This window comes from Camelus ferus, chromosome 32, assembly GCF_009834535.1.
Source record: "Camelus ferus isolate YT-003-E chromosome 32, BCGSAC_Cfer_1.0, whole genome shotgun sequence".
Taxonomy (NCBI): Eukaryota; Metazoa; Chordata; class Mammalia; order Artiodactyla; family Camelidae; genus Camelus; species Camelus ferus.
The window spans coordinates 9,275,734-9,347,822 of NC_045727.1; the positions used below are offsets into that span (position 1 = coordinate 9,275,734).

The following is a 72,089-nucleotide window of genomic DNA, read 5'->3' on the forward strand; positions in this document are numbered from 1 at the left end:
CTTTTCACTGAGAAAAATAGTATTATTTGCACATGAGCTACTTTTACTCCTCTGGAAAAATCTGACTGTGAGCTCAGGGTGAGGGTTGTCTACTACACAGTAGGGAAAAAAAAGATTCATTTCACAGCGAAGATCAGAATGTTTTTTTTTTTTGAGGGGCGTGGTGAGCTGGGGAACAAGGGAAATGCCTTTGTTTAGAGACAGACCCCAGTAATCCATACTGAAGCTGAAAGATGAAGCCCTTGTGAAGAAATGTGGAAGGACACACTGACACCGAAAGATGTTCACTCGGCAAAAACAGAGAGAAAGAAAGAAAAAATAATTTAACTGCCCTATAAAGAGAATAGACAGAAACTTGGTAATAAGGGAGAGAGAATGATGGTTAGGGAAAGGAGGAGAAACAATGAAAGGGAACTAGGATATGGTGGGCAGAATAGCAGGTTTCTGGAGCCTACAATGAAGGATGATAAGAAAAAAAGTAAAGTTTAAAAAAAGTAACAAAGTTTAAAATAGTTTAAAAATTAAAAAACAAAGTTAAAAAAATTAATTTGTTTTAGTGGCATGGGAGATTTTAAAATGATGTAGGTTTTTTATTTCAAAATTCAAGTTGTTTGAGTTTCTCCTCCATGCTCCAAAGAACAGTAAAGCCTGCTTGTGTAAGTGGTTTTGGGGGACACCACAGAGAGGGGTGAGCTCTGCCATTAGGTATGGCCAGGAACAGAATGCTGGTGTGGAAGGCAAGACAGAAGAGAGATCAACAGTTTCATGAGAACAGAAACTCAAAGCCAGAAATTATCTTAAAAATTTAGTGTGGTAGGCAGAAAAGTAATCCCCCCCATTATATCTATGTCCTAATCCCCAGAATATATGAAGAGGTCAGTTTCCCTGGCAAAGGGGGCCTATGGTTGCAGATGTGGTTTAGGTTGCTAACCAGCCGACTCTAAGACAGATGAGCTGGATTATAGAGGTTGGCCCATTGTAATCACCAGGGTCGTTAAAGGAGGAAGAGGGAGGCAGAAGAGGGGAGAGAGGAGAGGAGATGTGATCACAGAATCAGAGTCAGAGACACACAACCACGCTGACATTTAGAGGGAGAAAAGATGTCACAGGCCAAGAGATGCAGGTGGGTTCTGGAAGCCAGAAAAGTCAAAGATACAGGTTCCCCTGAGGCCTTCAGAAACAGCCCTGCCAATACTTTGACTTCAGCAGGCTTCTGCAGTTCAAGAACCCTACAAGGTTAAATTTGTGTTGTTTAGTGGAGACTTTTTCTTTTTTCTTCCTACTACCGTGACGTTTGGGGATACTTGTTACAACGGCAACAGTAAGCGAATACAGTAAGCTCCTCGAAATGTTCAAAAATTGCAGATAACTCTGGACTGTCCACTTTGATGTGGGATTGGGCTTATGTGAAAATCAAAAGGACAGTGTGACCTTTGCTAACATCTGCTTTTCTCATTTTTAGGAAGAGAACAGTAAGTCAAAAAATCTGTAGTTATTATTTTAGACAAGTGACTCTGAAAACATTATGTAACCCTATGCCTTAAAACCCCAAGAGAGTGTCTGTTGTTAGAAGAACATGGATTCAGAGAGATAGGGTCTTACATCTGAGTCCCACAGTGGTCTCTTATCGGCAATGAGAGCTTAGGCAAATCATTTACCCTCTTTAAGCCACAGGATCTTCATTTGCAAAAGGAAGATAAGAATAAGGATTGCTTGGGTGATTAAACTGTACACACACATACACACACGCACACACACATATATGTACAACATTTAATACAGTGACTAGCACATACTAGGCACTCAACAAATTCCTGTTATGGAATTTTAAATGCATGTATAAAAGGAAGAGAAAGTTGTGGGAACTTGTGGGAAAACTTAGTTCACGGCCCCAAAAAGGGCCATCTCTCAAAAGGCTCTGATCAGTCTGTCCCCAGTGATGGGCTAATAAGCAGAAACTGTAGCACTTGGGGATTTAAGTTAAACATAAAAAGGAAGGCATTTAAGCATAATTATTAAACAGCAGGTACGTTTACACTGTTGGCTGGATCATCTTATGTGGGGAGCTTTAATAAGCAGAGAGTCTCCCCTGTTTTTGAGATGGGCACGCAGGAAAATGACTTGGATGGGTGGGCCATTCTCACCCCAAGATCACGTGACTTAGTTCTCACGGAAGTAACACCTCTTGTATGTTATTCCAGATGGACTGTCCTCCCATGATTATTGTCAGCTGTGTCATCAGTTCAAGGAGACAGCCTCCTGGGTCACACTGGAATATTAGAAAGAAAATCTCATTTAAATTTTAGATAGCTCTTACATGAAATAAAGTCATTAATTTATGCCTAAAAAAATCTAAGGAACAGAGAGTGAAGACACTCTTCTTTGGGCAACTAAGAGAAAACATGAAATATGTTTAGACTGTCAGAACACAAAGCTGTATTCTCACCTCTTCATTTCTGTATTTTCACAGCCAATACACCGGATCTCCCAGATAAGTCACAAATCTGCCCTTAAAGAATGTGATGTAGAAACACGAGGAGTAGTAGTTGACAAACTAGAACAAGATCACCTTCATGGCTAGGTTGTTGTCATAGACAGTCTGGTCCTTGGGAGCTCTGCAGCTAGAATAAAGAAAAGTTAAGTCTGCAAAACTGTGAGCGGCTTTGAGACCCTAATCAAAGCCACGGACACATGAGTTAACACGGTAAATATGTGTGTGTGTATATATATATATATATATGTATATATATATATTTATATACACAATTCACACTGTTTTCACTTAAGCTGTTTTGAATTCCTTAACATAGCTACTATGTTAATTCCAAGTGTACACACTGTTGTAAGAGTTTCTCCCACTATGAACGGAATATCCCACAAAGCAAAAAATAAAATAAAAAAAGTCAGCCGTTCCTTAAATTTATAAGCACAGCAGTATCCAATGGGCAAGAACTGTCCTCTGTCAGGTGTAAGTGTACAGAAAGCTACTTTTAAGCATCCTGCTAAATGATATTCTCTTGTCTCCCTGAACGGCAGGAAGGTAGGTCTGTTGAAGAAAATTACAAAACACTGGGCAACTTGCTAGAAGCATTTGGGGAACATAAAACGGGTCATCCTCCTAGTTCAGAATTTTAATTGGTCTTAGTGTTTTCAGAAGATGACCACTGAGCAGACCACTGGGAGAACGACCCAGCCACATGCAGCGGGTCGGAAGCACTTAACTTGGGCCGCTAAGCCGCTGGCTGGGATACAAGCCAGAGAGAAGAAACATTTGTTATAGAAGCCACAGTTGATGAGAATGGAGCTACACTAACAGGAACAGCATGGGGGGAAGACACATAACACTGTGATTACTTGTCCTCTCCATAACGCACAAGCAAATCTGCCACTGGAACCACAACCCTCTTCCACTTGTTTGCAAGAGACTATTTACTTTCAACTATAGGGTATATGATCTAATGTAATTGAAATTATTATTAAGCACTGACCTGTTTACACAGAGCTTGGACTTTCTAATGCTTCCTTTGTCCCTTTTACTAATGCAAAGCTGGAGCTAATTCAATTCTCACATAGGCTAGAGAAAATACGTTTACACTTGAAGTTTTCTAAAGACTCTAATGTACTGGAATTGAAGTGCCTAAAAGATACAGTCTCTGTTTTCTCTTGGTTCTAAAACTGGTTTAGAAATGACCTCAGCTGCAGGAGGAGCTTACCAGAGTCAGTCGCCGTGATTGCCACTTTCTCATATATGGCGTTCAGGGTCACGATGATGATAAAACTGATGAGGGAAGCAGTGATGGGCATGGCCCACCTGCACAGTCAGGTATTTCTGGATTGGGTCTCTTCCACTCAGGTTCTTGAGAAGTTTTGCAGAAAATACAATGAACACTGAAAGTCCGCAGACAGTGATCCCAATAACTCATGCAATGGTCAACAGGACCTGACAACCCAAAAACCCAGCAGCATGAGACTCACTAATGATTGAATTTTTACACAGAAACTTGCCCACAACCCATGCATAAACAGACAACATGCATGTGCTGTAAACCTCACGTAAACGTGAGAAGTGATGTAAATCTCACATAAATGCCACAAGAGACGTGAATATCCGGCATGTTAAACTTTAGGGGAGGAGGAATGAAGGATGTCAAAAAGAATGAGTGCATCCACTAATGTAACATGCTGACAGCAGGAGCAGCTGCGTGCAGGGCATAGGGAATCGATGGGAATTCCACGTTCTGTGAATTTTTCTGTAAACCTAAAACTGCACTAAAGAAGGAAGCCTGTTAAGTATATCTTTAAATGGCTGAAAATGGAGTAACTGGTGGCATGTTCTTTTGGAGACAAGTCTGTGATAGCAGAACCAATGAAAATATCCCTTCTACATCTATAGAATTACTTAGGTTATGAACTAGTTGTAACCCATGAAGGGGATATGCTTCCTTTCAAGGGAGAACCTATCACTGATTCAGGGGTCAGCAGGTGCTAGCTGTCGTCTTCATTCTGAATAGGACCAGTGAAGCTGTGGACATGCCCTGAGGGAAATAGTGGAAGTGACAGCAGGTCTCTGCTGATGAAAGCTTCACATGCTTTTCATACTCCTTGAGATCTTAAAATGGCAGGTATTCATACTCCCTGCATTTGCACAAGATTCATGTCCCTGATCCATTGTAGTTCTGACTGTGTGGACCCAAGGGCAACGGGGGTGTCTGAAGCATAATTTGCACGTGGCTGATAGGGTTTCAGTTCCTCACTAGGCAGGTATTTTTCTGGCCACTGAAGAATGCACATTAAAGGTCCCATTTTTAAACTGTTTTCCTTCCATCTACCTTCTTGGTCATAGTCCAGAAGCATGTACTCAGTGTCCCTGGCTGCTCCTGATGGCTGCCCCAGAGAGAAAGCTACAAAGAACGTGAATTTCAAGACTAAGTGAACCACATCACGTTATTTACAGTAACAGCGGGCGGCTGGCTTGCACCTGCAGGGGAAAGCAGAGGGAATGTTTACAAGCCCCTCCTGGAGCCACACTCCTGCATCTGGATCCCAGCTCCGATGCTAGCTGTGGGGCCTTGTGCAAATTTCTTAACCTCTAGGGGCTTCAATCTCCTCACCCATATAATGTGGGGATAATAGTAGCAATTTATAGGACTATTGTGATGAGTCAATGATTTACTAATTGTGAAAATTAGTAATTGGAACATTAACCACAGGCATGTGAAAAACTCTACCTAAGTATTAGCTATGAATATGGTGACCAAATTCTTAAAAAGGTGTTTTTCTTAGTTTTTAAGCCATCAGTTTGTAGAGAAAGCATTTTATTTCCTCCTCTACGCTCTTTCATCATCCTTTTCTTCACAGTTAAGGCTTCATGCTTGTGAAAGGAAATACTATTTGGTGAGTGTGTGATTAAATGTGAAAATTAGTTAAGGCTGAGAAAAATGTATTATAGAAAGTATAGTAAGCCTCCCTCTCTTGTACAGAACATATAGGCCATTTAAATAGTATGCATTTTTTAAAAGTCTGCATAATAAATTTTTAATTATGTATTAAATAATCATAACAGTTAAGATTCTTTAAATGCTTTCTATTGCTTCAGCACACATCTATTGTTCTAAATCCTCACAATCACCCTGTGTGGAAGGGAATATTATATCTCTTTTACAGATGAGGATATAGAGCCACGTGGAGATGATGCAATTTGTCCCAATGAAGCTAACTATTAAGTGAAAGAACTGAAATACTCAAAGAGCCCAAAGACACACTAACTGTAGAGCACTGCCTCCTACATGGTCTGTGAAATCAATTCTAATTCATTGCAGAACTTTTACAAACTTGACACATTTCCATTTTTCTTCCAAGCACTTAATGGGTTCAATATTCCTTAAGAAACAGGAAAGCTTTCCATTCTCCTTCCTCAAGTTTCTTCTTACTTATCATCTTTTCTGATCATAACTTCAATATTTGCTCATTAAAGAAAATTTGAAAGTACTCAGTAGTGGACAGAACTGCTGTCCTGGATCTGTCCCCAGTCTTAGAAGAGGACCCAGATTTTGCTTTAGTATAAATAACCTCCCTTCTGTTTTCAGTCCTGTGATTTAAGCTCGATCGACCCACTCTTTCTGAAGCACCATAGGTAGCTCTCAGTTGGCTTAAGACAAATAATACCCCTCATTCTATTGGCCTCACACATGATTTGAGAATTGGCAAATAACCCAGGAAGAGCCACTATTATGTGAGGAGATACGTGATGGTGCCCATTTGAATGATAAGCTTCCCCTATCAAGAGAGGAAGCTGCCAAAAGAGACCTCTCTTGGTTTGGATGGATGATCTGGGATGCTGAGTGCCTAGAAGCAGCATGCTGAGACATCCTTGGACATAGAATGAAGACAGGACAAAAGCAGCCCTTGACATCATCTGGGCTACAGTATCTCTCCTTGACTGAAGCCAGACCTCAGACCTGAGGTTTTCAATTACAGGAACCAGTAAATCCCATGCATCCCCATTTTTTGGTTGTCGTTTAAGCACATTGGAGATTGATTTTGTCACCTAAAATCAAAAGACTCCAACTCTGAAAATGAATAAAAAATAAAATAAGAAAAATGCTTCTACCTATAGACATAATTCCTTCAGAATGTTGCATTTTTTGTGTATTACAAATCATTTTATATTTTAATTTTATTCTCAAGCTTATCATAATCATAACACTTTGACTTGTCATAAAATATTTTCATGGACACACTTTTTCATGGCTGCATAATATTCTACTATGTGAAGGGTTGGAAGAATATTTTGGCTGAGATTTTATATATATATATATATACGTATAAAAGTATGTCTGTGACTTGCATCCATACTGACTTTTCCCTGCCATTTTGAAATACTTCCTGTTTAAAAGTTTTTCAAAGCTGAATTAGTGGATTAAAACATATGAATATTTTTGACTCTTGATATGAACTGCCAGACTGGTTTCTAAGAAGGCTGGAGGAGTACACCAGAAATTGACACAGCATCATAAATCAACCATACTTCACAAAAAATGTCTAGTAACCTAGGCTTGGGATTGGTGATCACTGGCACTTCATCCTCATAAACAGAGCTGTGACAGTTGAGAGGTGGAAAACTATTTCATTCTGATGTGAACTGACTGAATTACTATTGGAGTGTGACGTCTATTTTTTCCTTTGTGAAGGTGTGTTCATTTTCTCTGACTTCTACGCTCCTGAGAGTTTTTTATGTTACCTTTGAAGTGATCTGAACTCTCTATGTATTGAAGGAATTAGCCCCTTTTTGGATTTGTAAACAAATAACGTACTCTGGTGTTTTGTTTAAAAATAGGATGCTTCTGATGCATGGAAATCTTTATATATTTTCCTCTGAAACTTACTGCTCATCTAGAGGTTGTATATTCATCCATATTTATTTCTAGTTTTTTTCTAATTGTGTTAATTTTTTAAATGTTTCTGGAATTTATCACAATATATGGTTCACTGTATGATTTCAAACTGTTCTTTTCCCCCCAAGTAGCTAACAAGAGTTCCATTTACTGAATAACCTTTATTTATCTCCCTGATTTGTAATGCCTTCCATCTCTTATATTAATTTATTATCAATATCAGAGCCCATATCTGGACTTTCTGTCCTATTTTCTAATCTGGCTATTCTTGAACTAGTAAAACTCTCATTATCTTATTAATTATTATATTACTAATATGATTTTATTCACAATAAACCCCAAATCAATTTTATAACTTCTGATATTTTGGAGATATTATCTGTTAATCTAGAATCATGTGATCAAAGCATCTTTTATATCTTTCAGTAGTTTTTTTTTTTTTTTTTGATAGTTCCTACTATTCTTTTGTTAGGCTACTCTTAGACATTTTACCTTGGTTGTTACTCTTGGAAAATTTTAGAAGTCTCAATGCCTCCATCTGGTCTCTTAATCAGACCCTGGAATCCTAAACCACTGATCTGATTTGAACAAATGAGGTGAAAAGAATTGGGGGAAGCACTGTGAGCAGAAGAGACTGTAGAACCTCCAGAGTGGTGCCCTGCGTTGGCTTAGATGTTCTCTGGAAAAAGTTTTCTCTATGAGACTACATAGTTCCCAGCTTGACTTTCAGTTTTCTCAACATTTCACATTAGATTTTAAAAAGTCTGTGGCAGGTTCTTACCCAGAAAAAGAGCACTTGCACAAAGTGTTATATGTATACACTTTCCCCAGGTGGTAAATGGAACACGCTCTTCTACCTAATTAAAAAAACAAGTTTAGTCAATCAAGGGATTACATCAATGAAATGATTTTTCTCCTAACTGGTCACTAAATCCTAAACATAATTTAAAAAAATAATAATTTTCAGATATAGCCTCCTTATTTGTAACTGCATGGATTTTTTTTTCCTTTTTTTCTTTTCTTTTCTGTTAACGATGTCAAACACACAACAAAATATGTACAGTGTTCATTTTAATACTATTTTTTGAAAATGCACATGTGAGCAGTAAACTCTTTCCCTGCCATTGTCTGAGCTTAGGGGTCTGGGTACCTGACGAGGCCAAGCTTTAAAGCTCTATTCCTGAGCTTGCCTTAGATTTCAGAAGTGACACTAGTGACAGCTTAGTGTCCGTGCAGGACAGAAAGTTTCACTCTTGTCTGCAGCTAACTGGTCTCCACTGTGTACTTCCTTGGTTGAGCTTTATGTGTTAATTAGCTACAACTGTGAAGTTTTAGAGTTTCCATTTTAGAGTTTATATTTAGGCTTTTTTTACAGATGAAATCAGTACGACTCAAGATTTACCTGGATTATAAAAGCAGATACAGTATAATAATAGCTGTCACTAAGTACATGGCCCTCCCTCTGTGCCAGGAAGTCTTCCAAGTAGATTCTGTACATTAATTCGACCCGTCCTTACCACAGTCATGAAGAAGCAAATCTCTTATTCTTATTTTATAGGAAACTATGGCACACAGAATCTAAGTTGTCCAAGATCACTCAGGAAGCAAGCTGCTGTGTTCAAATATGAATTTAGGCAACTTCATTCACAAGGTCTCACTACCACAACGCTGGCCTCTCTAAACAATGGAGCATGCATTCACAATTAAATTAAAACGGTTCAATTAAAACCTAAAAAATAAAATTAAACAATTTTTTAAATAAGGAAGAACGATAAAGTTAAATGAATCTCCATCTTCAATTTTTCAACAAGCATTTTCCAATGAAAATTTAAACTTATTAGTTGGCAATTTTAAATTTAAAATTCGCAGTTTAATGACCAAAAAACTTTTCTTCAGTATTTTTTGTATGCTGCCAATATAATACATATCAGCACTCAAAAACATTATGAACATCTAATTTTTCTAAGTTTCAGCTTTCATCTCTGAATGTACAGTCTTTCACCAACATATGCTTTGACCCCCATCTTCAGTTGTAAACAATGGGAACTATTCATAATGGGGATTATTAGAAGCTTATTACATTGTAAAAGACAAATGTCACTTTCTATTGGTAGCTGAACCTCATTTTTTTCCATTTATAAAAAGAGGAGTTTGACCTGCTCCCTCCAGACCATTTCAGTGCCAACATTCTGTAGATCTGTGATTCAATTTATTAAATCTATAGTTGGAGACATTTTCAGATGCTCCTAGTAAAAGCATTTTCTTTCCAAGAGTTATTCATGCTCACAACCTACTGTCCTGCTGCTGCTGACTGCAAGTACCATCAGCTCTAAATTAACTCAGCTGATGGAAAGAAGCAATAACACAGATGACTCAAAAATCATATTTTCATAGCTCTGGAGTGTTGATACAAAGATATATAGTTTTATTTTTTTAATTTTGCAGCAGGAGTGGCAGCAATAAATTTACATTTCCAATTATATAAAATGCCTAGCTCAAACACTGCTCAAATACTGATGGCACCTCAACAAAGAATTCCCTGCTTCTTCTACCCTTTCTCTGACTTTAGGATGAGAGCCATGCTGCTTTGTGCACATCCCAAACGGAAGGGGGAGCAGTGACCGGGACTTAGTTCAAGACAAAGGGGCACCTAGTCTACAATGAAAAGGAGGCCGCAATAATGAAGGCACATGTGAAAAAATGGGAGTCAACTATAAAAACCAATGTGTCTTTCCTTCTACATACATGTCATAGCAGCTAATTTATATTTTGCATTTTTATTGGTGTTATGAAAGGTTACAAATCAATGCCTCTTTTCTTATACAGTTATACCAGACTTTTTCTTTTCCCCCTTTTTACTGTTACTATGAATGAAGGACCACACTTCTCTTCTGTGTCCACCATTCCAGGCAGTGCTCCTTCACCTTGGCTGCACATTAGAATAACCAGAGGAACTTTAAAAACTTCCCTATGCCAGAATGCACCCCAGGCCACTAAGTACCATCAGAGTTTGCAGTGATGGAATCCAGGCACCAACATTTTTTAAGGTCCCCTGGTGATTCCAACATGCAGCCAAGGCTGACAAGTCCAGAAGTAAACAGACTAAAGTGCATCTAAACAGGCCCGCTTTTCCTGGGTAATCTCATCTATCTCCACGTGGGGACACCGTGCCTCCTATTCTGGCCGGACTTGTTCTTCCCTGCTCAACCGTGTCCCATTTTTACTCAAGTTCTGCCTGGCGCTGCTTCCAGAACTCCAGAAGTAAGGTGACTAACAGAGAAGAGAGAACAGCAGAATGTGGATCTTCAGTGATGACTGATGCTTCAGAAATCTGTACTTAATATTTATTACCCTTAACATCTTTGGTAAATGGTTAATAAAATCACATTTTATTTATAGGCGATACTAAGAGAAACATGAGTTAATGCCTTTTTTTTAAGAAAAAAGAAAATGTAGATAATTTATTGAACTTCTGAAAACAGACTATCTAGCTCTCTAGCTCAGGGGAAAGGTATTAACGTGATGGTCAGAGGCAGGTGACTGTGTATGATGCTAAAGTACCTGCTACCAGCACATTATGCCCACTAAAAACACAAATATCGGGGGAAGGGTGGGTATAGCTCAGTGGTAGAGCACGTGTTTAGCATGTACAAGGTCCTGGGTTCAAGCCGCAGTACCTCCATTAAAAAGAAAGTTAAAAAAAGCACAAGTAACTGTCATGATTTAAAAGCAGTGCACGGTCCACCCTCCAAGCCTTCTCCTCACATCCCTCTGTCTCTTCTGTCCGAAGGACCTGAGGGTGGGGAAGGGGATGAGAATGCTTTAGTAGCCCCTGCATTTCTATTTTCCACCACCCCAGTCACACAAAATTAAAATAATATTCTTAAATATGGAAAACAGCCATTTTCCTCAATCTTCGGTAAAGTAATTTTTAGAAATCGTCATTCTGTTATAAGACTCGTAACTTCAAATAGTAGACAAAAACAACATGAAATGTTAATTGAAAATGTGGCTTCAGGGTAAATCCCCTAAGCCCTTCTTGCAACCATACTGTTACCCCTAGGCCCCAACTCTAGAGAAATTCCAGAATAACCACTGTTCCCTCCACCATTATACCTGAGTCTCTACCATGCTCTGAGAATAAAGAGAAAATAGGCACAGTCCCTGCTTCTGGGAGCTCCTAGGTGCACATGAGTCATCGTGAAATGATGGCTGAGGAGGCGTGTTAAGAGGGCTTGGATAACAGTCAGCAGAGGGTGCTCGGGGCAGAGAGCCGGAACTGTAGCCAAGGCTCTCCCAGAGGAGGGAACCACCGTGGTGAGTTCTGAGATGCCCTAGAGGTGATCAGGTGAAGGTATAATGTTAAGGCCCTTTCTCCCTGGGGAGCTGCACATGCAAAGGAGGGAGGCCAAAGAGAGCCAGGTCACTTCCAGGAACTGCAAAGAGTGTAGAAGTGAGCACAGGGTGTGGGAGGCAGGTGAGGCAACCAGGTGGAGAGATCACAGGTGCACATCACACAGGGCTTTGTGTGCCTCCAAGGTAAAGGAGACATGCAAAGTGATCTAGGAAGAGACAAGATACAGGCAGGGAGACCTATTGGCAGGTTCATGTGAAGGCCTGCTGAGGTCCCGCCAGGAGGAGAGAGAGGAAAACATTTCAGCAGGTGGACGGATTGGCCACAGGTGTGATGGAAGGGCAGGAAGAGGTCAAAGATGCCGGCCAGCTTTCTGGCTTTGGCAGTGTCCTAAATTACAGTGCCGTTCCCTGAAATAAAACGGGCAGGAAGAGGAGCAAGTCGGGAGAGGAGACAATTGATTCAGTTCTGGCTGGGTGCCTGTGGGCTCCAGGAGAGATATCCAGTAGGCAAATAAAAGTAGAAATCGGGAGAAAGTTCTAGGCTGAGACAAGTAGTTTTCCTGCTGCAAGAGGCTAATGGGTGTGAGTGGACAAGCTCAAGAGAAGAGGTGTAGAGGGGTAGCTCTCACCCTCCAGCACATGGGAAGCATCTGGGAGCCTTTAAAAAATAGTGCACCCCAGCCTGGAGTGGGGACTTTGTACTGTTTATTGTTTTTAAATACTTCTTTCCTTTTTTGGGTGTGTAGTTAGCTTTATTTATTTTAATGGAGGTACTGGGAATTGAACCCAGGACCTCTTGCATGCTAAGCACGTGTCCTACTACTTAGCCGTACCCTCCCCACCTTTTTTTGTTTTTAGACATTAGCTCTACTGAGCAGTCAGGGTTGAGAATCAACCTGTAGAGAGCAGAGAGCCTTGGGGGTAGAGATCAAGGAGAAGCTGCCCTGAGCCCTGCAGACCCCACCAGGGGCAGCCGGAGATGCAGGGAGCCTTGGACGGGCTGTGAGGAACGTGAACTCAACACTCCCCAATGGCGAAGACGACAAACATGTTTCAAGCACCCACTTCCCAGCAGTGTTTGTTCTGACTTTACTAGCTTTCCAGTAATACTGAATGAGAATAGAAATAATCTGGACATAGGGATCAAATTCAAATGCTGGTTCTGACCATTCTTAGCTGCGTGATTACTGATTAAAAGGTTACCCGTCTGCCACGTGTAAAATGTGGGATCTAGAACCGTGCTCGTGGGCTGCTCTGAGCATAATGAAATGACATCTATAAAGGCCCTCCTGATTCTCAGACGTAATTGCTACTATTGTCCTCATTTGGGACTCCAAGAAACAGAGGCACAGAAAGCTTCAAACATTTGCCCGAGATGAGGGTTGGGGTCAGGAATCAAGCCATTGACTTCGTGGATCCAGAGCCCAGGATCTTCTTACGAGCAACACGGCACTGCCCAGTCTCCCTATTTCAAAACCCGCCTCCTTTTGGCTCAGTTCCATAACGCCTGCGCTGCACAGATGTCGTCACTGCCTGCCTGCCCGCACGATGTCTGACCTCGGCTCTCCTCCCTCCATCCGACACACCTCTTCCTTGGGCACACCAACCCTCACGAGGCCATTGCTGTGGGTACTCGGATGTTTACACGGAAACGCAGGTGGCAGCCCAGCTTTTTGCTATAGATGCTGCTGTCAGTGGAGGCAAAGACCTCACAGTTGGTGGGGGAGGCCACTTCTGGTCTCCTCCTTGGCTGGAGAGCTGGATGGAATCCAGTTTCCCTCTGCAACTTAGACATCCAGCATGAGAGATATGTAAGGCCATCTGGCCTCTCAACATAGAAATGATGCCCCTGCCGTCGTACTTATCATTGTAATCTCCTGGCTCCACCAGGGAGCAGAGGCCATGGCCTGTTGTCCACCAAGTTTTGTTTCCTTGCACGACAGCTACAATGGGTGAGTTAACACCGGACCAGAAAATCTACAAAGCCCTCGTGTACTATTTCCTGACACTTGCAGGTCACCCAAATACCCCAGATCCTCCAAGTAAACAACTAGTAAGAGGAACTGAGCTGCCAGACCCCTGATGGCAGGACTGACTTGGCCTCTCCTGCTCTCGGGATGACCCGTTCTCCTTCTGTGTGCCCTTCCCCGAGTGAAAGAGACTGTTCTTTGTTTATGGGCCTGGGAGTATTTGTGGCTGTCTAACCAGAACCTTCAAAAGTAGAGCTCTTGTTGAGGATGGAAGCATGGCACCCACGTCTCTTGAGCTCAGCTACCCAACAGCCTCATCTAGCCAAGACTGTGGCCAACACCAGGGGTCCACGCTGTTGAGTGTTGGGTCTGGAGAGCAATGCCTCCAGCACTGAGAAGGTGCCCCACCACTTGTGCCCTTGTCCCCATCCAGGGGGAGGTGACGCATCCATGGGATGAAAGCCTTGAGGGCACTAGGTGACTGTGGACCAAGCTGTGACTGGCCTGGTCCTGCTCCCCATGTGACCCATGTTAGCCTCACATGCAGAGAATCCCCAAAGAGACCCCTGCTTGAGTGAATGGGACCACCTATAAGCCAACTGTCCTCGGGCCGCCTAAGAAGCAACACTGTATACACAGTGAGCCACCCACTCACTGATGTCCCCAAGGCTCACAGCTCCCTAATGTGACACCAGGTATCCCCAGCAAACAGAAGACCCTTACTTTACAATTGACTTGAGAATTCTACTGCCAAAACTGCCTTCCACCTTCCACTTATGAAGTTCTTTCCACTCTGTTCCCTGGTCTGCAATTGTGCAATCAGTCCAGAGCTCCTTCATGAGACAGGAGGGAAGGGGGCCGGGCACAGCCATTAAAGGAATGGCACAGCCATTAGCACCAGGACGGTGGAAAAGTCAACTCCCAGTAGATCTTGATCTTCAATACACACTCACCGAAATATAGCAGGATGCTAAATGGCACTCCTACAGGTGCCAGGACAGGTTCAAGGCTGACCATAACAGGTCAAAGGGAGAGTGGTGGCCCAATTTCTGGGAATCCCAACACCTTCTACAAAGCGGTTGGAATATTCCTCCCACTTATTAGCATATGAAGATACTGAGTGCATAAAAACTAACCCCACACCTCGTGGCTGCTCTCTCTGCTGAGGGAGACAGCCCACACTCTGCCTGTGGAGTGTGTATCTACTTTTACTTTAAAGTGGAGCACCCAACCCCCATGCCTCATGGCCTTTCTGTTGCCTTCTGAAACAGCCCACTCTGTGTATGGAGTATATATCTCTCTGAATAAATCTACCTTTACTGAACTGTGGCTCTCTCTTGAATTCGTTCCTGTGCAAACCAAGGACCCACACTTGGCAAGGTGCCTCCCAGGGACCCAAATAAGACCTGGGATATGGCCATCCTCTCCCCTACATTTTCCTGTGTCATACATTCCTTCCCAAATGATCTCACCTCCTGCACTCCAAAATTGACAGCACTCATGTGTCCTGACCTGGATCTGCTTCTGCGTGTATCACTTCTCATGTCCACGAGAACGTCACCTTCATGAGGACAGGGATTTGGTCTGTTCACAACGGAAGCACCAGCACATCACAGGTGCTGGAGAAGTATTAGCCGAATGAATGAGCTGTGGGAACTCCTGGGAATTCCACCTGGAACTCCTAGCCTCTTGGGTCCCAGCTGACTCCAGGTGCTCCCGGCTACTCATGGCTGACCTTGCCACCACTCTCTGCTCTGCCATCACCTGAGCTGGGATGAGCTGAGATGAGCACACACCCCGGAGAGCATGGAGGCTGCTTCATGAAGTTGAAACACACTCGCCCTCTGACTGCCAGGGGTTACTTAGGATGGACAAACTGAAGGCAGCACCATGTGCACCGCCCTACCCCACAACTCACTTGAAGCACCAGGACTGCACACAGGGGAAACGCTGGCCCTTTGCAACCTAAGGAGAGGGACTATGGGTGAGAAGAGGGTCTCTGTCAACTAACAGTCTCTTTACAAGCCCAGTCTTAGAAAAGCTCTTTAAAGACACTTTTGGTGTCTTCCTTGTGTTTCTATAATCCCTCTAGATATTGTCATTTTAATCTATGCATCAGAAATACAGATACTCTTGAAATCTCTATTGATTTTCAATGAAGAAAATCCTCAATTTCCTTCTCTGCTAAGAAAAGTACTGCACATTATATAAAAAAAAAATCAGCTTCCTTTCATGAGTTTCTATCTTCAAACACCTAATTTCACAAGAATCAGTGAAGCAGGACATGAAAATCATGCTGTGCTTTATCACCTACAGGTGGGCAGGGATGAAATGAATGAGTACTGATCTCATGAGGCGGGAAGGCTGGGGCTGTCTTATTCCTGCTACAGATGGAAGGGTCCATATCTGTGAGGGGGAGGAAGGACCAGGGATGAGAAACCAACATTTTCTAACCCACTTCTCTTTTTCAGAGTCCCAGAGAAGACAGTGTGATTGTATCAACAAAAACAAGAACATCTGCACCCTCCTAAAAGCACCCTACAACTTTATTACTACACACGGCACTCTGTCAGTGACTTAAAGGCTGATGACTGCCAAGAACTTTGCAGGGATCTTATTCTGTGCTCATCCCTTTTTGTCTTTGGAACCTCAGGAAATTTGCCTCCTCTTCCTGAGTGTCATTTTCCTCATCCTTCAAATGGGAGTGTAACAGTCATTCATTTGCACAGTGTCTAATCGACAACAGGAGACGGCTTATGAAAACAACAACAAAAAAAAGCAAAACAGCAATTCTGGTCTGTGCTGTCTTCCTCCTCCTCCCTGAACATGAACTTACAGGCTAAAATGGAATCTTTCACTAAATCCCGAACTTAAGGAGCAGTTCTGATAAGGAAGTCACAGGACTGCCGTGTAACTGAGAAATGACCTGGTGAAAAAGGATGAGTTGCCAGCAAATCCTCAAAACCCATAAGGGTGCAAACCCTGGGAGCTACGGTCATGGGTGGGAGTTCCTTAGTTCCCCATTTCACAAAGCTGAGACCTTTGCATGGTCCATGAAAGACACAGATAGCCCAGTAAAACAACACCATGTTTTGGAGTACACCGGGGCCACATCGATGCTGACCTGTATTTATGTGTGTCCCAGAGCAACAGCCCTGGGCGGGGGTGACTGTGTTTGAGGCTGGACAAGAACTTCCTGTTCTGTCTCTTTTGCTCTCTTTCTTCCTGCAATAAAACAACTGGTAGGACTCTGGTGGGGAGCACTGCACCCACATTCTCTGGCAAACCACACACCAGGCAGCTCTAGCTGATCTGAGAGAGGACTCTTCAATGAACATATATACACCAAAGTCAGGCAGAAGGCTGCCTGCGACCTTGGGAATCCAAACCAGCTTGTCCTGTTAATCAGGATATTAGACATCTAAAGAAAGTGTGCACCAGATGAAGACGATGCCTTAGACAGCGTTGGTGGTTATGGCCAGCAGTGTCTAAGGACAAGTCATGCTCTGGTAGATGGGTGCATTTTGGTTGCTTTAAGTTTGCTACTGAAGGGCTGGGACATTTCATTGGGCCTTGAAACTCCAGACCTCTTTACTCACAAAGGCAGACAAGGTAGGTGAGCCAGCTCAGCCTTTATTTCAACTTCCTAACCAAAAGGCTATGAGGTTGAAAATATATTTCTCAGACTTTTCTGCAGCAAAGGTTCCAGAAGTGGCTTTAAAACTGACCATCACAGATTGAGATTTGCAAATATTAACTACTATATATAAAAATAGCTAAAAAAAATAAATTTTTTCTGTATAACACAGGGAACTATATTTAATCTCTTGTAATAACCTTTAATGAAAAAGAATATGAAAAGGAATTCATACATATATACGTGTATATGAATGACTGGAAAATTGTGCTGTACATCAGAAATTGACACATTGTAACTGACTATACTTCAATTAAAAAATATATATATATACATAATGCCAATCAGCAGTATCTGAGTGTCACTGAAAGCAGAAACCCACATGAATGGCGGCAGAGGTGGTTGGAGGGGCTACGTTATTTTGCTGGGGTGGATGCAGCCGGCAAGGCAGAGATCTAGAAGGAATGCTCACAACAGCGACTCACTGATCTACAAATGAGTTAGGGTAACAGCTTTCTGAAATCCTCCCCACCCCTCCTGATGAGCCAGGTGTCTGGCGTTTCTCTGGAAATCACTAGGCACAGCCTGGAACTCAAAGGTAAAAATTAAAAACTGCAGTCAGGCAGCGGAAAGGCTGGCAGGACGCGCTGGACAAAAGTAGGTCAGAAACAACAAGGAATGGATAGGGGATAGAACGTGTGCTGAGGACCCTGACTTCAGTGGTGGATTGTCTGTGTTGAGGACTCTGAGTCAGTGTGAGTGGATGGATTGGTGCGGACTAAAATGGTGGCCATTGTTCAGATAAGTGTGTGATTTGGACTATATTTATTAGAGGAGGGTATTTTTTTCCCCTTCAACATTGATCATTTCTAGGGAGCAGATAAATACTCTGCCACACAACATCTAAGTGCAAAAGAGGTGCTACGGGATGATGGTGGTAAGAAAATTTCAGTTCTGCTGTTCCAAAGTTTCCTTAATGAGGTTCACAGCAGTAGGTACTTAAAATAAAATAAGGTACTTAAAATAAAGACATCATCATATGTACATATCCTTAAAGATACACATATGGTGCTATAAGGGGGCCTGAAATGTGTTCTGCATTCTAAAATCCGATGAAATAAAATCAGTAGCTCAATATGCCTGTCGGCTCTACAAACATGATGTAGCTCATGATCACAGAAAGCAAGATCAGCTAAGAAATTTGAGATTTGTCTTTTCCAGTGTCAAAGTTAATATTTTTTGCTTTACTTAAAAGGCATTTTTTAAATTAGGGCTTTCAGCATCCATTGGTATACGGGGTTCAGTAGATGTGTTCAGATGTTCTTGACAGTGAATCAGAGCAAAGACTGAGGTTTAGACAGTAGTTAAATGCCTCACCCATGTGATCAGCATCCACATATTGCTATACTGAAAATCCTTAAAAGTGAAAACTTCATTAAAGCAACGAAAAGAGACGTGAAAAAATAGCCACAGACTAGTGGCAGTTTTGTAACATGTAAAAATGGCAAAGGGCTATTCATGAGCATATTTTTAAAAACTCCTACACCTTAATTAGAAAAACAACAAACTGAAAACAGGTTGCACAGTGCTCCCTGTAGGAGAAGCCATGCAGATGGACTCTTATGTGAATGGGGCTGGAGCTGTGGAATTAGCCTTGAAAGTAACTCACTTAAAAACAAATGCAAATGGGTACACTTCTAGAATATCTAAGTAAAAATCTTGGAAATCTTACGGCTCTACGAAGCAGTGACAATGGCAAAATTTGTCAAAATTAACCTCTGCAGAACTCTGGAAATTAAACAAAGGCTTCCAGCAATCCAGGGCATGTTTATTTGAGAAAAAAAAAAAGCTAAATCTCCATAAAGATAGTGAGTTTTGTGGCATTGTAACTTGATCTATCCCAATCCCTGTATCCTCACCTAAATGGTGGCCTTTAAAAGCAACAGTCTCACAGTCAAGGTAGGGGCAGAAGTGAATTGAAGTTACCCAAAAAATCCGCCCGCAGACAGCTGTCACTATTTGACCTATCTCAAACTCATGCTGTGCAAACAGCCTGTCCCCAGAGAGTTTGTGAAAAACAATCAGCATTGAGTATTTAACATTACAACTGCCTGAGGCAGTGGTACCAGTAGAGGCTAACTAGATGCTGACTAGGAAACTTAGAAGGCAAAATTGAGTAATGAGACTTTCTGGGGGTGGAGGTAGGGTTAAAAAGCTCCAAAAAATTCTAAGAATTGTAGAAGGCTGTACTCATGTGTGGCACATGGCAAGGAAAGTTCTGAGAAAATCTTAAGCCTTCAACTCTGGCTGAACTTGAGGTTCTGCATAAGCAAAAACTAAAGGCTACAGAAGAGCTGCAGACTGCCTGCCAGTGCCGAGGGCGTGCCTCAGCACACACACACACAACCACCTGGAAACAGCACAAACGATTGGCTCCAGGCATTGAAAGAAATCACTGTCCAATCATTATTACAGTGACGACAACTAGGCTTTCTGCACACACACTGATCTCATGGCCATGCATGATAAAGAATACAGACTTTACAGAATTTGTTCAGGAAAGTAACTAAATAAATAGCTGCAGCAGCAATGACAATGGAAGCAACGATAAACCCTGGAGATGAGGAAAATCTGGCTTTCAGATCTGCCACATTGTAATATTTTAAATGTCCACTTTTCAACAGAAAATTACAAGATGTACAAAGAAACAGAAAAGTTTGGCCATAACACAGAGGAAAATTTAGTCAATAGAAACTACCTGAGGAAGCCCAGACACTGGACTTACTACACAAAGACATAAATAAGCAATTACACATATGTTCAAAGAACTAACAGAAACCATGCCTAAAGAATTAAATTATGTGAACATCTCATTGTACGGAGAATATCAATAGATAAAATTTATATTAAAAACCAACTAGAAATTCTAGAGATACAAATATAATGACTAAAATGAAAAATTCAATAAGAGGTTTCTCTGTAGATATGAACTGGTTGAAGAAAAAGTCAGTTAACTTAAAACTACTGAGATTATCCAGTCTGTGGAACAGAAAGAAAAAGGAATGAAAAAAAAATGAACACTGTGTAGGAGATAGGTGGGACACCATCAACAATACCAATACACACATAATGGGAGCGCCAGAAGGAAGAAGAGATAAAAGGGGTAGAAAGAATATATAAAGGAATAATGGCTGAAAACTTCCCAAATTTGATGAAAACATTAATTTGTACATCCCAGTAGCTCAACAAGCTCCACGTGGTATAAACAGAGACATCTAAAATAGGCACATCAGACTCAGTGTGTCAAAAGACAAGAACAAAGAATCTTGACAGCAGAAAGAGAAAAGTGGCTCAACATATACAATGGCTCCTCAGAAGACAGTTGATTTCTCATCAAAAACCATGGAGACCAGAAGGCAGTGGGAATGGTATCGTCAAAGTGATAAAAGGAAAAGACTGTCACCAAGTATTTTACAGCCAGCAAAATGATTCTTCAAAAAAATTAAAGGAGAAATTAAGACACTCCTACAAAAACAAAATCTGAAAGAATCCATTGTTAGTAGGTCAGACCTACAAGAAATACTAAGGATAGTCCAGCAGGTGTAAATGAAAGGACACTCACCTGAAAAATAAAGAGAACTAGTAGAGGTAACTACATGAGTAAAAAAATAAAACAGTATAAGTAGAGTATTACATGTAAGTGTTTTATTCTACTTGATGTAAAAGACAACTGCATAAAACAATACTGATGCAACTGTGTAGAAGCACTTATAAATGCATAAAGGTGTAACTTGTATGACAGTGACAGCATGAGGAGGGGGAGGGAAAAGATTGATACCAAAGCAAAGTTTTTGTGTACTATTGAAATTAAGTTGGCATTCATGTGAACTAGATTGCTTTAAAACAAGATGTTAATTATAATTTCCAGGGCAAAGGAGGAGAAGGAGGAGGAGGAAGAGGAGGAGGAGAAAAAAAGATAAAATAACAAATTAAAATGACACACTTGAAAATGCCTACTTTGTACTGAAAAGTGCAGTAATAGAGGAATGGGGGAAAAAAGACATATAGAAAACAGATAGCAGATGTAACTTCAACCTGATAAGAAATTACATAAATGTAAATGAATTAAACATTCTAATCAAAATACTAAAGGCAGAAATAAATGGAATAGAGAATAGATGAACAACAGAGAATAATCAACAAAAAGAAAAGTTGGTTCTTTGAAAAGATCAACAAAATTGACAAATTTTTAGCTAGTACTGAAGAAAAAAAGAGAGAAGATTCAAATTACTAAAATGAGAAATAAAAGGAAGGATGTCACTACTGCCCTTACAAAAATAACAAGGAATATAAGGGAATACCATGAATAATTATATAGTCAATAAATGAGATAATCTAGATGAAATGGATAAATTCCTAGAAGGACATAAATGACTGAAGCTAATTCAAGGAGAAATAGAAAACTCAAATAATCCTACAATAAGCAGTGACCAAAATAGTAATCCAAAACTTTCCCACAAGGAAATGCTAGGCCCGTATGGCTTTGCTGGTGAATTCCATCAACTACTTAAAGAAAAAACAAAACAAAACAAAACAAAACAAAACAAAACAAAACAAAACAAAAAAAATGCGTCACAAACTCGTCTAAAAATAAAGAGGTGGGCACACTTCCCAATTCATTCAATGAGACTAGTATCACACTGAAACCAACATGAGACAAAGGCATCGCAAGAAAACTAAAGACTATCTCTTATGAATATAAATGCAAAAATCCTCAACAGAATACAAGCAAATCCAATCCAGTAACATACAAAATAGACCACAATTAAGTGGGATGTATCCAGGGATGCAAAGGCAGTTCAACATACAAAAGTCAATCCATGTAATATGCCATATTAATAGAATAATGAATAAAAACTAGGAATAGAAGAGAACTTCCTCAACTTGACAGAGAACATCTATGAAAAACCTGGAGAAAAGATCATACATAATGGTGAAAGAATGAATTATTTCCTCCCAAAAGTAACATTGTACTAGAGGTTCTAGTCAAAGCAACCAGACAAAGAAAATAAAGCCTCTAGATTAGAAAGAAAGAAATAAAACTATTTTGATTCCAGATGACATGATATTATATATTGAAATCACAAGGAATCCACAAAGAAAAAAAAAGAGAGAGAGAAATTGAAAAAAAAAAACCTATTAGAATTAATAACCAAGTCTGATCAAAATTGTAAGACACAAATCAATATATAAAAAAGTAATTATATTTCTATACAACAGCAGTGAATAATCTAAAAATAAAATGAAGGAAACATTTTCATTTACAATAGCATCAAAAAGAATAAAATACTTAGGAATATTAAGAAAAATATGTGAAATACTGAGAAAAATGTCTGAAACTTGTATATTGAAAGCTAAAATACTACTGATAGAAGTTAAAAATGACCTAAAATAAATGGAAAGCTCTTCTGTGTTCATGGATCAGAAGCCTTATTATTGTTAGGATGGCAATTGTCCTCAAAATGACCTATAGATTCAATGCAACTCTGGCTTTTTGGCAGAAATGAACAAGCTGATCCTAAAACTAATATGGAAATGCAAGATACCCAGAATAGTCAAAACAATCTTAAAAAAAAAAAAAAACAAAGTTTTGAAGTTTCCAAATTCAAAACTCACTAACAAAACTGTAATCCATACAGTGTGGTAGTTGCATAAAGGACAGACAAATAGATTGAGAGAAAAGAACTGAGAGTCTATAAATAAACTCTTACATGTAGCCAGTTAATTTTTGACAAAGGTGCCATGACAATCCAATGGGGAAAAAATAATCTTTACAAAAATGATGCTGGGACACCTGAACATACACCTGGAAAGAAAGAAAACTGAACTTTTATCTTAACACCATTTATGAAAATTAACTCAAGATAAATCACAGACATGAAACTAAACCTTTTAGAAAATGAATAATGAGAAAATCTTCAGGACTTTGGACTACAAATACGTCTAAGATATGACACCAAAATCACAAACAACAAAAAAACAAATCAAGTAAACTGGACTTCAGTAAAATTAAAAACTTCTGTGCTTCAAAGGACTTCATCAAGAAAGTAAGAAGACAATCCACAGAATGGGTGAAAATATTTCCAATATTTTCCCTGATAAGGGACTTTTATCCAGAATAGACAAAGAAGACTTAAAACATGACAATACAAAGACAAATAGAATTAAAATGGGCAAAGAATTTGAATAGATGTTTCTCCAAAGAAGACATATGAATGGGAAATAAGCACATAAAAAGATGTTCAACGTCAGTAGGCATTACGGAAACAGAAATCAAAAGCACAATGACATGCCACTTCATACCAGCTAGGATGACAAATATATATGATATATGATATATAAATATGTATCTATAAACCCAGTGATAAAAAGTGTTGATGAGGATGTGGAGAAACTGGACTCCTCATACATTACTACTGGAAATATATAATGGTGCAGCCACTTTAAAAGCTACGTTAGCAATTCCTCAAAATGTTAAAAGTAGAATACATCCCAGCAATTCCATTTTTTTATATATCCTCAAGAGAACTGAAAATAAGTGTTCACACAAAAACTTGTCCATGAGCATTTACAGCAGAAGTATTCATCATCAAGTGATGGATGGATAAGCAATGTGGTGTATTTATAACAATGGCATATTATTTGAACACAAAAAGGAATTTGGGTACTGATATATGCTACACCATGGATGAGCCTTGACAACGTCACACTAAATGAAAGACGACAATCAAAAAAGGAAGCATACTGTATGGTTCTACTTATATGAAATGCCCAGAACAGGCAAATCCATAGAGGCAGAAAGTAGAGTGGTGGCTAAGGGAAAGGAAGGTTAGGGAGTGACTTACTAAAGGGTACTGGTTCATTTTGTGGGTGATGGCTACACAACTCTGAAATGTACTTAAAACCCTAATGCACATTTTCAAAGGCTGCATATTATGGCATGTGAATTATATCTCCATAAAGCTGTTATTCTTGAAGCTGAGCCCACCAATGGAGCAACTGGCACAGCACAGACTGCGGCATCCAGAAGGGGAGGGACCAACCCACCCACCGCGAAGGAGAGCAGCACCTGACCCAGTGTTGGAGGGGTGCGATCTTCTTGCCGACAGACACTGTGAGCAGCACAGACGAGGGAGCCAACAGAGCAAGCTGAGTTCGTGAAACAGGGCGAAGACACAAAGACCTCTCAATAAAACCATTAAGAGCGCACAGTCTCGAGGAGAACATCTTTGTTTTTTAAATCTTTTTGTATCTGTTTTATTTTCTATTATCTTTTTAATCTTTAATTTTTAAACAATTCTATATGTTTACAATTCTCATTTCATTTTTAATTCTCTTAGGTTTGATCTGTTATTGATTATTCACAGGTTTCAAATATTGTGTTTTGATTTTTTTCTTTTTATTAAGGTTTTTAAAAGACATATGAACTCGATTCCTAATCTGCTTCAACTTGCTCTTCTATTATTGATTATACACTGTTTTCAAACCTTCTTTTCCTCCATTCTTTTAAAATTCTCTCTCTCTCTTTTTTAAGTTTTATTCCTTTAAATAGATAAATAAACTCCTTTAAGGACCACAATAGATAACTGATACTCCTTAAGCCACAGTGCCAGAGAGATATGAGCAGTATGAAGAAGCAGAGGAAGTAGTCCCAATTAAAAGAGTAAGAGAAATCCCCTGAAAGAATGATCAATGAAATAGACATTGATGGTCTATTAGATCAAGATTTCAAAAAAGAAGTGATCAAATTACTGAAGGAACTAAAAGAGATAGTGTTTAGAGACATAAAATATGTCAAAAACAAAATAGAAGCTGTAAAGAAGAGCCAAGTAGAATTGGTAAATTCATTGGCTGAAATGAGGTCAGAACTAAATGCTGTACAAAGCAGGCTAGATAATGCAGAGAGCGAATAACTGACCTAGAAGACAGGACAACGGAAAGCACCCAATCAGAACAGCTGAGAGAAAAACAAATAAAAAACAATGAAAACAATATAAGGAACCTATGGGATAATATAAAGCATGCCAATCTATGCAATAATAGCGGTTCCAGAAGGGGAAGAAAGAACAAAGGGGATGGAAATGGTATTTAAAGAAGTCATGACTGAAAACTTCCCAAACCTAAAGAAGGAATCAGACACCCAAGTACAGGAGGCTCAGAGATTCCCAAACAGGCAGAGCCCAAAGAGACCCACACCAGGACATATCATAATCAAGATGGCCAGACTGAAAGATAAAGAAATGATCCTAAAGGCAGCAAGAGAAAAACAAACAGTGAGTTACAAGAGAAGGCTCTCAGATGATTTCTCTACAGAAACAGTACAGGCCAGAAGGGAGTGGCAAGATATATTCAAAGTTCTGAATGAAAAAAAAATATGCCGCCTAGGATACTTTCTCCAGCAAGGCTATCCTTTAAAATAGAAGGAGAGATAAAGAATTTCACAGAGAAGCAAAAACTAAAACACTTTAGCAACACTAAACCCATGCTAAAAGAAATATTGAAAGGTCTACTCTAAATAGAAAAGAAGCAGGATGCTACAGAAATGAGAACTCATAACTGGAAAGGTGATAACTACCATGAAATACAAATAGAATGAACATGAAATTGTAAAGGAAGACATCTAAATCATTGAGTGGGAGAGGGAAGCAAGAAAATATAGAGTATTTTTTTCTTTCTTCTTTTTTTTCAAATTTTTTGTTCTCGGTAGGATGGGTTTGAGATTACATTACTATCTGTTTAGTACACACAGTTACAGTAATTGGTTAACAGACTTACAAAAAAGTGTAACCACAAGCCAAAAACTTACAAGTGAGTCACAAAACTAAATACAATCCAAGATAACACAAAGGAAAATTACCATACCACAAAAGGAAGAAGAAAGGAACAAAGAAGAAATACCAAGTCAACTGCAAAAATAAGTTCAAAATAGCAATAAACACTCATCTATCATTAATTACTCTAAATGATAATGGACTAAGTGCTCCTGTCAAAAGACAGATTGGCAGACTGGACAATAAACCAAGAACCTTCAATACACTGCATACAAGAGACACACTTTAGGGAGGACACATATAGATTGAGAGTGAATGAATGGAAAATGATATTGCATGCAAATGGAAATGCCAAAAAAGTGGTGTAGCAGTACTGATTTCAGACAAAATACACTTTAAAACAAGGGCCATAAAGAAAGATAAATAAAGACATTTTATAATGATTAAAGGAGCAATACAAGATGAGGATATTACAATCATTAATATATATGCACCCAACATGAGCACCTAAGTACATAAAACAAGTACTAAGATATTACAATCATTAATATATATGCACCCAACATGAGCACCTAAGTACATAAAACAAGTACTAACAGAGATAAAGGGGGAAATTGATGGGAATACAATCATTGCCAGAAATTTCTAACACCACATTAACATCACTACACAGATCTTCCAGACAGAAAATAAATAAGGCAACAGAGAAATTAAATGATACAATAGAAAAATTAGATTTACTGGATATTTTCAGAGCATTACAACCCCCCAAAATAGGATATACATTCTTTTCAAATACACGTGGGACATTTTCTAGGATTGATCATGTACTTGGTCACAAAAGAAGCCTCAACAATTTTAAGAAGATAGACATTATCTCAAGCATCTTTACTGACCACAATGCCATTGAAACTAGAAATCAACTACAGAGAAACAAAGGAGAAAAAAAGGAAAGCATAGAGACTAAACAACATGCTATTAAAAAAACTATTGGTCAATGATGAAATCAAAGTTGAAATTAAGGAATACCTTGAGACAAATGAAAATGAAAACACAACCACACAAAACTTATGGGACACAGCAAAAGCAGTGCTAAGAGGAAAGTTTAGGGCGATACAGGCCTTCCTCAAAAAAGAAGAACAATATCAAATAAACAATCTAACCCACCAGTTAAAAGAACTAGAAACAGAAGAGCAAAAACACCCAAAAGTCAGCAGAAGGAAGAAAATAATAAAGATCAGGGAGGAAATAAATAAAATAAAGATTAAAAAGAAATAGAGAAAATAATCAATCAAACCAAAAGCAATTTTTTTGAAAGAGTAAATAAAATCGACAAACCTCTGGGAAAACTCACAAAGAAGAAAAAGGAGAGAGCACAAATTTGCAAAATAAGAAAGGAAAATGGAGAAATTACAACAAATAACATAGAAATTCAGAATATCATATGAGAATATCATGAAAAACTACATGGAAAAAACATGGATATCCTAGAGGAGATGGACAAGTTTCTGGAAACATACAGTCCACTAAGACTGAATCAAGAAGAAACTGACCACTTGAACAAACCGATCACTAGGAATGAAATTGAATTAAAAAAAAAAAAACCTCCCTACAAATACAAGTCCTGGACTGGACAGCTTCACCAGGGAATTCTACCACACATACAAGGAACTCATACCAGTCCTTCTCAAACTCTTCCAGAAGCTTGAAAAGAAGGAATATTCCCAAACTCATTCTATGAAGCCACCATCACCCTGATACCAAAACCAGGCAAAGACACCACCATAAAAGAGAATTACAGACCAATATCACTGATGAACACAGATGCAGAAAATCCTTACCAAAATACTAGCAAATAGAATGCAACAGCACTTAAAAAAGATTATACATCATGCTCAAATGGGGTTCATCTCAGGGACACAAGTGTGGTTCAACATATGCAAATCAATCAATGTAATACTTCACATCAACAAGAGAAAGGACAAAAACCACATGATCATCTGAATAGATGCATAAAAGCTTTTGATAAAATTCAACACCCATGTATAATAAAAATTCTCACCAAAGTGGGCATTGAGGGAACATATCTCAACATCATAAAAGCTATATATGACAAACCTACAGCCAGCATAGCACTCAATGGTGAAAACCTCAAAAGCTTCCCACTAAAATCTGGGACAAGACAAGGATGCCCAGTATCACCACTCCTATTCAACATAGTCTTGGAAGTCCTGGCCACAGCAATCAGGCAAGTAAGAGAAGTAAAAGGGGTCTAAATTGGAAAAGAAGAGGTAAAAGTGTCACTATATGCAGATGACACAATACTATATATAGAAAACCATAAAAGGTCCACACAAAAACTACTAGAGCTGATCGAAGAATTTAGCAAGGTAGCAGGTTACAAGATTAATGTTCAAAAATCAGTTGCATTTCTTTACACTGATGATGAATCAACAGAAAAAGAAAGTAAAGAAACAATCCCCTTTAAAATAGCACCCAAAGTAATAAAATATCTAGGAATAAATCTAACCACAGAGGTAAGAGAATTATACACAGAAAACTATAAACCATTGGTGAAGGAAATTAAAGAAGACTTTAAAAAATGGAAAGGTATCCCATGCACTTGGATTGCAACTATCAATATTGTTAAAATGGTCACACTGCCCAAGGCAATCTACAGATTTAATGCAATCCCTATCAAATTATCCAGGACATATTTCATAGAACTAGAACAAATCACAATAAAATTTATATGGAACCATCAAAGACATAGAATTTCCAGGGCATTACTGAAGAAACAACAGAAAGAGGCTGGAGGAATAAATCTCCCAGACTTCAGACAATACTACAGAGTTACAGTCATCAAGACAGCATGGTATTGGTACAAAAACAGACATATAGACCAATGGAACAGAATAGAGAGCCCAGAAATGAACCCACAAACTTTTGGCCAACTAATCTTCAACAAAGTAGGCAAGAATATACAATGGAATAAAGACAGTCTCTTCAGCAAGATAAACTTAAGACAAGATACAGCAAACCTCCTAGAAGAAAATACAGGCAAAATATCTGACATACATCTCAGAAATCTTCCCCTAGGGCAGTCTACACAAGCAATAGAAATAAAAGCAAGAAGAAACAAATAGGACCTAATGAAACTTACAAGCTTCTGCACAGCAAAGGACACCATAAGTAAAACAAAAAAAAACCTACAGAATGGGAGAACATTTTTGCAAATGAAACTGACAAAGGCTTGATCTCCAGAATATATAAGCAGCTCATATGACTTAATAATAAACAACCAAATAACCCAATCCACAAATGGGCAGAAGACCTAAACAAGCAATTCTCCAAGGAAGACATACAAATGATCAATGGGCACATGAAAAAATGCTCAATATCACTAATTATCAGAGAAATGCAAATCAAAACTACAATGAGGTATCACCTCAAACCAGTCAGAATGGCCATCATTCAAAAATCCACAAATGACAAATGCTAGAGAGGCTGTGGACAAAGGGCAACCTCCTACACTTCTGGTGGGAATGCAGTTTGGTGCAGCCACTGTGGAAAACAGTTTTGAGTTTCCTCAAAAGACTAGGAATAGACTTGCCATATGACCCAGGAATCCTGCTCCTGGGCATATATCCTGAAGGAACCCTACTTCAGGATAACACCTGCACCCCAATGTTCATAGCAGCACTATTTACAATAGCCAAGACATGGAGATAGCCTAAATGTCCGTCAACGGATGACTGGCTAAAGAAGTGGTATATGTATACAATGGAAAACTACTCGGCCATAAAAGCTGACAATATAGGGCCATTTGTAGCAACATGGATGCTCCAGGAGAATGTCATTCTAAGTAAGTAAGCACGGTAACAAGGAATAAAGAGGAGTTACCCCCAGGTACAGTTATTTTGATTAAAATATCCATACAGAAAGCAAGTCACCCCCATGACTGCTGCCAGGAGGAGCATCTGAGTGTAATAGCCCAGCCAAGCAAAGTAGATTCCGACCTTCTCTCTGTAGAATTTCCTGCAGAAAGACAGAAGGTAGTTTCAGAAGACACACATAATCACTCTGTAGCTTCATCCTCATGTTAATTTCTTTTTCTTTGTTTTGGGGGGCATAATTAGGTTTATTTATTTGTTTTTTAAATGGAGGCATTGGGGATTGAACCCAGGACCTCATGCATGCTAGGCATGCACTCTACCACTGAGCTATACCCTCCCTCCATCATATTAATTTCTGATTCTAAATCAAGGGGGCTTTAAGTTTAAACCTCTGACTCAATTCACACTCAAAACATATGCGTTTTCATAGCAGCCCCCAAATTCTACCGTGAAATAAGAAGTATTTTACGTATCATAGAAGTACAGATCACTGGTTCACCTGCTGAAGAGAGATAAATGAGAACAGAGCAAAGGAGGGGACGAGGCCAACTCCGGAACAGATGCAGGGAATCATCACCACTCACTGGACAGTCTGGCACATTCAATAAATCCCCCCAAAGATCAATCTTAACAGGCTTAACACAAGTGGACTTCAACAACTGGCTCAGTCATCTGCTCCTGCCTTATCTCGGGAACATCCCTGGAGCAAATGCATCATAAACCACAGATAATAAGGAAATGGCTGATAATGATAACAACTGGGAGTGCAATGTCTCTCTGACAAAATATTTATAAAACTCATTGTGGGAATGGGAGAGGGCAGGAGGTTTGTGACTGAGGAAGGTACTGCCCTGTATTCTTTGTATCTAGCACGTCTGTTCTTCCTAGGTTTTAAAAACTCTTCAATGTTACTCAGTTAATCTGGAGTAGATGGAACAGGCCAGGGAGGCAAGATGAGAAGAAAGGAGGCAGGGCACGAAGCGGTGCCAGGCTGGTCCTGAAAGGGAGACAGACACAGACAGGCAGACACAGAGGGTTTAGGGGATGAGGCGGAACAATGAGGCGGCGGCTCAGGTGTGTCTTGCTGCTACTGATACTTCCCTCAGCTGGCGCACGGCTGACTCGGCAGTGCTGGGTAAAACCTGTGGATTTCCTCAGCTCTGATTTCTCTCGGAGGCTTCCGGCTCAGTCTGGAGCTGAGATGAGCTCCGTGGGCTTAGCCTAGGGGGGACTCAGCTCTGAGAACAGCCTGGAGTCCTGAGAAACTTCACGCAGGAACCCCTAGGGCTGGACCAGCGCTCACAGGGCTGCTGTGAGACCAGCTCCATCGTCAGAGACCTGGGCGTGGACCATTCCATGGGGGAAAGGGCTGAGCCCGGTGCCAAATCAGATAGGAGGGACAAAGTGTGTTCATTCTCATGTGACTGGTCTTTGTGGCCTGGCTCACGGATGGCAGGCTCAGGATGGTGTCTGGCAGAGAAAACCCTGGCAATGGGTTTGAGATGTCTTGGACTCTTTCTTGTTAAGCTTTTTGTAATACATTCTTATCAACTATCTGCCCTGGAAATGCCACATTCAAAACTGAAAGAATGTTAGAAGTTGCCTGCTCCAACTGGCCAGTGGTAAACACACCCTGCTACAGTTAGAGAGCTGGGCAGGCAGCCTCTGCCTGCATATTTACAGTGATGGAGGTGTTCATTACTTCCAAAGGTTACATGTCGGCAAGAAGGTCAGAAAGAATTTTTGAACCTTAAACAGATGTCTGCCTCCTAGTCCTTACTGAAAGGCTAGGAATAATGAGGATCCCTTCAAATGTAGTTTTGTCTGATTGTTATCTCTCTCTGTCAAAAACACCCCAATTCTTAACATCAATTTTTCAAAATTCAGCTTTGATTTCTTTTTATCAAACTTATACCATACATTCATTAAAGAGTCAAACAGTTCTCGAACACCGATTGTAAAAAAGAGCAGTTCCCAACAACCGCCCCACTTCCTGGTCAGAAGCAACCATGTTCAGCTCCTACTGCTGACTCTTGGAATAATTACTCCCTTTCTCTGACTAACATCCTTGTAACACAGCCTACTGACTTTTTCAGCTTTATGTATCACCTATTTAAATTTCTATTTTGGAAAATGAGGATTAAGCTCTCTTTCAAACCCCATCTCATCTACACACCCAAACCTTCATTCTTCCAACCTTTTGATACAATTACAATATAATTTTGATCAGCTCAGTATCCTTGCTTTACATTATTAGAACTCTGTACAGACTGTTCACAGCTGTAGCAAGTTGTCTGCTAGACTTACTTTTTTTTCCCTACTTTTTTTTCCTGGAGTTAATAATTGTCTTGGTGGTTCATAGCTTAGTTTTTTGTGCACTTAACAATTCAACCCCAGACCTTCTCCTAATGAATAACTTTCTCAATACTTTCCAATACATTGTCTACAAATTTCATCTCCTTGAATAAATCTCTTCAGATCTCCTTCAACCTGGATTAACGACATGCTAGTACTTGTCACAGAGCTCAAGGGGCCACTAGTGGGAAGCAACAAAGGGAACACGTGGGCCAGGAGCAGGGAAAAGATCAACATACTTTCCTTAGCAAAATATACTTAAAATAGGGGGGAAATTGTTTTCTTTACAAACACAAACACACACACAAACCCCAAAAGCCCATAAAGAATGATTAAAGAGCCATCAAACCCATCACCCTGCCATCAAATACTGTATTACATAAAACAAAAATAGCAGAAGGAAAACATCATATAAATATGAATCTCAAGGGGGATGGGGTACACACAGTGTCAGAGTGTGTGCTCAGCATGCATGAGGTCCTGGATTCAATCTCTAGTACCTTCATTAGAAAAAAATATTTAAAAAGAAAAGATAAAAGTATCAACTTTAAATATTTACATATGTACAAACATCCTCTTAAAACCGTGTTCTACAGGATAACCCGGGTTAATGAGAAAGTGCCTCATCATGACTGTGATCCTGCTGATAATTGAGGGAGGAAATTAGAGTATGACCACATGAAATAAAATCCCTTATGAAATAATGATCCCAGGTGACAATCATTACTGGCTGCTGTCATCAAAAAAAGAGAGTCAACTGGGCATTATTTACCTTATGACAGGAGTACAAAACTTCACATAACAAGTATTCTTGCACAAAGTTGAACCTCAATCAGATCAAGCTTTTAGGGGAGGATCAAATCACTTAGCTAAAGCAAATACATAGGATGGAGAAACAAGTCTAACACCACAGGGGAGAATGAAATCAGTCCAAACAGGAAATAGAGAAATCCCCTCAGCAATTTCAAGGAAAATGAGAAACAGGGAAAATTATAGATCAGAACCCACTTGAGAGATAAGTTAGCTGCAATGTCTGAACCTAGTCTGGATCCTGATTACAATCCAAAAACTACTTAAACATATATTTTTGTGACAATCAGGGAATTATTTTGTAACCCTAAAAAAAGGGAATATTCCAATTGTATTTAAAAGAGACCTTGTCATTTCACTAGTGAGAGGTTAAGCTATGTAGGATTGCCTTCAAAATGATCCCGTAGTGGGGGAGGGAAGGAGGTGGGGATGAAAGATGCAACAACAGTGACTCTGAGTTTACAGTTCTGGAGCTGGGTGACTGATACAGGCAGGCTGGCTGTGCTGTTCTCTCTACTTCTGTACATGTTTGAAATTTTCCATAAAATGTGAAACAAGCAAAAACACTTCACAGTGTTTTAAAACCCTCGCATTGAAGGTTAAGAGGTTTGCCCAAGTAGGTGGGCACCTGCATGGGGCGCTGAGATTAGAAAGAACAGGCACCTGGCTCCAGGCCGACCTGGGGCTACCTTGACCCTCCTCTTCTCCTCACCATCCACAGCCAGCCCATAACTGCATCCTGTCAGCCCCACTCCCCAAACGCATTCTCCCTGGCTCCCACCATCTCTCATCTGGCACACTCCAAGAGCCTCCGACCAGGCCTCCCTGCTTCCTGGGTCCCTGCAATTCATTCTCCACATTATCTTGGCAAAATGTGAGTGAGAGAAAATTACCTTAGTGCTTAAACTATCATAACCGTTTCTCACTGCACTTAGAGTCTACACTCCTTTCCGCGCTCCTGATGCCCTTCTAAACCTCGCGTCTCATCATTCTCAGCAGCGCTGGCTCCAGTATCTCCTCAAACCTGCTGAGCACATTTGTGCCTCGGGGCCAATGGACAAGCTGCCTCTATCCCTGGGGTGACTTTTCCCAGATCCTCAAAGTCCAGCCTCCTTATCACCATCCACATCTCAGCTAACATGTCACCTACTCAAAGATAGCTTTCTTGACTCACTTCCCCCCATGTCTTCCCATCTCAACACTCTGTTATTTCCTTCATTTCAATCAGATGTTTTGTTTCCTTATTTGCCCAATTATGTTTGTTTGCTCAGTTGTTCTTGGTCTCCCTCTCCCCAGCCACCTTTCCCAAACAGCATAAGCTCCGGGGAGCAGCCGACGTTGATGCTCTGAAAAGAGCCACGCTGAGCGAGACGTTACAGTCACGTGGTGTAGCGGGACGGTGTCAGACAGAAGATACAGCAAAGCAGTGAGAATTTCTCTCTTATTTTATAATTTAAGTGAAATCTAATGTTTAATGAAGAATTTAGGAGGTCTTTGTTCCCAGTTCCTGGACGGCAACCCCTAAAGATTTGACATTTCCCAAGATAGGAGTGTCTTTGCTGTTCATGGTGGACCCTTGGATGCCTTGTGCTCATGAGATGACTCAGGATGGGGACTGGCCACCCAGAGACACCAACCATGTGATTAGAGGAGAGGGGCTTTGAGCTTTGTGACATGTGAGTGACCACCGGGAGAGGAAGGGACTCAAAGTTTAGGGCTAAGGAAAGGTTTGACTTACAGTTAGGGTTTGGGTTAGCCATGTCAGTAGTGACTCAATCAATCATGCCTTTGTAATAAAGCCTCCAGTAAAAACTTGGGGCAACAAAGCTCAGAGCTCCTGTGAGCTTCCTGGTTGGTAACACTCTTGGTGGACTGTCACACTCAGATGCCATGAGGGCAACCCTGAGCCCTACCCACTGGAGTGCTCTCCACAGCAGCTCACCTGATGAGATCTAAGGGCTGCTTCTTGTCTATGCTTCGAGGAGGAGCCCATTCCCTGTACAGAAGACCCTGTTCGCTGGGGCAGCTGAGGTCCTCTGACGGAGGCTGAAGTTGCACTGGGAAGCAGAAGCAAACAGGTGAGCGTCACTGTCACCACGTGTTCATATGTTCTGTTGATAAAATGTGGTGCTAATACTTCGTGGTCATTTGTAAATAAGGGGCCCTCACTTGCCAGGAGGGATGGAGGTACCATAGAATTTTTCATAATTCTCACCCAGTATTAATACTAACCCCTTGAGGGTCATTTGCAAACGTGGGTGGAAAGGAACGCTTGGATGTTACAGTCCTGGGACCACCGTGGGTACCTGGTGAGGGCCTTGCAGATGCTTAATGTCCTACAACCGGGCCAGTCTTCCACAGCAAAAAACTAGGCCACCCAAGTGACCAAACTGCTGCAGTGGAGGGAAACCTGATGGTCCAGCCCCCTCCTTGGACACCCAGAGGAACCTGGACTCTGGCAGGTTAGGGGCAGGGTCAATTCTAAAACCCAGGCTTTTTTGTCCCCACAATTCAGTAGTTATTCTGTGACAGCACATGGAATATAAACAACAAAGAAACTTAACCTGATGTTATATATTTATCTTACCCAAGAAACAAAATTTAAATCCAGTCATTCCCCTTCCCACCTGACCTACATTCCTTTCTCCTGTACTAGAACCAGATTATTACCCACCCAGCCTTAACATGGGTCCTGACTCCACTTACCTCCCTCCCAAACACCACATGAGATGATTCCTCAGCCTGGATGTGGGACCAGCAATTACAAGAGGCTTTAGTGGAAAAGAACTGGTTGTGTGCAGATGCCAACTAAACACTGTAGAATCCTGGTGTCCCACATTAGTAATCATGACAGCTGTTTGCAAGTGTCCCCAAAGTTCATTTCAGACTCTCACTGCTAATTTTGCTGGGACATAAATATAAAACATGTGGACTCCTGGGCTGGACTGCTATGCTGGGTCTCTGATCCAGGAAGCTCAGTGTCTGCTCCCTGCACCCAGCTCCCTGTTCTGTTCATGCATGTGCATCAAGCAGCTGTTTAGTGTCCATTTTAATATCTTAAACAGTGCATTTCAGTATTGTCTTCATCCACAAATGCGCGTACCACACAGTAGTAATGATCAATGTCTGTCTTTGCTTTCTTTGGTCTTAGAGAGTCAGATAAATGGATAGCGAAGATAACAAAGTCATAGAGCACTATAATATAGCATTTCCTTTATTTCAATGACAGGATTTATTTAAAGAGCTTAGATATAACATCCTTGCATTTATGGCATCATTAAGCATCTGATGCAGTCACATTTTAAAACCTTCATTTCATGAGAGATGTTATCAGCTAGAGAAGTGCTCCTGAATTTGAGGGGTTGCTGTCATCTCAGACGGAGTCCCTAAAAATTGTCAACACTCTGCAGTATTGCCATCATGACAAGAACCCAGACAGATGAACTTTGGAAAGCCAAGTGACATTCTAGTGCACAGACAGAAAATGGTATTTCAGAGGGAAAAGCCTGAATTACAGAAAATGGTAAATGAAATGGTCTAACATGCATTTCCCTTACAAAGAACTAATACTTCTTTGGTTGATAATAACATCTGTCAGTAATTATGAAAAGAGCTGACTGATGCATAGTACTTACTATTAGCCAGGGCTGTTCTAACATTGACACAGATTTATTAATCCCCATAGCAACTCTACGAGGTGGGTACTATTATTATTCTCATTTTATTGCTGAGGAACTTGAGAAACACAGAGGCTAAATGACTTTTACAAGATTGACACTGAGAAACCAGCACAGGTGTTCCAGCCTGAGTATGTTCTTAGCCACTACTATTTTTTTCTTTTTGTTTTTTTTTAAGTGGTGGGGAGATAACAAGGTAATTCTGGTGGGGGGTGGGGAGGTAATTAGGGTTATTTGTCTATTTTAGAGGAGGTGTTGGGGCTGAACCCAGGACCTTATGTGTGCTAAGCATGCACCCCATCACTTGAGCTGTACCCTCCCCTCTCGAGTCTATGCTCTTAGCTGCTAATCCGCACCACCCCACATGGTAACTCTGGGGGAACTACAGTTCATTCATTCACTCACTCATTTAAACTCAGCCTTCCCGGTGCCTGGGATTCAGCAGTGAACAAGACAACATGGTTCCTGCCTTAAATGAGCTTGTCGCCTCCTGACATATTATCTTCATTTTACCCAGGAAAAAACAAGGTCAAGAACATTAGCCCTTTCCTGTTAACACCAGAGGAGACATGAGGTGCTTTATTTCATCTTTGCCATTTGACTTACACCATGGGGAGGGAAAGCTGCCTTGCAAATCCCGGAGCTCACAAGCCTGTTAATCCTGAATTTTTTAATATTGTCCCTTACTTGATACTTGATCTGAGAAAGGATGAAGTAAACCTAAAAAGATTCTAAAAGAGACTGTATGGTTTATACAGGGTAACTAACCAGCCACTGTTTACTATCCTAACAGGAATCTGTAGGCATACTTCTTTTCTTTCTCTTTTTACCTTTTTATGGGCATCTTTTAAAAACCAAACCAAACCAACCAAACCAAATCACTGATAATTCAAAGCAGGTTCTAAATCACCCCCAAAACAGCCAAACTCGGTTTAGACTTACAATGCGGCTTCTGGTGGCTGGATGGAAGAACGTATCTCTATCCTGCATATAAAAGTCATTCACGCAGCTCTTCTCAAATAGGGTGGTAAAAAACTCTTGCTCTGGCTTGATGATACTTTCATCCACTTGGAGGACTTTCATAAAACAGCTGAAATTATCGAAGTCTGAGGACCGGGTTTTCAGATCATTGGGCTTCAGAGGTAATTTGATGTGCAGTATCTCAGCATATGTACAGAGCACCTCCCACAGGCTGTGTACTTTTGCAAATAGAAGCTTGTCATCCAAAACCTATATTGGGAGAATGAAAACACAAACCAGGAAACTATTTTCACATTTTTAGTACACAGATTTTTCTTACATTGCTGGTAGTTAAAGCACATGTGCAAACACACACACATATGACACTGGTAAAAGTGAAGATATAATAAAAATAGATTTGCAAGCCATCATACATTTTTACCTTAAAGATAATTTCTTTGTTGAAATTACTGAAAGTTATTTAAAATCCTTACAGTTCATTCATAAAATTACCAATGTTTTAGATGAAGAAATCTAAACTTGTTAATTTTTAGTCCAAATTAGTAACTAAAAATAAAAACACCAAAATATTCTTTTCAGTGGTATTGTAATGACAATTTTTTAAATTTCTGAAACCTAGGACTATTTCCATATCTGTTCAATATAGTGTTAAACAGCCATTAAAAAGGATTTAAAAGAATTATATTTATTGATATGGAATATATAATAAAAGGAAAAAGCAAAAAAATGAAATAATTTTCCTTTTTGGAAGGGAAAAATATCTACATTTGAGCAAAACAAATAATGTTCAGAAGGATTTTAAGATTCTTTTTGGATAATTAAGTTATAAATGATGTTTAATTCCACTATTTTTACATTTTAAATTTTGGGGGGTAAATTTTTATAATAAAAAAATCTTTTAAAATGTTCTTGCATAAATACATTAATAGATATATTTATGAGTACATTCTCTGACTATTAAAAAATATCTCCTAGCTTCGGATCTGAAACATACATTCCATAGTGCAGATTCTGACTGACTCGCCTCCCAGCCCACAGCAAAGGCACGGCTAGGGTGACATGTTTCAAATATCATTCCAGGTAACATGCAGGCTCCCAGCCAATGGCTGCAAAGGGACTGACACTGATCTGGTTGCTCCCAGCAGCAGACAATCACAGATGAGGTTAGATTCATAGGCTCATGTTTTTCTCTGTCAAAAGAAATCAGAAAATGTTAGGCTTTTACTTTCACCAAGGGAACAAGAAGTTGTTTGATTTTTTTTATGCAAAAAAATAACAAGAAACCAATTTGAACCTGAGGAAAAGACATTTGCCCAAAACAGCACAGTAGCAATGAAGGTGCTCTGGCTGGCAGGGACTTGTTGGATTCCTGTGAGTGCTGGACTCCTCACATGGAATTCCCTTGGCACTCCAGAAGGCCTGTGGTTGTCCCCATGGGTTTGTGGCCATTTGTGGTGCACAAAAGTCTCTGGCTTTGCCACAATTTCAAAGCCTTTTTTGGCTTATGAAATGTTTTGCACTCAAATGGAGTTTTTTTGAGTCCCACTCACTGATGTCATTTACCAGAATTATAGTCCAGATCTGACATTCTAGACTTTTAAAATCTTGCAGACATTCAAATGGTTCAGGTTTGGATGTGTATTCACCTCTGCAGGCCTGGACCAAAGTCGATTACACCACCCAGACAAGTTCAGCAAAATACAAAGAAATTTTTCTCTCTGCAAGACTGAATTGTCTGTGAAGCTATAAAAACTTCTACATCTACAAAATTAGGGAACCAACTCATCAATAACATATCTGTCCATATTGCATGGCCATTTAAAAAAATACTGTATTTACTGCTATTAAATTCTATCTGGCTTTTGCCAAATTGTGTCCTAAACTGTAAGGAAAGTATATGAATGTAGAGACTTTTTGACCTTTTAAGAGAAAAAGGAACCCTCCTACTTGGTTGGTGGGAAGTGTAAATTGGTGCAGCCACTATGAAGGACAGTATAGAGGTTCCTTAAAAAACTAAAAATAGACTTCTGTGTGATCCAGCAATCCCACTCATGGGCATATGTCTGGAGAAAAATATAATTCAAAAAGACACATGCACACCAATGTTCACAGCAGCACTATTTACAATAGCCAAGACATGGAAACAACCCAAAAGTTCACTGACAGATGACTGTATAAAGAAGGTGTGGTATATTATATACATATATATATACACACACACATATATACACATGCACACACACACAATGGAATACTGCTCAGCCATAAAAAATAAAATAATGCCATTTGCAATAACATGGATGGACCTACGGGGTATTATACTAAGTGAAGTAAGTCAAAGAAAGAAAAACAAATGTTCTACGTATAAACTTATATGTATATCTAAAAAATAAAACAAATTAATGACTATAACAAAACAGAAATAAACTCACAGGTACACAGAACAGACTGGTGGTTACCAGCTGGGAGAAGGAGGAGAGGGGAGGCAGGCTGGGGTTAAGGGCTTGAGAGGTACGAAGTACTACATATAAAATGGATAGGTTACACGGCTGTATTGTACAGCACAGGGAAATATAGCCATTGTTTTACGATGACTTTAAATGGAATATAATCTATAAAAATGTTGAGCCTCTGTGTTGTACACCTGAAACTACTATGATGTAAATCAACTACTCAATTACAAAATTTTTAATCAAAGTTTCTTTTCATATTATTTGCAATAAGTTAGAAGCCAGCAGTGTCCAATAGAAACATAATGCAGGTCACGATTTTCCAGTAATTCCATTTAGAAAATAAAAAGGAACAAGTGAAATTAATTTCAGTAATAATTATATTTATCCCAAAATATCCAATATACTATCATTTCAAAAGTGTGATTAACACTTTTAAAACTTATTAATAAATATTTTACATTCTTTTTGTTGTACTAAGTCTTGAAAATCCATTATGTATTTTCCACTTATAGAACATCTCAATTCACATTAGCCACATGTGGCTGGTGGCTACCATACTAGACAGAGCAGATTACACCATTCACACTTATGATAAATTACCTGCTCTCTTCCTTACTTAAAAAACTTGCAGAAAAGGCTTTAGATATTCCCTATCTCAAACAAAGCAACCTTGACAGGTGGGGAATATCTTCATTATAAAGTGAAAAATAAAGGTAAGAGAGCCATGGTTACATGTGTGTTAATGTAACAATACCTTCTTAATTCATTCAGGACTTTACAATCTTTCTTCATATGCAAGGATTCACTGTCACTGGATAGTGTTTTTCAGTATTATCATCTTTGGAACTCAGAGGCTTCTGAAGACCCAGCTTTGTGCATCTGTACATAAAAGAAAATAAGAAAACAGAGAAAAAGACCTTATTAAAGATAATTTAGGGGGGTGGGTATAGCTCAAGTGAAAGATCATATTCTTAGCGCACACAAGGGCCTGGGTTCAATCCCCAGTACTTCTTCTAAAAATAAAATAAATAAATAAAAACCTAATTACCACCCCCTTGCAAAAAATTAATTAATTACTTTAATTAAAAGTTAAAAAAAAGATAATTTAGTGCAGGCTTATCGGGCTACAAGAGCTATAATGAATGCCCCTCCCCCTACTCATTTAGAGGAAGTCTCACAGTATTTCCCAACATAAAGGCTAAAATATAACTCAGAACAGTTTGTGATGGTCAGCATGAGTTTAACAAAAAAGTAGATAATTACCTCCCTGGTATCAAAGCTCTGTCAGAGATGGGCACAGAAAATTTAGTAAAAATGTTTTCACAACTGCTTTCAAAAGAAATGTTGAGAAATGATCTTCTCTGTTGGAAATTAGCCTGCTTTTACATTCTGCAGTAGGCATACGTGTTTACACACCAGGCAGGAACTGGATCATATTTTACACATACTTTAGAAACTTAGAAACTGATTTGAATTTTGCTCTCTGCGGGCAAGGCTATTTTTCATGTAATAACTATAAGCTGGCCACTATACTAAATTTCATTTCCCTGTTTGCTTAATCCTCACAACAACTCTGTAAGCTGCTATTATTACCCCCATATAACAGATAAAGAGCTTGAGGCAGGAAAATAATTTGGGTAACTTGGTAAATGGTGGAGCTGGGTAAGACTGCAGCCAGTCTGACACTCAAGTCCATTCTTCTCACCAATGTCTAATACTGCTACCAACATTCAGCAATGACATTTGATTTCATATTTAAGTGTGTCATTTCTAAAAGTGCAAAGCTATATTAGTACTGCTGTGTAAAGCATTCTTTTGAGATGTGGTTGCCAAAAAAAAAAAAAAAAACAAATAAACTCAGAGTGCCACTGGGGGGAGGGCTAACTGCATATGGATGGACACAAGGGGACTTTTTGAGGACACAGTTGCACAACTCTAGAAGTAGCTAAAATGACTGACTTGTACAATTATAATGTGTGAATTTTATGGCCTGTAAATTATACCTTAATACAGCTATTAAATTAAGAAACTGGGATACCAAATTAAGCCTTAAATATGTGATATATATATCAATCACACAAAGAACAACAGGCAAATATCATTATTTACTGCACAATTTCCCTTCATGCAGCTTCCTTTCCTCACCCGTTCCTGAAAGGATGATTCATTTTTAAAATTGTCTTTTAATTTTTTCAGCAAATAATTTTTGACTGCCTACTATGTACCCAGGACTAGTCTAGGCACTTGGAATAGATCAATAAACAAAACAGAAGTCCTGTCCTTCTGGAGATTGGTTGGAGTCCAGCTGGGGCGGGGGGTGGAGATGACAATTCACACAACAGAGCAGCAGAGGAGGTGGCATGTTAGGAAAGAGGAACCATGGAAAAAAGGAAAATGGGCAAGGTGAAGAGAGTTGAGGGTATGGGATGAGGGTGATGTTGTATTAAATAGCAGAACATGCCACACTGAGGACTGAGGTTAGAACTAGGACTAGGAGGTGAGAAGGCCCGGCAGACGGAATAACCATCACCAATTCCAGCACACCCCTCGCATGTTCCAGGATGGCAGGAAGGTCTGGGGCTGCAGGAAGGGGGCAGTGAAGATCCTGTATGGCCTTGGAGGATGTTGTAAGGACTATGGCTTTTACCCGGAGTGAAATGGGGAGGCACTGCAGAAGGACGACACAATCTAACTTAGGTTTTCAAGGCTCACTTGACTGCCAGGTGAGAATAGTCTATACGGGTCAGAGATGAAGGGAGGGAAGCCACCGAGAAGGGCTGTGCAGGAGGAGAGGACAGTGGCTTAGGGCAGGGAAGCAGCAGTGGAGGCAGGGAGCCACTGGTGAGAAGTGGCTGGGCTCTGGATATGTTTTAAAGTCAGTGTTAAACCAGATCTGTTCAAAGAATGCATGTGGTATGTCAGTGAGAGTCAGAATAACTCCAAGTTTTTTGATCCAAGCAGCTGGAAGGATTAAGTTTCCACTAACTGAATGGAGGAGGCTGCAGAAAGAACCAGTTTGGGGGGTAGGAGGGCCAAGAGCTCAGTTTTTACACATGTTGGTTTTAAGATATCAGAGTTCCAAGTGAATATGTCAAATCAGCAGAAGATTGTAAGAGTCCAGAGTTGGAGAGAAAAAGTCTTTCTGACCATGAAACACTGAGTATCTACATATGTAGCAAGTTAATGATATTTATATCTGCTTCAAGTTTAATAATTTAGGTTCACAACAGACAGAAAATAAAATATTGAGGACAGGGTAGAACTATCATAGAAGGCCTTACAATGCTCAGAATGGAAGCAAAAGCAGCTTCACCCCACAAAGAATGTCATTAAGAGTCAAGAATGTTTATATTTGCTTAAGAAATTGAGAGTTACAACTTCCTGCTTTAAAGAATTAACTTTAAGACAGTAAGCAACGTCTATGCTAGTGCTTTCTTAAAGCTATTTTTAGTTCCTGCTTTTTCTGATGTAGTCCAGGAAACTCTGCAAAGCAAAGCTTCTATTCAAAGGCTTAAAGGATTACAGAAGAAACAACACTGCATTCTTTTAAGTGTTCTCTGTACTGAGAGTCACTTGCAAATGCAGCACCCTGCCACAGGTCTACATTCTTAACAATAAAGTTCTTTGTACAATTTTTCAATTGCTATGTGACTGAGTGTCAGTCTCTCACTCAGAAGCAGAATGCAGTACCAGAAAATGACACATCATGTCTAAAACTACAGATGTGGAGGATGAACGTACACCAGGAAACAGCTAAGTGAGAGAGTAAGGTTTACCTTTTAAGTTACTGTAAGTGAAGTTATACATTCTCCCTTCTTCTCCTGTGAAGAGTTAGTCTTATGCAGAAAAGCTCTCATTCTGAGAACTGTCTTCTTTAAAATATTTGGAGATTCTTTTTAATATTTTTAATTTATTATTGTATTATTTAATCATTTTTATTTTGGCAGGGCATAGGTAATTAAGTTTATTTATTTTTGGAGGGGGCACTGGGGATTGAACCCAGGACCTTATGCATGCTAAGCATGAGCTCTACCACTTGAACTACACCCTCCCCAGGAGATTCTTTTTTAAGGTTCTTTTACTTTTAAGTCTTTCCCAACTCTACATCCCATAGCCAGTATTAAATTTATCCAATACCCAATTGTTACAGAACATACTCTACTAGAGCTGAGGTTTCCCAGGGTTGGGATCCCAGAACTCTGCTACCAGATAATCCTAAAGCCTTCCTACCATAGCTGACTCTTCTGCCAATTCCCAGCTGCAGGCAAGGTCAGCTTCTCAGACCAGGTAACTTTCTAACTCTGCCTACGAACACTCTACTGCCAGTAAAGTAACTCTCAGACAGGAAGCAAATAAAGCCCCTAATGAGGGCTGCCTCCTTCAAACAATCAAGATGCTATCACCAAGCAAAGATTTAAACCTACTGCAAAACTTCTGAAGACATCTTAGAAATAACATAGTTTCTATACATGCATACTATTTGCCCTGGAATAGTGATTTCCAGTGGAGGGAACAAAGAACCCCATGACCCAAGCAATTTTTTAAAACTGCACATAACCGTCCCTCTTCACGTGAGGATTCAGGCAAGCCCGTCTTACAGGTCTAGGTGTAACAGAATGACAGCACCTCTAGCAGTAGGGTGAAAAGCAGCGAGGTAGACTTTTAGTGAAAGGGGGTGATGTAATAGGCCCCATCGCCCACTTACCTCCCACCACAGGACAATCATCTCAGATCGAGAACAAACACTTTAGGAAACAGAGGTTATGTTTCTATGGTTTTCTGGTGGAACTAACGCCCTGAGTCATGTGGAGTTGTGGCTGCAAAATTTAACAGGGGACCAGACATTTTCACATTCAGGACACAAATACTCAGCCCCTGGGTGGCCACCATATCTGCTCTCCCCTTTGCCTGTTCACCCCAAAAGCTGCAGGACTCCCCTGCTTGCAATGACACCCACCACTTCTCACAAATTCCTGCCAAGTTCACGTCAGCAGCTGGTGGTGTCAAAGTCGCCATCTGTACTGCTCTGAAGTCCCTCCATTACTTTACATCCCTTCTATTTTCTCTGTTGTCTTCCTAGCTACACTTGCATTCAGAAGCTGGTTACCGCACTAACATTGCCTCTGTAATGAGTCTGGGATATAGGAAGTAGAGATTCAACTGTAACCAGTCCCAGAATATTTGCCATGCCACTCTAGTTTCCCAACAAAATACTCTGGCATCCCTCATCTCACCCAAAGAACCACTGCATTACTTAGAGGTTGTACAAGTAGACGGCTTTCTCCACTGGAAACACTGTGCCTTGTGGTAGAGCTTTGATTTCAGTTTTTGCAACTAGTTACAGGCAAAAAGACATGTTCTGCAAATTTTATTCAAGTGTTTGGAATTTAAACTTTCATTAGATACAGAGCTGGTGGACTAACTGTAATCTATGAACGTATGGTCTTATTACCAAATAATGTCCATGTCTGCCTTACAGACATGTAAGAACTTGAGTTACACCTGCAGCCTGTATGCCTTTACAATTGGATGTGAAGCACCCTGTGAGATAAAAAAAACCTCCTATCCAGTCACAGAACACCTTAAAGGCAAAATCACGTTAATGCCACTGAATACATTAGTATAGTCCATGTATGGTTAAGTTACATCTCCAATGTCTCAGAGCTGGAAAGCAGATGTCTAGAAAAGCTGGCAAAAGCCCAATTACCAAAACAGCTCAAAAGTTGAAGCAGACTCCTGCACCTCCCAGAGCGGAGGGCGGAGGGGGCATTGCCCAAAACCCTGTCCTCCCCCAGGACGTGGCGTGTGGGGAAGCAGGCAAGAGTGGGTGGCTGGGACTCGGAGGTGGAGAGGTGATGAAAGCAGGAGTGGGACTGCTCTGGTCCTAGAACAACAGAGCTGTAAAAAGCCCGGCTTCAGTGCAAACCGCTCCCTCTCCCAATTTCCCTCCCATCTACGTGACAAACGGAGCACAGTCAGGCACCTTCTGTCCCTGACAGTGACTACTAGCAGGAAAGGGACCAGGGTAAAAGCATGTCCTATAAAAGATCAGTCTGATTTTAAAGACTTTGTTATAAACAATGAACAGCACTGTCAGAGTGGGACACTTGTGAGGCGCTCAACTAGGGAGGAGGAGGCTGAGGATCCATTTCCAGCACTTCCATGTCTTTTATCACTCATATTTTGGACCTTTCTTTTGCCACTTTTCGTAGCACTGCCATCACTGGCAGGTAAAGGGGCAGCAATGTGACTTGGCCGTTTGGCTGATGGGGCTACATTTCCCAGCACTGGAATGAAAAGGCACTGGAAGAGGATCAGCTAGAAGATGTGAACCGCGGTCCTAGCCTGTGCCAAACACTAACCAGGTGACCCTGGGTTAGGCTATTTTAGTCTCTCTGGGCTTCCAGCTGTTTACTTCTAAAAGAAGGTTTTGTCATTCCACAAAAATATCCAATATGAAATGTAACATGAATGTCAAACATAATGACATCTCACCTGCTTGCCTCAGGGAACTGTACAAGCACTGACACTATGTGAATGTAAACACAGAGTTAAGAAAACTGTTGACGTAAAGCACTAAACTGAACATGAGATAAAGTTTTATGGATTTTCTTGGCTTTCTTTTTTAATTGCAACACTGAATTAATAGTTATTAGCTACACTCCACACCACCACCCCTGCGAATAAATAAAGTAGGTAAGCACTGCCTGGATGCCTGCTATTGCCCGATGCTAAGCAGGGTGAGGGGTATAAAGAAGGCTGAACAATGAAGTCTTCTCCAGTTACAATCTAAGTGAGGAGACACATTGGAAACCACCCGGGAATGGTACCAAGTCAGCACTCAAAGCCAAGATAACAGGCTACCGATCATAAACACTGCAGGATACAAAGAGGAACTAGAAGTATTTGGAGTAAATAGGGAAGACTCTATGAAGGGGATGGGGCTCCAACTAGTTCTCAGGGCAATTCTAAGCTGTTTTAACTGAGGACTGGATAGGAAAATGCTGGTGACTCCTGTTTTAATAAGGCACAGGTTACCCTAGGAGGCTAAGTCACATAATGATTGGAACACATAAGGTAAGACCAAAGTGATGGAGGGTCGAGACTACCTGGCTGAGATCTGGTTGTGGTAAGTCTTTGACTTGACTCTAGATGTTGGAGGGTCAAAAGTGTAGGTTGACTGAAACGGGGGGGAGAATATCCAAGAATTCAACAGAAGGAAAAATTCACGTATCAGGGATGAAAGCTCTTCATCAGAGTATCAGAATAGACACTTGAAACCAAAAACATACAGTTCCAGAAGCTGACAAAATGTGGAGGGTGGTGAGAGAAAAATGAATCAAAGACCATTCCAAGCCTTTGGGTATTCAAGACCGGAAGAATGATTATCCCACTGAATAAGTGGAGACGCTGCAAGAAAACAGATCATGAAATCAGCTTTAGACGTGTTGAATCTGACATATGAGTTAAGAGTAAGTGTTCTCTAAGAAGCTCAAAATTCAAAACTGAAGCACAGATCTAGAGTACAGGCTTAAGCTGCAGATGGACAAGACATGATAAATCTCCTAAAAGAAAACATAGGCAAAACATTATCTGACATAAATCTTAGCAACTGTTCTCCTAGGGCAATCTACCCAGGCAATGGAAATAAGAGAAAAAAATTAACAAATGGGACGTAATTAAACTCCTAAGTTTCTTCACAGCAAAGGCAACCATAAGTAAAACAAAACAACAACCTACGAATGGGAGAAAATATTTGCAAATGATACGACTAACAAAGGCTTAATTTTCAGAATATATAGACAGCTCATACAACTTAATAACAAAAAAACAAACAACTCAATCCAAAAATAGGCAGAAGACCTAAACAAGCATTTCTCCAATGAAGACACAAATGGCCAATAGGCACACGAAAAAATGCTCAATATCACTAATAAACAGAGAAATGCAAATCAAAACTACAATGAGGTATCAGCTCACACCAGTCAGAATGCCCATCACTCAGAATTTTATTAATGATAAATGCTAGAGAGGCTGTAGATGGAAGGGAACCCTCTTACACTGCTGGTGGGAATCCAGTTTGGTGTAGTCATTATGGAAAGCATGGAAATCCCTCAAAAAACTAAAAGTAGACTTACCCTATGACCCAGCAATCCCACTTCTGGGTTTATTACTGGAAGGAACTCCAATGTGAAAAGATACCTGCACCCCAGTATTCATAGCACCACTGTATACAATAGCCGAGACATGGAGGCAAGCTAAATGTAGCAACAGATGACTGGATAAAGAAGTTGTGGTATATTTATACACTGGAATACTACTCTACCATGAAAAGGACAAAATAAAACCATTTGCGGCAACATGGATGGAGCTAGAGATCGTCATTCTAAGTGAAAGCAGCCAGAAACAGAAAAATACCAAATCATACCACTCATATGTGCAATCTGAAAAAAGAGAGAAAAAGACACTGTGAACTCATCTACAAAACAGAAACAGACTTGCAGACTTAGTAAACAATCTTAAGGTTACCAGGGAAAGGAGATGGGAAGGGATAAATTTGGGAGTTTGAGATTTACAAATATTAGCCACTATATATAAAAATAGATTTTAAATAAAGTTTCTTCTCTATAGCACAGAACCCGATGTTCATTATCCAGCAATAACTTATAATGTAAAAGCCGATACAGCCACCAACTGAGGAAGCAAGAGAAGAAAGGAGAGTTAGTTATGCTGGGCTAGAGCCCACTTCTAAAATCTTTGTCAGCCACTGAGGCTGCCCCGAGTACACTGAGCCCTCCTCCCAGGGACAGGCTGACATGACATGCGTCCTGCAAACCTGGGGCAGCAGAGGCCAGTCCCCAGGTCTGGCCCTGGGGGAGATGGGAGCAAGTCCACCTGCTCCCCCTGGGGCAGCACCCCTCCACGCAGCCCCCACCTCCTGACTTCACCGGGCCTGCCTCTCAGGTACCCACTGACTTGAAAACAAGTGATCCACAAACCTGGGGCAGCGGCAGGGAGATGGGCAGCGACCTGGCAAGCTGGTCGATTTGCCCCCATCTCCCCCACGGCCTGTCCAGGGCTCGGCCTCTGATGCTCCAGGCATGGTCCCCAGGTCAGCCTGCTCCTGGGAGGAGGGCACGGTGTGGTCAAATGCAGTGGCGGGTTATGGGGTCTGCCCATAGGAGCCCATGGATTTGCTTCAAACTCCCCAGTGCATGGCCTGAGCTTGGCCTCTGCTGCCCCGGGTTCGTGGAACTCAGATTACAGGTCAGCCTGCTCCTGGAAGGCGGGTGCTGTGCTGTCAGGGAATGGCGGCGGCTGCGATGGCGGGATTGGGGCTGCCTTGTGAGAGCGCAGGGGTTGCAACCATTTCCCGCTGCTGCTGCAGCCATCCCAGCACACTGATCTCACTGCGCCCACCTCCCAGGAGCAGCCTGACCTGTAACCTGAGTCACAAGAACCTGGGGTTTTAGAGGCCGCCCCCAAGGTCAGGCCGCGGGGAAGATGGGAGCAAATCCAGGGGCTCTAATGGGGCAGCCCCCATTCCATCCGAGGCCCCGCGACCGCACCGCACCCGGCTCCCTGGAGCAGGCCATGGTCTGAGGGGCAGTCGGAGATGCTCCGGAGCCGTCCGGTGCCCTCCCGCTTCCCGGGGCTGTGCCTGCTCTCCTAAACCCGGGTATAAGCGGCGGCAAAAACGCGGGGTTCAGGAACTACTAATAGCGGGGTTACCACGAACCACAGCGGCAGCTGGGACCCGCCTCAGGGTCCTAACGGGACGCGCGGCCGGGACCTCACCTCCGCACCCCTCCCTTTGCGCCTCCCCAGCCGCACAGCCCAGGAGTCACCCGCCGGCTCCCCGAGAAGCACGCCCCCACCAGCGCCCCCTTAACTGCCCGGCAGCTGCAGCCGAACCTAGGGCAAGTGGCGGCCCAGACCCCAGGCCGTGTTCCTCTTCCAGGAGCTGGTCCAGGAGCAACCGGCTCCCGCCAGCTTCCACGCGTTCTGGGCGGGTTCCGGAGTCCGCACTTCTGTCCGTCTGCGCGTGCTCGCCCCTCCTCCTCCCGCCTGCAGCGCAAACTGCCCGGGTGGGTCTCCTGCTTTACCGGCCCTGGCCACAGGGGCCAGGTGGGGCCCCTCCTGCTCGTCCCGCCAGGTCTCCATCCCCAGAGCCTTCACCCCGCCACCGTCTGGGTCCTGGCACTGAACTAGAACCACGACTGCCCTGGGCCGGGCCACACCCCGCCAGCCCCACTTCCCCTGCTCACCTTCCCCTCCTTGTTACTACCCTCCCACCCCTGGCCAGGCCCAGTCTCCCACCAGACCTTGAAGACAGGGCTCCTTCTCCTCACACCGAGGTCCCTGCCCTGACACTCCATCCTTCTAGGTCCTAACCTATGGCCCCTACACCCCCAGCTTACCCCTCATGCCTCACCTCAGGACCCCCAACATCCTGAAATTGTCCCCCTCACCTCTCAGCCAGGTCAGTTCCACTCTGAGCGGGCCCCACACCCCTCAACCTGTACCCCATCACCATGGGATCCCCTTCACTCTGAGTGCACCCCTACCCTGAGCTGATTCCCTCACCCTGTGGTTGGGGTGGGGAAATCCAGGGCTCCAGTAATGATGACTACTGCCACCAGTGGGGGATCCAGCCTAGTCTGGACCTTCATAGTTAATGTCTGAGGCCACAGGGTGAGGCAGGCTGGGCTGAAGGCGGTTCCAATTCCCGCCCTGGCACCCTGATCCCCGCACCCTGTGCCTCAACTGACCCGACGGGTCAGGGTGATCCCAGGCTGCCAGCCACTGGCCTGTGGGCCTTGGGTGGTTGATGGTCCTGATGGTGATCTGGACCCCTAGGGCGGAGGCACTGGGCACGCGGACCTTTGGGGTGGGGGAGTTCAGAGGGTGCAGTTGAGCCCAGGGGTAGACAGCAGAGGGTGGGCTGTGTGCATGGGGCTGTGTGCGTGGCCTGGCCTCAGCCCAGGTGGGTGCAGGGACCTTGTTCATTCACACCAGGCCAGAGGGAAGAGGGACGGGAAGCTTTGAAAGTGTCAACGTTGGGAATCCAAGGCTGGAGAGCAAAGTAGGCAGGTGCGCTGGCCAGGCCACCATGGAGCCCGCCGCGACGCTGGTCCCTTGCATCAGGGGAGACTGGCAGTTGACTGGCCAATGAGACATTCCCTGCCGTGGTATAGTTTACAGGCAATTGAAGGGACTTTGACAGGTAATTTTAATCCAATAATTGTCACTTTCTCTGTGGGAGATCAGGTCCAAAGTCATGGTGAATCTGGCAGGGCTCCTGCCTGAACTCCAGCCTGGGACAGTGGAGGACCCACCCAGGAATCATCCTCTTAGCTCTCACCAAAAAGCACTCTAATAGAAAAGAACAAACCTGACTCCATATTAGATCTGTGCCTTTTCCTTTAACCCTCTGCCCTGATTTCTAGGCTTAGTCTTGCTAGCTGTGCACCTTTTGTAAAACAATGTTGCCTTTAGCCTGAAATAAACAGGAGAGCCTATTCTCAAAGCTCTTAACTTTAAGGATATTAACACCTTTGTGCCCCTATAAAGATAACAAGTTGCAGAATAGAAAAAGTTTGTTTTGTTGCAGGTTTTACAGGAACACCATGATCTGACCCACGTGGAGAGCTGCAAAGGGTTCCAAGAACAAAGAAATCCTACACCAAGAAGTTTGCAACAAACAACCACAGCCCCTCCCCTTTTTAGTAGAAAAGGAGCCTGAAGTCTGACTTGGGGAAGATGGTTCTCCAAGATATTAGTCTGCCATTATCTTGGTCTGCAGCTGTCTACGTAGACCAGGTCATAGTGCCTCTGTAAAACCTCTAACAAAAGTTATTTTCTATTCTGCAACTTGTTGTCTTTATATAAGTGCAGAAGTGTTAATATCATTTAAAGATCAGAGCTTTGAAAATAGGCTCTCCTGTGTATTTCTGGTAAAGACAACATTGTTTTACAAAAGGTGCAGAGCTAGTAAGACTAAGCCTAGAAAAGGGGGCACAGGGTTAAAGCCAAAACAGCTCTTATATGGAGTCAGATTTGATCTTTTCTATTACAGTATATTCTATTTTTATGCTTTAAGTTTATAAGAATAAAGTTTAGCCTTTTCCCATTTTAAATTGTGCAATTAAGGAGCATTAGGTGCATTCACAATGCTGTGAGACCAATACCACTTGTTTCAGTCTATTGTCCTTCCACAAAGTAAAAGCTTGTATCCAAAGCACACCCCACGTCCTCCCTCCCCTAGCCCGTGACAAGCCCTCTTCCCCTTTCTCTCTCTGTGTCTTTACCTATCCTGGATGTTCCCTATCAATGAAATCATATAAATGGTGGATTTTTGTTGTTGTTGTTGTCTACCCACATATCTTAAGCAGGGAAGGGTGAATTTTTTTGTTTGTTTTTACGTGAATTAGCATTTTTGTATTTTGAGAGGAAAATCCAGATGGATTAAAGATGAGACGTGCCAAATGAAGTCCTTTTAGTAACTATTTGCATAATCTTGGGGTAGGCACTGCTGTTCTAAGTGTGAAACCAAAGCTAGAATTAAGATGCTTAGCTCTTCCTGTGGCAAAATAAAACCAAACAAAACCAGAAAACAAAGGCCAAGAAAGACAGCTGCAAATACAAACCACAACCTGGAAAAAGCTTTCCTCATGACCCAAGGTCGGAGATAAGCTTCACATCCCTGTGGTCCAAAAACCTCTTGAAGCCCAGTGTTCTGGAAAGAAACAAAACACACACAGGCAGTTCCAACGAGAGGCAGTGCAGGTGGCCAGTGTGGGCTAGAGATGCTCGACCTCTCAGGTGAGGACACAGGCAGACGGACAGACTGCAGAGACAGCATTGGCCACCATCACACTGGCAGGTCTTTAGCCCGGTGACAACCAGCCCTGGTGACAACGTGAGCAGGCAGAGGCCCCAGCAGTTCCCCTGGAGGGAAGAGAAAATGGACGCTCCTGTCTGGCAGAACAGGGTGCAGGACACATCAAAGTGCCACAGGAGCATCCCTTCCCTAGCAGTGCTGATCCTTAGGGCTGATCCCACCAACGTGCTTGCACAATTTTCGAAGATAATTTTTCTTCAGTAACATGAATTCAAAATAATCAATATGTCATCAAGGCATTTTCAGAAGTGACCTGCCCTGGGCCCTAACAATACACACAGAGAAATACACACATATACACATAAATATATACACTTCATACATCCGGGAAAAGAGACAGACAGGCTGAAACACAGAGAAGCAGGGGGAGACAGAGAAACATAGACAGAGAGACAAGACAGAGAGAGAGGCAATGAGAGACAGACACAGAGAAGGAACACTGGAGCTGGGAAGGAGCAGAAGTCGCGCACATTTTCACAAGTCAGTCTACATGTCAGAACCTGGTCCCTATTTCCATCCACCCTGGAGTGAGTGGGGATCAAACAAGGGCATGTGAGCAGAAGGCAAAAAAACAGGGAGCCATTTTGGGGCAACCCACCCCAGAGGCCGAGATGGGACACGGGGCCTGTATGTCAACATCACAGAATGACCTAGGAGGTTGTATGCCAGAGCGGACGATGTCAGAGTTGTATTTAATTTCAATGCCCCGACCAGGAGCTGGGAAGCAGCAGCAAGGAGGGTGACTTTCCCCAGAGCCCAGGGCAGACCCTGGCCTGTGTGGCATGTGCTCTGCGCTCCGCCAGCCCTCTGTGGGGCCCTTCCTTTGCTGAGTCTGCACACAAGCTCCCTGTGATGCCAGCCCGTCAGGTTGACAGGTGCGGTAGGCGTTTCTTGGTCTAGAGACAGGATGGCTTCTCTAGGAAGCAGGGGCCAGAATGATCCCCAGTGTGCCAATGGGGGATTGGGGAGACCCTGAGAGGCATGTGGCTTGTCCAGGGTGACAGCACAGCTGAGTAGGGTGAGCCAGGTGTGAACCCAACTGTGTCCTCAGAGCTGCGGCGCTGGCTGCATCCAGGCCTCCCCAGGGCTATGGGGGGGCTGAGTTGGTGTCACTGTGTGTGGACACGGCATGGGGTGGGAAGTGAGCCATCGGCAGCCCAGAAATGCCTTTGGGGAGCTTTGTGTCAGGAGGAAGCTTGGGGAAGGGGACCCCAGGAAGTGACCTCACTTCCCTGGCAATAGAGCACAACAACTTGGAACCGAGGTCACCAGGCACCCTCTGTAGAGAAGTCCCTACTCAGCTCACTTGGATGGAGACAGAGGCATATTCTGCTGCATTCCATTATCCCGAGTGTGCAGCCCGCAGCGAGGGGCTGTACCAACGCTGCTGGCGCTGGGTCAGGTCTCACCCAAGGCGCCTCTGGCCTTTTGGCCAGAGAGACCCAAAGGTAACACAGGGAGGCCCAGGGCAGGCCCGCCCAGGCCGGGCCACCACTCAGATCCCACCCAGGTAGCCCCACGGCCCCACCCCGGCTGGTGGAGGTGGAGCAGTCATGTTGGGGATGGGTTTCTGCCTCAAGCAAGAGCAGGTCAGAGGTCTGGGGGCCCGGTCACATCCCCAGCCCAGGTCAAAGCTGGCTGGCTGGGATGTGGAGAGCCGGGGAAGGGTTCTGCTGCCCGAGGTGGAGCCCATACTCTCAGGGTATGTCTCTTCCCTCCCGGGTGACTGAGCGGAACAAGGTCCCAGTCTGATCTGGCAGCAGAGGGTTGAGTGGTCAGAAGCAGGGGTTATCCTAGCTGGGAAGGGCTCTGAGACCTCTGGCCCGGGCTGCTGCTGGTCACTGTCATTGCAGAGCCAGATACCGTAAGAGCTGTTGGACAAGGACACCCACACCACCTCCCCGAGTGAGGGGCTGGTGTGCCACACTTCTGAGGGCCAGTGCAGTCTCCAAGTGAGTCTGGATATGGAGGAGTCCCCACTACCATGGCCCAGAAATGAATCGGGCAGACTTCCGGCCCAGACACCACCCAGGCCTCTCCCAGGGACCTGCCCGAGGCTGACGGGTTGCTCAGCACACCCGGCTCCGACCTGGAGCACCGTGCCCAGCCTCGCTGCATGTCAGGACCAGGAGCCCCCAAAGCAGAGCCTGAAGGTGAGAAGGGCAGGGCTGGTGCACGTGCGTAGGTGAGGGAGGGGTGAGGGCTGGGCCACACAGGGAGGTGTCCCCAGAGGCTGCTGTTGGGACCAGAGCAAAGACTGGCCTAGGACCACCTGTCTGGAAAAAATTCAGTCACAGAGAACATCCTTTGGTCACTTCCTGGGTGGGAGCTCTCTGGAAAGCTCTGGGAAGATTTCTGTACTTGAAAAGGCACATGGAAAGGGAGGCAGGTGGGTAAATGTTTCCTCTCTCACAGCATGAGCAGTTCTGCAAGACTTAAAGCTCTCACCACTTCCAACAGCTACAGATCCAGAGCAGGTGAGGGCAGGGGAAGAGGTCAGAGACCAAAAAAAAGGATGATCTGGATCCAGCAGGAGACCCTGAGCTCCCTCCTGCAGCTCAAGCAGCTCCTGCTGAACCTGAAGATCCTGCACCTGGACTGCTGGGCAACGGAGAACCAGTTCAGGAGTCAGCAAACCCTAGGGCTGAGCCCCCTCTGTGCCCACCCACAACTTCTTCTCCAAAATCCTATGATCAGTCCCCACCCCCACCCGAACTTGACGTCCCTTCCACTGGAGATGTTTTTGTTTGGTTTTCTTTAGTTTCCTTTGTTTGTTTCACATCATTCATGGCATCCTTTATTTTTCTTTTTAAAGTTTCCTATAATAAAATATAGACTTTTCCCCTTTTGAATTGTGCAATTCAGGAGCATTAGGGGCATTCACAATGTTGTGCGACCATCACTACCATCTAGTTTCACACTATTTCTTTCCTCAAAGTAAAACCCTGGATCCAGAGCGTGCACTCCCCTCCCTCCTCCCCCAGCCCCTGACAACCCCGAGTCCTATTTCTCTCTGGTTGTCTTTACCTCTCCTGGGTGTTCCCTGTCAATTGAACTTTACAAAAGGTGGTTTTTTGTGCCTGCCCACATGTTTTAAGCTGGGGCTGGTGATTTGTTGTTGTTGTTGTTTTCACTTGAAATAGCATTTGTATTATTTGAAAGGGAAATCCCGGGGGATTAAAGATGTGATGTACAAAATGAAGCCCTTTTAGTAACTGTGCATAATCTCAGGGTAGACACTGCTGTTCCCCCTGTGACACCACAGCCAGAAGACAGAAGGGAGATGCTTAGCTCTTCCTGTGGCAAAAACTGAAAACCAAACAAAAGCCCAGAAAAACAGCTGGAAAGACAAACCACAACCTGGAAAAAGTGTTCCTCATAAGCCAAGGTTGGAGAAAGTATTCCCATCCCTGTAGTCCAAAAACCTCTCAAAACCCAGTGTTCTAAACAGAACGAGAAGAGACATGGGCAGTTCCAATGAGAGGCAGTGCAGGTGGCCAGTGTGTGTTAGAGATGCTTGACCTCTCAGGTGAGGACACAGGAAGATGGACAGACTGCAGAGACAGCACCGGTCACCATCACACTGGCGGGTCTTTAGTCAGGTGACAACCAGCCCTGGTGACAATGTAAGCAGGCAGAGGCTCCAGCAGATCCCCTGGAGGGAAGAGTGAAGGGACGCTCCTCTCCAGGAGAACAGGGTGCAGCACACATCCAAGGGCCACAGGTGCATCTCTTCCCCAGCAGTGCTGATCCTTAGAAGTTCATCCCACTAAAGTCCTTACACACCTATTCAAAGATGCCTTTTCAAGGGTGTTCATCACAGCACTGGTTGAAACAGTCAGAATTAAAGTAACACTAATGTTGATGGAGAGGGGATGCGGTCCATTTGTTCTGGTTCATGTGGATGAATGAATGCTGTGCAGTTGGAAAAGTGGGTGCCAGGTCTCAACCCAATGTCAAGGGAGGCCTCAGGGTGGAAGTATGCAGACCCACTGTCTGCACCCAGGGTCCCATCTGCACGACCACATATGTGTAAAATCAACATAGATGGAAATGAATCTGATTGTGAGTGTGTGAGAGACAGAGATGGAGAGAGACATACTGAGAGACACAGGGACTGAGACATAAGCACCAAATCATTCATGACAGTTACCTCTGTGGGTGGGGTTTACAAATCTCTTCTCTTTTAGGCAATATTTCAATTTTTTGTAACGTTTCTTTATTGCTCTACTAATTATAAAAGGATTAAAATCCTATGTTAATGTGAACCATTCATTTCTTATCTATGGAGTAATTAAAGTACATTAATCCTATTGTTTAAAGAATTTAAAGCCTTCTCAGGACTCAGTTCCATGTCAGCTCCGCGGCAGCAGAGGTTCTCCAGGAGGTTGTGTCTGTTCTGAAGCAGCATCCAATAGAGGTGAGGAAGAAGTCCCAGACTTGGACACTGAAGACTACAATGGATGAGAGGTTCTCTTGAGAGAAATTAAGACCTACATTCATAGAAAATAATCCCATATTCATGGAGCAGAAGGCTTCATTCTACTAAGATGACAACTGTCCATGAATAGATCTAAGGATTCAAAGAATGCCTACCCAAATCCCAGGCGGTGTTTTGCAGGAATTGACAATTAATCTAAAATTCACGTGGAAAATCCAGGGGCTCAGAATACATGAGTGAATCTTGAAAAAGAAGAACAAAGTTCAAGGAATGGAAAGCCAGATGGAACCCATGGTTAATACAAAAGCACTTTAAGCTGAAGACACCTGAGATTCAATAGATGTAGAAGAAAACCTGTCATGGAAGCCAATTCTCTCCTCCCCCTTTGCCCTATTAAGTTAGGTTGATAAAAAAGCCTTTAACTTTCACCATTAACATGGTAGTTACTTTTCTGGTTGGCTCCTGCGTGTGTATAAATAAACCATTTCTCTCATTCGTCTCCTCTTTACTTCTGTGGGCTCTTTGGGAGGGACTCTGGATGATGGGGACCTGCTCTTTTCTTGCCTTCTTTAGTGACATCTTTTATCCATGGTGAAGTGATTAAAAAAAAAAAAAAGGCCCATTGCTTTTGGGTCAGATTTGGAACATGTATACCTTTGGAGACCCCCTGGAGGAACAAGCGGGTTCAATACTGCTGGGAGAATTTATTGGTTGTCTTGGCCAAATGCCTAACAAGACGTTATTTGCAAGGATTTTTTTTTTTTTTAAGTTTCTTACCCTAAAACAAATACCCTATCTAAACCTCTTGGATGATCAAATAGAAAGAAAAAAGGAGAATCATGTCTGGCCTAAGAACACTTCCTTAACAAAACGGAAGGACAGAATCAGATTCAGAGGAAAATTAAAATCCATTTATACCATCAACCCTCCCAGTCTTTTGTAGACTGCCCTCATGTAATCTGCCAGATGGCGCCCTGGATAAAGCCCTTTGCTCCGACCTCGTGCTCATTTTCAGAGCTTGGCCAAGTGGGAGGATGGTCCCCAGGGCCTGGGAGGAGCTATTGTGTGGCCTTCTCCGCTGAGACCCACCGGGCTGAAGGGAACTGTGTGCTCTGAGGGAGAGGGAGCACACCGAGCCTCTGTGGAGGCATCTCTGAGATCATCCCAAAGGCACACAGCTCTAACTCTGGACACGGGAATTTTTGATTGGCATCTTAGTTGGAAATCTCCTCCTGGATAGAAAGAAGCAGATTCAAGATGTTGCAATTGGATAGGCAGGTCGGCCTCTCGAATTTGTCGATGAGGAGGATACGCAATTCTCTGCAGAAGTAGGAACACCCATCCCTGCTCTGCTGACCTTATCTACAGAGAAACAGAGACGCGTCTCTGGGGGGAATTCAACGCCCACCAACCCTACTTACCAACATCAACGTCCCCACTTTATTGTCCTCTGAGGTCCCTGCACAAAAACTGTGACTCAGTCCCAAATATCACATACCTGTCACCCTGAACCACTCTGTCTGTGTCCAACTCGAGCATTAAGGCCTGAGACCGTTACTGTCAAATCGTGTCCCCCTTTCAGCCAGTCTCCCGCCATCATCCCAGCCCAACCTCGGTGTCTCTCTCCAGGTCAGCAGCACTCTTCCCAATGGCTTCCCATCAGCTTACCTTGCCCTGCTTCCATTGCTTATTCCCCATATGTTACCCAAAACGTTCTTATTAAAATATGAATTAGATCAAGATGTTCCCCTATACAAAATACTCTCATGATTTTCCATTGTATTCAGAAGTATATCCAGAGTCCCTACCAAGGCCCTGTGTGATCTGGTCCCTCACCCGTCTCTGCAGCCTCAGTTCTCACCGTTCTGCTCCAGCCCATCTTCACCGCCCAGATGGTCCCCACTGGGACAGCTGTGTTTGTAACTCCAAGTCTCGTACTTACACTTCTCCCGGCCTGGGAGGCTTTTCTCATCTGTTACCTACGTGGCTTATTCTTTTACTTCATTCAGGACTTTGTTCAAATTATTTCACCCTCAGAGAAGACTTATCTGACCACATTATTTAAAATAGCACGCACATATTTCCTATTCAATCATTTTCTCTCCTAATATGCTTTATGTTTCTTTGTGGCAATTATTAGCACCTGGCAGTACGTCATATATTTATTTGCTTACTGGTTTATTGTCTGTCTTTCTTACTAGACCTGTATTCATGGAACCACAAATAACTGTTTTAACCAGTAACTTTCAAACCACCTTTAAATGAATTCTTTTATAAGATGAGAATTTCAGATGCTTCCACGGGCTGCTTAGGGGAAAAAAGAGAAAGGATTCAGGTTGAACTAGGTTATTAAGGACCTGGGAGTTGGTTATTTATTTTATACATAGTAGTGTGTATCTGTTAATCCCAACTCCTAATCTAGCAAAAGACCAAGCTGATTTCTTTTTTCAAAAAAATTTTTTCTTTTTAAAGTTGGATTGTTTGAGATCTCTTTTCTTCTTTGTTCTTTTTCTTTTTTAAAAAGAATTTTTCTTACTATTTTTTTACATTGAGGTACCGGGAACTGAACCCAAAACATACTGTACCCCTTGAACTATACCCTCCCTTCCAAAGACAATTATTTTTATACTTTGACAATACCATATTGAATTAAGATTTTTTATTCCATTTTCCCTTCAGAGAGTTTATAAGTGATGGATGGAGAATCAGAGGAAGCCGTGGGCCATCCCTTCCTTCTCAGCTGTGTACTACACAGCAGAGGAGCTTGGCTGTCGCCAGGCCCAGCTCACCTGTCTGCTCTGAGGGCCGACTCAGGCCACTTCTCTAAACGGAGGCATGTTAGAAGCAGCAGAAAGCCAACTAGTGGGCAACAATGACAAAAGTGACCCACCTGCAGTTGGACATCATCTGCTCTGAAACGAACCTCTTAAAGCTCTTCTTCCCATTAGTGGATGAGTTTCAGAAATGTTTCCAAGGAGATAAATCTGCCTCTTTATTTTTCTGGATTTATTTGGCCTTCTATGACTTTAACTGCAGGCTTGATTTTCTGCCGAACGTCTGCAGGGAAGCCAAGCAGAACACGTGAACAGACCCTGCAGGCCACGGCTGAGGCCTCCGGTCAAAGCATCCTTGTTGTGCAGAGCCTACGTTCATGGGACCATTTTCATGACTGCTGTAATTAGTTCTCATCCAAGTGTCCCACCGAAAATGTTTCTAGATGGAAGGTGGTCTGACGCAGGTGAGTGGTGGGGATGTGGGATGCAGATGGTTGACAGACTCGAAGGAGAGACAGGAAATGTTACTTCAGGCTTCAATTTGGAACATTTCCAATTTTTATATGGACATTAAACTCGGTCAGGCTGAAGCTCCATTTGCTGTAAGAGGGGGTCATGTACACATATCCCTACGACTTCTACAGAATATGTTGAAGCTGGACGTGACAGCCTAGGGGACAGACAGCTTAGAGTGACACCTATGTTCCAGGATGCCTATGATCTCGGGCTCACAAAGAGGAAAAGAATACACATATTTTGCCTGTGTAGTTCTATGTGAAATTATTTTGACCCTTGCCGGATGGTGTAAGATCAGAGATCATGTAGTCTTTCTTACATCGCAAAGATGACAGTTCTTGAGAGTCAGCAGACTGTTTCCGATGGCCCGGGGTCTGTGCCAGACATTAGCTGTCTAGACAAATACCACACAGCCCCTATCCCTCAAGAAGATCACAGTGTGTCATGGAAGAGACAAATTTAAATAGGTTTTCAAAACAATGTAGTAAGAGTCACTTGGCATCATGTATACTGTATGTTCAGAGGGGCCCTTGCACTGCCTGGGGCTGGGTTCTAGAAGGTAGGGAAGGTGTCAGAGAGGAAATGCTTCCTGCACTGACATCTGAAGGATTCCAGCAAATCTCTAGACCAGGAGAGTGCGTGGTGGGGACGGGATTCTCGGCAGCTTGCGTGTCTCATGCAGAGGTGTGCTCGTGTCTAAGAGCACTTTGCAATTAGGGAAGGAAGGTCAGTGAGGCTAGAGGCTGTGGGGAACTAATGGAAGCTGAGGGTGAAAAAAAGCAGCAACTAGGTGATGAGAAGTTGTGACGTTAAATCAGGGAGCGTGGACTTCCTCACACACGCAGCAGAGAATTATTTAGGGTTTTAAGGAGGACAGTGACATTCAGATTAGTCATTAAAAGTGAGAAAAGTGGATTGTTCTCTCTAAAGAACAGCACTGGGGAGACTAGCAAGGGGTGTGAATGCAGTGGGGAGCGAGGGGCGGGGACTTGGGGGACACTAAGGAATAGAATTGTAGTACTGATGGGGGTGAGGGAGCGAAGTGAAGGAAAACTCCCAGATGTATAGCACAGAAAACAGATGGGACGGTGATGCCATTGGTTGAAAAAGCAAACCTAGTTCTGAGCGAGTGTAAATTCAGACATACAGAGCTGGAGATTTTTATGGGCTAATCAAGTGGAAATGTCTACTTGTCAATTATAAGTATATTTCTGGGATGGAAATGAGATGTCCACACTGGAGAAGATTTGACAGTTAATCAGTGGACAGAGAGCAGTTGAAGCCACAGGAATAAATGCCACCCACTGACAGTTTATCAAAGAAAAGGGAAGCAGGGCACTTCTGGTTCAGAAAATATGGCAGACCAGAAACTTGAAGACCCACTCACTGAAGACACAAAAACATAGGACACAATGCAGCCAATCTTTAAAAAAAAAAAAATGTATTGCGGTATGATTCCTGTTCAATAAATTACACATATCTCACATGTACTATTTGATGAAGTTTGATAGATGTCTACACCATAAAACCATTACCACAATCAAGATAGCTAACATTTCCATCACTCCCCAAGGGGGCAGTTTTCAAATTCCCATATTTATGCCTTCCCATCCCCTTCTCTCCCAGTAACCATAAGCTTGTTTCCCTATGTCTGCGGGTCTGTTTCTCTTTTGTAGATAAGTTCATTTGTGTCTTTTTTTAGATTCCACATGTAAGTGATATTGTATGGCATTTTTCTCTTTTTCTGGCTTACTTCACTTAGAATGACTACCTCCAAGTCCATCCATGTTGCTGAAAATGGCATTTTATTCTTTTTAATGGCTGGGTGGTATTCCAGTGTATAAATATACCACTACTTCTTTATCCAGTCATCTGTTGATGGACATTTAGGTTGTTTCCATGTCCTGGCTATTATAAACAGTGATGCTGTGAACATTGACGTGCATGTGACTTTTCAAATTAGAGTTTTCTCCTGACATATGCCCAGGAGTGGGAAGGCTGGATCATAAGGTAAGTCTATTTTTAGTTTTCTAAGGAACCTCCACTCTGTCTTCCCTAGTGGCAATGCAGTCCATCTTATTAAAGCAGACCCATGCTCAGAAGGTAACGTGTATTTCTAGGGGCCAGACATGAAGTGCAGTGAGCTTGGCCTGTTCAAGAATCAGAATGCAGTCTGGCAGGGCTGGAGGAGAGTGACTGGGGGAGTGTGGCACAGGCAGGATTCAGACCACGTGGGGACCTGCCAGGCTGGGGTAAGGAGCCTGGACTTCCAGTCATCCCTCAGTAACCACGGTGCACTGATTTCAGGACTCCCCCCAGACGTCAACATCCATGGATGCTGACGCCTCTTGTATAAAATGGCAAAGGACTTGCATAGAACTTATGTGCACCCTCCCGTATCCTTCAAATCATCTCTAGATTACTTATGGTATCTGATGCAACGTGAATGCTATGTAAGTAGTTGCCAGCTTGTGGCAAATTCAAGTGTTGCTTTTTGGAACTTTCTGCTTTTCCTCAAATACTTTCAATCCACAGTTGGTTGAATCTGCTGGATAGGGAGCCCCTAGATATGGACAGCGGACTGTATTCTCAGTCTAATCTAAAACAGACTACACAAAGAAAAGCAAACCAATCCCAAATCAGCTGTTTTAATTAACAGAATTTAGAGCACTGGTTCAGTGACATGAGGCTAACAGCTGGCTGTTAAAGCTAACAGCGTTCATCTAGAGGAACACATTCTGGAGTGATCACCTCAGATCTGAGCTTCTCAGTTTCTTCATTTGCTTCCTTAAGCTGAACTGCATCATTACCCAGAAGCCCCTGATTTTCAGCACTCTGCTGTAATCTTTTCTGCAGGTGACTCATTTCTTATGTGTTTCTTCTAAAAGTTTTATGTAATTTTTCACCTATAAGATAAAGTAACTCAATAACCCAAATTTTTCAAAATATAGAAATAACTAAATTAAAACATTTCACATGAAAACCAATGCCTATCTAATGAAAGCATTATGAAAAAATAAGAGGCAAAAAATCCAAAACAAAACAAAACAATGGATGTAGCAAGGTTGTGTCCAGTCTAGTGTGTTAGTAAAAGAAGGCTGTGTTCACAGTCCCAATTCTCAAAGTTTGTATGATTTTATTTAACACAAAAAATATATGATGGGAGCGATGATTACTATTCTATTTTACAGACGAGGAAAGTATAGTTCTTACAAACAGGTTAGTGGATTTTATTTGTACGTATCTTACACTGAAGATCATAAAATCACAGAGAAAAGATCCTTCCTTTGGCAAACAAGGGCTCCGCCGATCGACCTTTCCAGCCCTGTGCCCTGTCCACCTATGGCCCAGGGCAGGTGCGCTCAGTGACACGCCCATGCTGGGCAGGCCTCCCGCCTCCCCTCCCGAGGCCCTCCACCTGTCAGGACCCAGCTCAGACGCTTCTCCTCCCTGAAACCCTTACTAGCACCCTCCTGTTTATTTCTAATTTTTTTTAATGTTAAACTTTCCTGCATTCTTATCTAACTCCTCCTTTGTTTTCCCCGGTGGGGAATACAATATTCACCTTCATGTCTTCTACAAACATTGCACGGTGTTGTCTGTTCATTTGTCAAACACTTGAGAGCTTATGTTTCAGGCCCAGGGATAAAAAGGGAGACCCGGCCCTGGAAGGTTGCCATCTTGCTGGGAGGACTGCAAACAACTGCGCACACAGTGCCATGAATTCAAAATAATCTTTGAGTTTCTTCAATCTTGCAATTACTGCTACAGAAACCAAACACAAATACCTATTAATAACTAATTTTTAAAAGTTTCTAAAATTACAATATACTTCTAGGAATAGCTTTTTGCTTTTATTATCCAATTGCTATTACTTACACTCAAGTTCTGAACAGTTACGAGTATAAAGTGACCATCCCAGCTCGGTGTGTTCCCAGTGGTGCACACACCTGCTCTCTGGCTTGGTCTCTGTCTTCATTTTTCCCAAGTCTGCTTCATGATCTTGCTTGTCTTGCTTCAGTCTTTTGATGTCTTCCAATAAACTGGTTTTCTCTTTCTTGATATTCCTAGAAGTACAAAAGCAAATTATTCCTAACCATGACAGATTGTGGTACAGGCTCCCTTTTACCCAACCCATCCTAAGATCTGCTGCTAATTATCTTTCCTAAATTTTAGCTCTGATTTTACCCCGCCCCCACCAAAGGATGATGGGCTTCCCAGAGCTTCCCAGAGCCCGCCAGAGCCAGCTTTGAGCATGTGCCCAGCACAGCCACAGGGCCCTCCCCGCCGCCGCTCTCACTGCTCCCGGATGACGACGACCCCCTAACTAGCCCGCCTCTCCCCTCCCGGCACCTGCGGTCTGTCCTCCACACAGGAAGAGGTGAATTGTTTTGAAGAGTCCATTAATATCACTCCTTCATCTGAAACTCTCTGGTGGCTCCCCTCTCTCTTAGGGTAAATCTGAAGTCCTTATTACCATGACCTTCAGTGTCGCACAACCCAGTGTTGCCCACTCCTCTGACGCACCATCTTCCCCCTCCTGCTCCACTCCGGCTGCAGAGACCTCCTGGCTGTCCTGGGAACACACCCAGCACACTCCTACCCCAGGGTGCTGGCACTGTTTCCCTTGCCTGCAGCTCTGCCCCCCTGGAGCCGGGTGTCTCGCTCCCGCACTGGCTCAGGACTTTGCTCAGATGCGGCCCCAGGAAGGCCTTCCTCAATCCCTCTTTCTAAAATGGCAACCAGGTGTGCTGCTTTATTTTCTTCCCTAAACACTCATCGGCACCTGACAAAGTATATATTTACTAGAAAGCAGAACTTGATTTTGCTCACCCTTGTGTGAAAAATGCAGGAAAAAAAAATGCTTGGCCCAACATTCCACACAACTCTCAATACTCTCATTCCTCCGCTTCACAGTCACACTTATCCTTCAAGACTGAGTTCAAGTGCGGCTCTTTCTGATAACCCCTCCCCCCCCCACTAACCTTCCATGTCCCTTCAGCACAGCGCTCAGGGCTTTGTTTCCCATGACCCTGACCTCTGTGCAGGTCTTTTCTATTTAACAAGCTGCAAGCTCTCTGGGGACCGACACTGATGTCACCACCTGGTTACCTGATGGCACTAAGCAGAGGGCAGGTGCTCAGTAAATGAACATGGGACTCAACTCAGAACTGCTGAAGGAATTCTTGGATTCATGGAAGGACACTTGGTACAGTTCAGTTTCAAAATAAAAACTGTCAGAAGTTTTGTATCACACTACCTTAAAACCCAGCCTTACCAAGAAAATAAATCCATCCATAAAGCCCTGTATTATCATGGGTTTTGGCTTCATCATTTCATTGTTGTATCTTCTGTGTGACCTTCTGTGGATGTCATTTCAGGAGAGTTACTGAGGTTCTTCAAGATTTTACTGTGAGACACACTCAGGGGCCTCTGGCTGCCTCTCTGACCTTATCTTCCACCACTCTGGTCCTTACTCCTTTCAATACAAAATATTCAGTTCTTAAAATTAAAAACTAATGCACAGTGGAACTCTGTGTCACTGAAATAAAAAGTTTATTTTCTCTAAAGAGCAAAACACTAAGTGAGGAGTACACTCTAAGGGAAACGCTGATGTGGGATCTAAAAGAATGCAAACCCTCAGAGTGTTGGCTTATTAGGAATATAAAAATACTTCCTGCCAATTCTCAGAGAAAAAACAAATCAATGTCCCACAAAGATTTGCTGCATTTTCCTGTGGGGTCTGTGCCCCCTGTCATGTCATTCTAGACTCCCTTCTGAGAAGCACACATTGCCAGTCAGACACATGGAAACTAACCAACCAAATACAGTCCACTACCTGAACCTTAGAATCAATTTTTCTGTTTTTCCAGAGACATTATAAAAGGACGTTAGGACTCCATATATGATCATCTAACCACAATGTACTAAAGAAATCATTTATTTCATTGTGAAAATTATTTAGAGCTCCAGTTTTGGAACCTGGAATAGATCTTCTCTTCTTGGCCTGGGGAAAGGAGTTTTTTTCCCCCCTAATTTATGCAAAAGTGCCCTCACTTGCCAACCTGTGTACTTTCTAGCTCTGTCTGTACAATGTGTGTCTTTTTCTATTTTGCTTGAAAGATCAGTGTGAGCTACCAGCAGCCCTGCCTCAATGCCCTAAGTTATGTTACAGAAAAATGGAAGAAATATGTGAATGTGTGTAACATACATGACATTCACAGCCAAAGAAGTTTCTTCTGACAGCAGTCCTATTTGAACGTTTAGGGGAAATGATTAGTCACTTCTTAAAAGAAGACAGGACCTAGCTTGCCCATGGTTGTCAGTTCAGCTCCTTCACTTAACATGTTAAAGGAGAGTGTAGTAACATCCAGAGCCCTTACAGTGGGGAGCATGATTCCTATGTAGGTTCTGGTGCTCCACCAGCCCGCCATGGTGAGTGCTGGTTCTCACCACTCAGGCTCCCCTCCTCTGGAGAAACATCCTCACCAAATGGCAGCCCCTGCCCCCCGGCCTAGAGATACCCCCACCCACTTCCTAGAGCACACTTCAGCCAGGGACTGACTGGCTGGGGGGCACAAATGGCTTTCCCCCACTTGCCTCATTTGGGGACCAACTCTGGGGTGCAGTCTGCTCTCCTGAGCTTCCTGGTGAGGGAAGAATGACGCCAGCCTCTGGCTGAGACCACGGTCTCACTTGCCCTCCCTCCCCCTGCCCACCCCCACCTTGCATCTCTCGCTCCCCTTCTCCTGAGAGTTATCCTGCAGGAAATCACCTCCACAAGGACCCCCAGCTCAGGCTGTACTTGTTCAGAACCTGACCTAAGACAATAAATGATACTGTATATTTAGTTTACTATTATTACTAAAAGCATCATTACTAAGATGCATTACATAAGTGTCCCAGGCTTAATGAAGGATCAAGAGGGCTGTTCAATTTCCTAAAACTGATGTCAAATTCAAATATGAATATGCTGAAAATACTGAAGTATGTATTAGTTGTCTAATGCCAAAAGAAAATCCACTGAAAACTAAAAACATGAAAGTTACAAAACTGAAAATCAATGTAAAATTTTTAAAATTTCCAAGTATAACTAAATGTATTGTTAATATAACAATAAAATGCTTAGAAAGAATCGATTTGATTTTAAGAATTTAAAAAGGACTTACTTTCAGGATGCTAATTTGCTGAATAAGCTCTGGTTTTCCTTGAACATTCACTCCTCATTTTTCTTGTTCATGGAGATCTTTCACTTGATTATACAATTTTTCATTTTCCTTTTTATAAATAGAAAGTTACATTGTAGTTGTCAGCAGGACCTATATAACATTAGCATATGTGCTCATGAAAGATACATCCTTTAAATATTTTTAGTCTTTAAATTTCTTCAGTTTTTGAGTAAGCTTTAAAATTTTTTTCAAACTTTCAATTTTCTCAAAAGACAATTTGTTAGCTGAAAACAATTGTTTCCAAAATGCTCCAAATGCTTAGTAAACAAAAAAGTTGCAGAACTTCCCAAAGCCAACGAGCCTGGCAGTATAATGTACTGCATTTCACAGGGGTAAGTGGGCGAGTGACTGCAGGAAAAACCACGTCCTGATTTTGCACACCAGGGATGGAAAGGCTGGGGGGGGCTGTTTGTGTGATAGAAAAGAACAAACCCAACTCCATATTAGATCTGTTCCTTTGACTTTAACCCTGTGCTCTCTTTTCTAGGCTCAGACTTGTTAGCTCTGCACCTTTTGTGAAACAGTGTTGCCAATAGCCTGAAATACACAGGAGAGCCTATTCTCAAGGCTCTGACCTTTAAGGACATTAACACATTTCCATTCACATAAAGATAACAAGTTGCAGAATACAAAATAACATTTCTTTTGTTGGAGGTTTACAGGGGCACCATGATCTGACCTACGTGGACAGCTGCAAGAACACAGGATTCCAAGAACAAAGAATTCCTATGCCAAGAAGTTTGCAACAGCCAAGCAAGTAGGAAAGGAGCCTGAATTCTGACTTGGGGGAGGTGGTTCTCCAGGACTTTAGTCGGCCATCTTCTTGGTCTGCCGGCTTTCTGAATGGCTTTCTAAATAAAGTAACTGTTCATTGCCCCAAGACCCTGTCTCCTAATTTACTGGCTTTTGTGCAGTGAGCAGAATGAGTTTGGACTTGGTGACATTTGTACCTTCTTTTTTTCTGTTTTTTGCCCAACTTTCTGTGGTGAGGTAACTGGATGGAGCCACAGTGGGTAGCCAGGCTTCTTTCTGGAGCTCTCTGTAAGCAAGGAGGTAGAGACTCGGTGTTTCTGGAAGATCAGGACAAGGCAGAATAAAGCCTAGACCCAGCTCAGCACCTGGCTTGAGCTAAAGAGGGGCTCAGACAGTGAGATCAGTGGCAATCTATGCTTAGATGCCCTGGCTTATTAACCTCTTTAAGATTAAGAATCTGATGAAAACCAAGGACCTTTGGAAATCTAATTAAACTCTGAACTGTCTCACCATTCCTGGCCTAATGCCTGGCAGATAGTCTGTGCTTAATTCTGCAGAATTCTTGAAACCCAGAAAAATATGTACATATGTTGCCATACAAGTCTTGTGTTCTGTGTGTGTGTGAGGGGTGGCTGGCATACTCACAGGTCTGTTCCTTAAAGGGCATGCTCCACGCAGCAAGCACAGAACAGCAGGCAAAGGGTCTGGACGGCTCTCACTAACTCTAGGGCCGTGTGTCCTGCAAAATCAGTGCTATCCAATTTGCAGTAAATGCTGTCATCTCTGATGCGGTTAACACATTCTCTGGGCATCCCTGGAGTGAAAATGCTTCTTACTGGCAGGCTCTAGGCTTAGGCTACTACTGTCAAAGGAGAAAAAGATAATGAGATAGAAAGGGGAGGGAATTAATAAAAACGGGGAGTGGTGGGGAGGAAATGAAGGTAAAGTTCATGCTGGATATCACTAAACCTGTCCTGCCTGCCTGTCAGGTCAGTGTCACCAAGATGCATCACACAGAAAAAATGTCTGACTTCTACAGGACACGTACATTTTCTCCCAATTTTAAGTCAAATTTTTTTCAATCTCAGGGCATTGGCAATTAATGTCCGATTCATATTTCTGAATATAATATCAAAACTAGCCAATATTATCTACTGAAAAACATTACAGAAAATGAAAGAAAAATGGGACAGTTTCTAAGGAAACATGGCTATAACATTAGTCATAGGCAACACGCATTAACTGGTTACTGTGTGGAGGGCACTCAGGTTGGCCTGCACTGTCTTTTTTATGATTTAAATATATATATTTCCTAATGTGGCTTTAATTTCACACAAGTGGCTTTTAAGTGTAAAGCAAGAGAAAACAGGTAGCCAAAAAAAGCCCACCTGGGCCTCTGTTCTCTGAGCCCATGGAAGACCCCGCCGGCCCAGCCGAGCCCTGACCAGCAGGTGACAAAGGCCCCATGACCCTCAGGGAGAGCCAGGGTGTAGTCCCCACACCCTCAGAAGCCTGGTTCCCCATGCGGGGCGTGGGCCTCTCTGGGCCCCTGGCTCACTACACCAGTGAAAACCCCCTTAACCCACATTCTTTTAACTCCAACTAGGGAAGGGGGGCTCCCCCCAGCAGGCAGGCAGGGGGCAGAATCAGCCTGCATTTGCTGCAGGGCTCCGGGAGAAGAGGCGCTGTCTTATCTTAATTTCACAACCACTCTTATGAGACAGGTACTGTCAGTCTCATTCCCATTTCACAGATGGGAAAACTGGCTCAGAGGGGGGATGTGACTTGCCTAAGGCTGCACAGCAGGTAGTGAAGCCAAGCCTAAAACCAGACTCTGAATCCAGAACCTATGCTCTTAACCATTTTAATTCTGCCCATGACAAATGTGCAGACCAGTCAAATGATTACTTCCTCATATTGCCAGAATTCCCATTACCTATTAAATGCACACAAATATTTTTAAATGCCTTATTTTCAAAACCAAAAGATCTCATAGCAAACCCATTATGTGCTGAAGAACCATGCCTGTTGACATCCCTGAAGAAGTGTCTCTTGTTCCTATTTCTTTTTGGATTTGCTTTGCTTTTTCTTCAGTGACAGGATCCGATGTTTCCTCAAAATGCAACCACCTTTGATTTTTGTTTGATTCTTCAAAGCTACTTCATTGAGAAAATGCAGAAATTGTTTTATTTGGAAAATGAAGTGATGAAGTGAGGAAGAATAAAAGAAAACACAAGGTGCACAGACCTAGAATTGTCTTACAACCACACTGGAATTAGCTTAACACCAGTGATGGTTAATTCGTTACAGGATGTTTTGTGCTGATGGTTCTGATGGTGGCATTAACTCAGAAATGCTACACAGTGTCATTCTCTGAACTTAGCCCTTCTACAGCAATCTTTCTGAAACTCTTTCTTCCTTGAAGGTCACCGTGAACTAAGGGATTTATTTTCAAAAAGGACTGCTAACAAGAGAATGATCAAAATGAGCCAATTTAAATTCTGATTTTCCCCCAGGGGTTCGATTTAGGCTCTTCTGTTGGGAGGCACTCTCGGGAACCAAGTCACTGACAGCAAATGCATCAAGTCAAACAGCCACAGGGACAGAGGGTGACAGTGCATTTAGCGGAGAGTAGTAGTTCTTTTTCCATAAATAAAAGGAAAAGTAGGACAATGTGTCTAGTCCTTTGGCTCGAAGAATATAATTGTCTTGACTCAGTTGGAAAAGTTCCTTCTCCTGCTGTCTCTGTAGTTCCTCCATCTTATCTTCCAAAGCTCTCAATCTTTTTTCTGAGAATGTGACTGTAATCCTCTCCCCGAGGGCCTGTGCCCCCAGCTCCACTTTCCCTCTGCTTCCTGAGCTCTTTCAAACATAGTCAGTTCTGCTTCCTTGTTCCCACCACCGTATCCTGAAGAACCCTTTTAAGGAAAAGCATTACTTCAGTATGTAGAGTTGTATATTAGATTTGAACACAGTGGGTTAGGGAAAAAAACCACAAAGAATGAAAATGACACGGTTAACAAAGTTCTACTACACAAGAAAAACCAATAAATGTTCATTAAGAGTGAGTGAGTGCAGTATCACCCAGTGCAGAAGAAATTTCATATATTTC

At 42.3% G+C, this 72,089-nt stretch overlaps 2 pseudogenes; both read right to left on the reverse strand.

Annotated features, from left to right (window-relative positions):
- Window positions 1-16,519: 16,519 nt before the first annotated feature.
- On the reverse strand, window positions 16,520-39,466 carry LOC116661017 (annotated as a pseudogene).
- Window positions 39,467-68,230: 28,764 nt separating this feature from the next.
- Window positions 68,231-72,089, reverse strand: part of LOC116660894 — a 7,188-nt pseudogene continuing 3,329 nt past the window's right edge.